The 72089-nt window shown below is 42.3% G+C and overlaps 3 protein-coding genes across 4 annotated transcripts; 2 read left to right on the top strand and 1 right to left on the bottom strand.

Annotated features, from left to right (window-relative positions):
* Nucleotides 1-6884: 6884 nt before the first annotated feature.
* Nucleotides 6885-28746, top strand: LOC130382689 (gamma-aminobutyric acid receptor subunit alpha-2-like). The gene is made up of 9 exons (XM_056590566.1): nt 6885-6912; nt 7794-7863; nt 18476-18637; nt 24204-24437; nt 25476-25558; nt 26033-26176; nt 26419-26571; nt 27763-27965; nt 28435-28746. The coding sequence occupies exons 1-9, from the start codon at nt 6885-6887 to the stop codon at nt 28744-28746; spliced, it is 1389 nt and encodes a 462-aa protein (XP_056446541.1).
* A 5090-nt stretch (nt 28747-33836) lies between these two features.
* Nucleotides 33837-36041, bottom strand: LOC130382603 (zinc finger BED domain-containing protein 4-like). Of its 2 annotated transcripts, XR_008895598.1 has the most exons (3): nt 35333-36041; nt 34966-35071; nt 33837-34820 (listed from the first exon to the last, which is right to left on the bottom strand). XR_008895598.1 is itself a non-coding variant. In XM_056590448.1 (2 exons), exons 1-2 carry the CDS (start codon nt 36022-36024, stop codon nt 35065-35067), a joined length of 699 nt encoding a protein of 232 aa, XP_056446423.1. In that variant the 5' UTR covers nt 36025-36041; the 3' UTR covers nt 34845-35064. The 2 variants fall into 2 exon arrangements, 1 of the variants encoding a protein (XP_056446423.1); XM_056590448.1 differs by lacking the exon at nt 33837-34820 and having other exon boundaries at nt 34845-35071.
* A 12314-nt stretch (nt 36042-48355) lies between these two features.
* On the top strand, nt 48356-69234 carry gabrg1 (gamma-aminobutyric acid type A receptor subunit gamma1). Its single transcript, XM_056590682.1, has 9 exons — nt 48356-48470; nt 49897-50057; nt 64849-64916; nt 65040-65260; nt 65847-65929; nt 66450-66587; nt 66716-66868; nt 67207-67418; nt 68829-69234. Exons 1-9 carry the CDS (start codon nt 48433-48435, stop codon nt 69114-69116), a joined length of 1362 nt encoding a protein of 453 aa, XP_056446657.1. The 5' UTR covers nt 48356-48432; the 3' UTR covers nt 69117-69234.
* The last annotated feature ends 2855 nt before the right edge of the window (nt 69235-72089 follow it).

The following is a 72089-nucleotide window of genomic DNA, read 5'->3' as shown; positions in this document are numbered from 1 at the left end:
ATATGTCAAGCGAAATCGAGCTACCAGAAAGTACTATGCGGCAAATGCTCCTGAAACACAACGGTGAGTTCGGGAAATCAGGCCCGCAGCAGCCAAGTGTGCCGGCTATTTTCACCGCCGCAAGACGCAGCTGAAATCCCGGCCGTGTAGAGAAGATCACAACGCTGAGTATTTCCATAGTCCATTTGCTGCCGTTTTATTTGCAGCTTTAAATTATTTGCAATGGTTAGGCTACTTGTTTCGTTTTTATTTATTTTTTAACTGTTACAGGCCTTGGTTCGACATTTAAATTGTGGGACGCATATTTATTTTTGTAAGGAAAATGTGTTTTGAACGTTTGCAAAAATAAATAATGAATACTCTGATAACTCTGACTGTTTTGATGGAGAATAAGCATTACATGTTTGGTTGGTAATATTGCCGTTCATCACAGGCCTATTCCTGCTGCAGATGCGTTGCATTCTAAAAATAGATTTGTTTAAACAAGTACTCGATTGATCCTCGAGGAATTCCTTCAATCACTCGAGTTTGGAATTTACTACTCGTGCCCATCCCTATGTATTCAGGCTAAAATGTATTGACTGTCTGATGCCTCATCATTGCATACCAGCCATAGAGTATTGGTTTTAATATCTCATTCATTGTCCAAGTCAGGCTGGCACCTCATACAAAAATAATCCACAACTACGGTGCCGCAGAGGGGACATCTAGTCACGACTGAAAAAAGACGAGATAGCGATACAACCAGAGCCCGACATTCTCTGATCCTACCTAGTTAATTATACAGCAAAATGTCAAGAAGGAGTGGACAAGACATCAGAGCTTTTTTTAAAGCCAAGCAAAGAAGCTGACATGCACAGTATGTGTGCTAGTGTCTCATGAGCTCAGCTAAATTAATATTTATTCTAGAAATATATTGTAATTCTTGAGTTTTTTTTAGCTAGCTAGCCTCTACCAGCGCGACACACTGTTGGCTAGCATGCCTAGTGCTACTGGAGTGTTTTGCCCTATGTGCTTTAACGTTTAGCTTTCCTATTTAAATTAATTTTGAATTTACAACAGTATGAATGATTTATTTTATTTTCACTTCAATGACGTTTCGTTAGCAGTTTTCAGACTCCCCACTAGATGGTCGTAAATCATCCATATTATTTGTACCAAGTAACAACCATGGTACCAGGCAACCGCACACTCCAAACCAATATTTTGTCAAAAACCAATTACAATATTGATAACATATACCACAACCAACATACCGTCATGGTGGTCATATCATTACAAAAAAGGTTACAAGACTTTTGTTTGCACACCACATAAATCTCATAAAATAGAGGGCATAATCAATTGAGTTAACACATTTTTATTTATTTATAAGGAACAGGAACCAAGTGCATCAGAGCTCAATGAAAGGCAGGAACTGGTAGATGGCAATGAAGAGGTGAGTTGGCAGAAACAAGTTCCTAAAAGGAGAAAACACTGCATTTTAAAATAAATAAATAAGACAGAGCTAAATCAATTAAGTTATCAATCTTCTGTCTTTGTTTACATTTGATCAGGGAGAGGAACTAAGTCAATCAGAAGTTAGTGAAGCTAATGTTGGCTATAGCTTCAACGTCAATGATAGAACTTAGAAACTATCAAGATAAATCGTTCGCTGCCCTCGGTCAAACTATACGACAAAGGAGTTTGTACAGATTGTCATCATCATGAATAAATATAGATACGTTACGTTAGGCCTACCTCCTCCGGACCTCCTCTCCTCAAATGCATGAGGCTGCAACCGCAGCAGATAGTCCATGGAAGTGCGCAGCAAGCAGTCAGGTTCAGATTACACAGAGAAGGAGCCGCCCACCGTACCACCCAGCCCTCCCCCATTCTAGAACTATTCAAATGTTATAATTGTTGCAAATTGTTGACGGCTGTGTGCCGTATCCAGATAGACTTTTTGTGGATTGGTTCGCATCTGTCTCGCGCTATTAACATTCATTTTTAAAAAACTGCATTCCAATATATATATATATTTTTTTTTTCTGGTGGGGACAAACTGAGTCTTTACGAAAACTGGTGGGGACACGTCCCCGGCGTCCCCGGCGTAATCGACGCCTATGATGGTATGTTAGATAACAACAGTAAGAGCTCAAATTAGAGCAATTGAAAGAGTGAAACATTAGTCTCCTGTCATCTCCTTCTCATGCACTGGTTAGCCATGGATGTAAACAGTTCATTAAATTATTTTCAGTAGATTTTGTCCTTGTTTTGCATGTGCTATTGCTACAATAGATATACAAAGGACAACTTGTCATTTTTGTGTTCTATTTGTTCATACTGTTATTAAAACTGATAAACCTACTCAGCTTTCCATGATTATTGATAATCGTTATACTCTTAAATCAGCAGGTTGTAGACCCCTGCGTTGGTGAGTGTGGTGCGACACCCCATAAGCGCCACACACGTACATGTACCGGTCGGACGGGTTTGTACGAGGCTGGGAGGGAATCATCACAGTATACCCACTACAATAAAATCGACTACACCACTGGTTGTACATCTAGTGTACAACCCCATAAATAGGAAGCAAACTCAGGAGAAGGAATGACCTCTCACAAATACTTATTTAATAAATTGTTTCAAATAACCCTGCCTCGTTAAATCATTGAGCTTGGTGTTTTGCTTTCAAAAATAGGTTACAGAAGAAGTCTAAACTGCAGAAAATAAAAACATCCAAGCTGCCTTTTAAGGATACCTTGGAATATCTGTCTATTTTTTAACAATCGGACCCTAGTTTACAACAAAAACAACACAGTTTACGGCAGCTCCTTTGCCGCGTGGTTTTTAGAGCCATGTAAGGATTAGAGGGGCTGGTCGATAGCAACCAGTGACCACCATAGCAACCATGACGGTCAAGTGACTGGATGCAGCCCCGTTGAAAAAAATAGAATACCACCCTCAGGAGATTAATGATATTTAAATGATTATGACCATGAAGTCTTTATTTGCATGGGTTTACATTTCGTTCTGTGTAGCATGGAAAAATCGGAGAAACACTCCCATTCGGAATGCATTGGTTTACATTTCTTTCTTTGGAGCACAGTTATTTTTATTTATTTTCAGTTTTTGAGGAGGTGCTTCAAAGATGCTAATTTTTCTGCAATAATCCAAAATCAAATGGAAAAACCCGTTAGCTTTTTGTCAAGGGAACCCAGGGCGACGCTCACTTCCGGGTTGGCCAACATACGTCATCCCTCCACCACTATACTGTTATAACACATGTTGAAGTTGAATGATAATGAATGAATTTATTCTTTATTCTGCCATAGTATTTATTTATTTATTTAGCAGCGAAATGCAGTGTGTGTGTGTGTGTGTGTGTGTGTGTGTGTGTGTGTGTGTGTGTGTGTGTGTGTGTGTGTGTGTGTGTGTGTGTGTGTGTGTGTATAACACGCTATTTTATGTTGAAATGCGACGTAATCCAGTGTTCACGAAAACGTACACTGTCAACGTATGCTTTTGGCGACTGGGTTGGCTCTCAGATATACGTGATTCTAACAAGATGATATCATTAAAAGTTACATAAAGTAACGGTTTAATAACACAAACGCAGGAAACACGTGAGTTGCTAGTTTAGCGAAAGCAGCGTCCCTAACAACCTGACGTCATTGAAACATGCGAGCGAGCCGATACAATCTTCCTAATAACTATAAAACTAAAGATCAGACACAATCACTGACTGAAGATTATGCAAGTAAAAAGCATATTTCTCGCTAGAAATGTTATTAGAAACACGTTTAACGGTGAATCGGTCCTAAAATATTGCATTTCCCATTCAGATAATAAAGATTAATAAAGATCATACACATTCACTGACTGAAGATTATTCAAGGAAAAAGTAAATTTCTCGCTAGAAATGTCATTAGAAACACGTTTAATGGTGAATCTGTCCTAAAATATTGCATTTCCCATTCAGTTAATGCTGGGTTTTGCGTTTCATATGCACGCAAAATGGACGTATCCGCCCTCCACAGTAGTTAATGCTGGGTTTTGCGTATCCAAACCGTGCGATCTATACGCATATTGGTGAGACTGGGTTGATTATCACAGACAATTTTAAGTAGAAACGGGTGGCCAAAAGCTGTCATATTCTTAGTTATCACAGACAATTTTTAACAATAAATGTTCTGTACGGAGATCCTTAAGGGACAATAGGGAGAACGCTCCCGTACAGAACCTTAGATGGAAGTCGTGCTTAGTGACAAATCACGACAAATACTTCCAATTGATATGCATGAGTTTGAAAATTGTGTTTTTTGACACGAACATTTAGAAAATACGTGTACCTGATCACGTTTCAATAGATTAAATAAGGTGACAGTGTCACCTATTTTCGTGAGCCCGGGATGCCTGTACGCCGGCCATTATCGCCCGATAATGGCCGGCGTTCTATAAATTATCCCTACATAACCAGCAATGACAATGGTTTTATACCCATGATTTAAACGGCATGCAAGCTGCTGGTTTCAGTAACATATCAACCATGTTATTATAATTATGTGGAGACGAATGAAATATTGTTCGTCATAACTATCAAACCAAACATCCTTCACATTCGCCGAACGACGATTATGAAAGTAAAATGCACATTTCTCGCTAAAAATGTTTACATAAACACTTTTAATGGTGTAATGGTGTAATGGTGCTAAAATATCATATTTTCCACCCAGAATAAAAAGTATGTCTGCCATTTTCACAGAAAGATATCCTAAAAACTATCCAATAGGAAAGATGCTCACAGCGTAGACGTAGTGAGGCACCCCCCATGCCGTCGGCAGACACCCCCCATGCCGTCGGCAGAAGACGCCGAAGGGTACCTTTCCCGTCACCGACCGACGGCAAAGGGTACCTTTCCCGTCAGTCACCGACGCTAAAGTGCCTTTGCCAACAGTAGGTATTTGACGTTCTCGGAGTGAGACTGTGTTGCCCTGACATGTGTCAGGGCGGAAGCCCTACCAGAATGGTATCCGTGATGACGATGGTTTCATTTGCAAAGATTGTATTTGAAAAATGTTTCATCACAGATACCATTCTCTTCACTTCTATTTTGTACACACACACACACACACACACACACACACACACACACACACACACACACACACACACACACACACACACACACACACACACACACACACACACCACTGATCTATGCTGTCATTAATATGTTTGTGAATATGTTTGTGTAATGCAGTTTAAATCTTATGTGGCTGTATAACTAAGCAATTGTGTTTTAATTGTGTTTTAAAAGACATTCCTCCAGTCATAGACAACAGTGTGGTAACAGTGCATGGCCTTTTGCCCTCTGGTTTAATTAAAACATGAATTAATTAATTCATGAATTTGTCTGTCACATACACACACACACACACACCCCTGACATCAGTTCACTTATCTGTGATGTTCTTGCTGTTGTTTTAATTGCACTAAGAATTTGTCTGAATACAGCTGAATTTGTTAAATGCTGTTTCAATGCTATGTGGCTGTATAAGCAATTGTTTTTTACATTTAAAATTGATGATAAATTACTATTTCCCTTTTGCAGTTTAACCGGCCCATTTAACCTGAACAGATGGCCCATTTGGTATTGTGTTATTGTACCAAGGGATTTACCAAAAAGTGGCCCAATTTAGCTGATATCACCCCTATGTTTAACATTGCGCATTTTGACCTCTAAGCACGTAAATATGTGCACACTTCTGATGAATGTCGAAATAAGATGATATATGTGTTATCTTTACGGGTCTGGGAGCGGAGAAAGTTTTCGTCGGTTGTGGAGGGGGACGACATCTGGGGAATATGGGGAGCATATTTTGATGCTTGTTTATAACGTCTTTATTTAAGATAGCTGGAGTACTGTATGTGGATAGACCAATCGCCCCTATTAAATAATGCTCCCACTGCAGAATCATATTATTTTAAACCACTACTCACCCTATGTACACTAAGAATATGGGGAGCATATTTTGATGTTTGTTTATAACGTCTTTATTTAAGATAGCAGGAGTACCGTATGTGGATAGACCAATCGTCTCTATCAAATAATGCTCCCACTGCAGAATCACATTATTTTAAACCACCAATCACACTTTTTTCATTGCAGGTTATTGATGGTTACATGCACATCCTTAGATCATCAGGCAAGTGGAAATTATATTTATCTAACTAGATGTTTATTTAACTATAATTCAGCATTATAAACTTATATTGTTTTAAACAGATGCCTATTCACCAGCTCAGTGCTGTTGTTGCCACATCATTGTTTGGTGGACAATTCAAGCCCCTCAAAAAGTTAATAATTTTTCACATTCATTGTCGGGTGCTGCGACCCAATCTGTAACAATCTAGCATTATTGATTATCAATAACAATAACTAACAGTCAATAACTTGGTATTAAACCCATTGCTCAGATGAAGTTTCCAGTGGAAGAAATGTGGGTGTGCCCTGTAAATGTTGGGGCTCACTGGATTTTAGTGGTTTGGTTACCTTTCTTTGCTTAATTGACAATATTGACAATTGCAATATTATTCACATCAAACACAATTATTTCATGATCATTGTTGCGGGCTACAACTACTGGACTCGTTCTAACTCTGTTAGCCAGCCCGTAACTCGGTGTCTCTCCCTACGTGTTGCAGTCATGCATACAGATATTTCAATTGACCTCTGATGCAGCAGAGCTCATAGTAATTCAGTTATTAGGATCTGCTTAATCAATGTAAATGTTGTAATCTGATGAGAGAATAACATGAATGCACTTAACCTCTTTAGATTGTCAACATGTCAGACAAGGTACTTGTGGTCATGGATCCAATGGGAAACGAAGGTCATCATGCTTGTAAACTCCTACGAAACTGGAGGTAACAGTGCTTGTGATAAACTTCCAACTTTAAAAACATACAGATTGGTCTGATTTGATGAAGACCTATGCGATTTCACACCAGAAATTTTGAATCTTTTTCATGTTTAGAGAATTGGTCTGTAATATGCTCCCTGTGTTTTTTTCTTCCTTTTTTTGAAACAAAAATTAGGAATTTCTTGAGGATTACAGACTTCGGAGACAAGGGAGAAACATGGACGGTACAAACAATGCAGCACAACAAGCAGCAAGATTCCAACAGCTGTGGGATTTTAGCGTTGAGGGTAAACATGTTTGTGCTAATTGTACAGCCATTTATAAGTAACTTACTTATTAACTTACTGTTGCCAGCTAAAATGAAATTTTGCTGTTTGCAGATGATTATCTCCGGTACGGAGACATTAGTGATGTCAAGACATCTCCACGGGCTGTTCATCAGGCACGGTTGCATGTTGCTACTGCACTGCTTCATTGTAAAGGTCAGTGGCATCAAACACTGCACGAGCGCAGTGCCATCAAAATAGTTTCGTAGTCAAAATCCATACAAATTTCCTCACCTCGGTCACATAAGGTGATCAGTCTGTGTGGGTAATGTACTATAAAGCAAGGTTATTTTTTAAATTGTTTAACATAACTCTTTATTACACTTTTAATTTAGTCATTTGTTCAGTGCTACAGAAAACATAATGCTTTTAGTGTCAATATAGCATAAACAATAGGGAGGTATTTGTGACTTATGTATATATTTAAGTATACTATGTGTGTGGATACTTGAAATGTATTTTCTTTTTTATTCACAAATTATACATTTGTAGTGTACCATGATTTATTTACTCACAGAATGATTGGGGTTTTAAAGCTTATGAAAACCATTGTTTCTAGGGAATGCAGAGGACTTCTGTGTGGTGTTCTCCTTTGCCGAAGAAAATGCAGATGAGAGCATGATTGAAAGGTAATGTAAAATATGCTTTGTATTATTAATTGACTCAAAAATGTGTGTGCATAATACCATACAATGTATCTCATTGTAAATTGTAATGCTCTTTTAATTGTTTTATTTGGTAGGGGCAGTGTGGATTGTGCAGTCGGTGGGCCCATTTTGAGTGTGCCAAATATGCCCATGAAAATAAGGCTGTATATATTTGCAAGAAATGCCTTAAAATAAAATAAAGATTTGAGATCTTTTGGTGTTTTTTATCATTGGATCTTTTGAATAATTATTATCTATTGCATATATACATACACAGAATCCCATTCACAAATATATTCAAGTTTTAACAATACTTTGCTACACTTTTCTTGTTGAAGTTATTTATTTAGTTTAATTGATTATTGATGTTTTTTTTGTGTTATTTTTTTTACATTACGTACATTGCACATACTGTACCGCTGAAATCTTCAATAGCCTATACGTTATAAAACAGCATCAACTGTACATAGGGTGAGTGTAAAATAACGTGATTCTGCAATGGGAGCATTATTTGACATTATTCGATTGGTCTATCCACATACGGAACTACAGCTATCTTAAATAAAGACGTTGTAAACAAGCATCAAAATATGCTCCCCATATTCTTACAGTGTACATAGGGTGAGTAGTGGTTTAAAATAATGTGATTCTGCAGTGGGAGCATTATTTGATCGAGGCGATTGGTCTATCCACATAGGCTACTTTACCCCTGCTAGCTTAAATAAAGACGTTATAAACAAGCATCAAAATATGCTCCCCATATTCTGTGTAGGCCTACATGAAATAATCCTTTAATTTGTTTAAAGTGTCAGTTGCCATTAGTGTACCACTCCAATAGAGTGTAGTACAGAGCTTCACATCGGCTTCCGAAAGCTCAAGGAAGGGATGTTTGATGTTTGTTAAAAGTTTTTCTCAGTCGCTTTGGTACATCTCTCAGATCAGAATTGAAATTTGCAAAACAGTAAGCGCATTTCTCAAAACAATTCGTATAAATAGCAAAACACCATGGATTTCAAGCAAAAGCCAGTCTCTTGCTCAAAATTCTTAGTTTGTTTCTCAAAAGTAAATATCTGTGTCAATGAACATGTCAGTGCCATCACAATGCAAAGTCCTTGCGCCATTGTGTACGGATAAGACAGTCAAATTGCTTAGTCATGCATGTTGTCAATATAACAGTGTACTCTGGAGGGATGTTCTGATGTAAACTATGGCTAAAGTTTTGAAGACAATTATTGTAAATTGTAAGTTACACCTTAGTGTATGTGGGAGATTGATTGCAAGAGACTGGATAAGATTCACATTTACGCTTTGACAGTTTGTACTGTAACTTGTTGCCAGACCATGTCATTGCTAGAAATGTGAACATAGGAAAATCCGTGTACGACATATCCGACCGGGCCAAGTTTCGGTGCGGAGGTCCCAGTTAGGCCCTAGAATAAGGTATTAAAATTTCAGGGCGGTAGGACCATCCTATCTCAAAAACTGTTTTTCCACCACATTCTGAACCATTAGGTCTTGCAGGCTAAACTTCTGAGGGGCTTTGTCCAAATGACACTCCATTTGGAAAAACTTTTTTTTTTTCTCTAGAACTCCAAATCTCGGATATGTCGTACACGGGGCCCCGGGAAATGTGTGTAAACATTTTAGCATCCCTAGCTATCTCGAAAAGGTCGGCAAAGGGGCGTGACCTCCAACAGTACAGTAAATGTACATAAGACAGAGGTTAGTTTCTAGTCCCCATTTTTTGTGGGATGGAGGTGTACATTTGTGGCTAAAGGTGTGTAGACACAGCTGGCCTGTGGCCACGTTTTTGAAGTCGGGGGTCAAAAGGTCAAAAGGAGCCGGCACCACGCCGCTTATGAGATAACAAAAAGTTAATATGTGTTTCTCTCATAACTTTTTCTCATTATTAAAGAGAGGCCTGATTCTCAGATATGCATGTTGGATGGCTAGGGTGTAGGTCTGGGAAGAACTTGCAAGCGAGCCGCTGGGTGCAGGTGCAACGAGATGGAGCACTTGCTGAGCCTGGACTTTCATAATCTTCGCTCTGTGAATGTAAAGGATGTTTGGTCGGATGTTACGACGAAGAATCATAATGTGAATGGGAATATTCTATAAATCTCTTGATATCATCTTTCGTCTCAACACTTCTGCTGCAGCCACTTAAAGTCTCACTCTGAGAACCTTAAAATATGAATCAATCCATTAGAAGTATGAAAATATCTTCCCGGTGGTGCAACAGAGCAAACAAGGTGTCCTTTGACATCTACGTTTCGAGACGATTGCAACAGTGCCACACATGATCATATTTGAATATGTTTCGGGGTAGTAATTAGCTGTCGATTTTGGAGGCCTTTATCAATAATGACCAGCTATAGATTTGCTTCCCGATGGAGATTTTTGACAAATTACATGTTAATTAGCATCTACACGTTAAGCTGAGTCCAATGAGATCAAGCTCGGCCTCTTGCTACACCGAGATCATGTCCTAGACCTAGGTGTACCATGTAAAACACATGTTACCATTAGCTAGAGTGTCGTTCTTGGTGTCATTGGACTCAGCTCAACGTGTAGATGCTAAATAACATGTAATTTGTGACAAATCTTTATCGGGAAGCAAATCAATAGCTGCTCATTATTGATTAAGGCCTCCAATTTCGACAGCTAATTACTACCATTAAACATGTTCGAATATGCTCATGTGTGGCACCGTTGCAATCTCCTGGAAGCGTAGATGTTGAAGGACACCTTGTTCGTCCTCTTACGCCACCGGGAAGATATTTACATGCTTCTGATTGACTAATGAATTGATTCAGCTATTCCCCCAGAAGTCTGGGGTCAAAAGGTCAAAAGGAGACGGCACCACGCCGGGGTGGATCCAGATCTCGGGCAACAGCGCAGGGTTGCCAGGTCCTGCAAAAAACGTGCCCCCCACATACCGTTCAAAATCCACCCAAAATGTCCTAGAAGCATCCCAAATAAAAAATGATATTATTGGCCATTTTGGCCAACGTTTTGGAAGTAATAATATTTGAGGGAATATTTTTTTGCTGTTGTTTTAGCAGCGAAATGCACCGTGTGCGTGTGTGCGTGTGTGTGTGTGTGTGTGTGTGTGTGTGTCTGTGTCTGTGTGTCTGTGCATGCGTGTGTGTGCTTGTGTGTGCTTGTGTGTGTGTGTGTCTGTGCATGTGCGTGCGTGTGTGTGTGTGTATAACACGCTATTTTATGTTGAAATGCGACGTAATCCAGTGTTCACGAAAAGTACACTGTCAACGTATGCTTTTGGCGACTGGGTTGGCTCTCAGATATACGTGTTTCTAACAAGATGATATCATTAAAAGTTACATAAAGTAACAGTTTAATAACACAAACGCAGGAAGCACGTGAGCTGCTAGTTTAGCGAAAGCAACCTGACGTCGTTGAAACATGCGAGCGAGCCGATCAAATCCTAATAACTATAAAACTAATGATCAGACACAATCACTGACTGAAGATTATGCAAGTAAAAAGTATATTTCTCGCTAGAAATGTTATTAGAAACACGTTTAACGGTGAATCGGTCCTAAAATATTACATTTTCCATTCAGATAATAAAGATTAATAACGATCATACACATTCACTGACTGAAGATTATGTAAGGAAAATGTACATTTCTCGCTAGAAAAGTCATTAGAAACGCGTTTAATGGTGTATCTGTCCTAAAATATTGCATTTCCCATTCAGATAATAAAGATGAATAAAGATCATACACATTCACTGACTGAAGATTATGTAAGGAAAATGTACATTTCTCGCTAGAAATGTCATTAGAAACGCGTTTAATGGTGTATCTGTCCTAAAATATTGCATTTCCCATTCAGATAATAAAGATTAATATAAGCTACGCCGTGTTCCGGAGCCGCGGGGGATTCTGGGAATTGGGGTTCTCAGTTGACAAATGGGGCTTTTGTTAACTTGTTTTGTTGTTAGGATTAAGTGGGGTTAATGGGTTCGGGATTTTATGTGGTTGTGTGTTGTTCTATTAACATTGTTCGTGTGTTCATTATTGTCGACACCGTCACCGAGAGTGACGTGACCATCGTTTCGTGCAGCTGTTCCGTGTTGAAGTCTCGTTCAATAAAAAACAACTCTCGTTGTCGAGCGTTCAATAAAAACCAACTCTCGTTGTCGAGCGTGCCCCCCATAGACCCCCCCCCTACAAACGTGTCCCCCCCCCCCTCAACAAACGTGGTCCCCCCCCCGCCCCCCCCCCCCCCCTTCAACTAACGTGTCCCCCCCCCCCCCCCCCCCTTCATGGGTCTGATTCGCCGATTTCCCATGCTGATATCCCCGAAGATTCTCGGGCATCTTCGACAATTTTGCTATAGATTGTCTCATTACACGCTAAATAATATAATTATAGCCTTGTAGTGACCGTAACATAATTCACCTACAGTATTTCGTTATGTGTTGTTCTTTCAATTGTGTTGTTGTTTACTGCATGTCATTTACGTTCTTGGTGGTTCAGGGATCGCGGTCCCTAAGGATTACGTGCGTCTCATTACGTCACAGACCATGCTGGATTTGTTTACCTTCAGCACGCTTTGTTTTCCGGTTTTCTTTTTTACAAAATAAACGAGTCACACGGCTGTGTGCTCAACGTGCGAAGTTGTGTTCTTAACTTATTGCAATTTCCACAGCCTAATTATATATATAGGTTTTGGCATAAACATAACTAGGGTGCACTGTACTATCTGCGCACACCCTTTCTGAAGCCTCTCTCTCGCTCTCTCTCTCTCTCTCTGTCCCTCCCGCTCTCTCTTTCTCTCTCTCTCGTACCGTTTTGTGGAGCACGTTAATTGTCTTAGAACACTCCCATTCAGAATGCATGGGTTTACATTTCGTTTTGTGTAACACGCAAAAAGTCGGACTATCGTGCTCGGGAACACGCTTCAATAGATTAACGTTCGTGCGCAGGAGCACGCAATTGCGTGATACCGGGTTGCGTGTAGTTGCCAGTTCACCGTTCAGGAGATCCACCAAAGTCAAGATTCACCTGGTATAAAATGTACCAATTCAGGACAGATTTAGAAAAAAAGTGGAAAAAATGGAAATGTTTAGAAATATACTTGATATATTATCAAAGTCAAAGTATACTTTATTATCCCAGGGTTGGGAAATTTGTGTGGTCAAAAGTGCAGCACATTTAAGACACATAGGGCCCTATTTTAACGGTCTGAAACGCAAGTGGGAAGCGCGAAGCGCAAGTAGCTTTGTGGGCGGTTCTACGGCGCTATCGCTATTTTACAGGCGGATAAATGACGCTTGCGCCGCGGCGCAAGTGTCAAAAGGGTTGGTCTGAAGCAGCCTAATTACCCATAGGTGTGGTTTGGGCGTAACGTGCAACAAACCAATGAGAGTGCCAGCTCCCATCCCCTTTAAGAGCCATGAGCGCATTTTAATCGGACGAGTTGATATTTTGAAAGCGCGTCTGCATTCTCCGATGAGACAGATGCACATGAATTTCAAACTGCAAATGGCTTAGTTTATTGCCAAATAATATGGCCTAATTCACACATGGAATAAGGGGTTTTCTTCCACAACTTCAGAAATACTGAGTCCTCAAATAAATTTCAGCAAAGAAAACGTATGATAGGCTATAACATATGATATGCGGTAACTGTGGTTCTATTTAATGATATACGCAATACATTATAAACATTGTTTCTTATCAGTATTGTATGCTATCCTAATATGCATGTGTCCCCGCGGTAATAGACATTTCCATTGATTGTATTATGCGTTACGTGTTTAGTTTGCCCAAGTGAAGGAGTTCAAGTAGGCTACCTCGGGGTCTTGTTCGCGAGTGAGGGAACTATGGAGCGTGAGATTGGCCGGAGAATCGGAGCAGCGGGGGCGGTATTGCGTTCGCTTTACCGCACCGTTGTTACGAAAAGAGAGCTGAGCCGCAAGGCAAAGCTCTCGATCTACCGGTCGATCTTCGTTCCTCACCTATGGTCATGACGGGTTGGGTGATGACCGAAAGGACGAGATCGCGGGTACAAGCGGCCGAGATGAGTTTTCTCAGAAGGGTGGCTGGCGTCTCCCTTAGGGATAGGGTGAGAAGCTCAGCCATCCGTGAGGAACTCGGATTAGAGCCGCTGCTCTTTTACTTAGAAAGGAGTCAGGTGGTTCGGGAATCGGGCATCTGGTAACGATGCCCACTGGACGCCTTCCTTGGGAGGTGTTTCAGGCACGTCCAGTGGGGAGGAGACCTCGGGGAAGACCCAGGACTAGGTGGAGAGATTATATCTCAACACTGGCCTGGGAACGCCTCGGGATCCCCCCGTCAGAGCTGGTCAATGTGGCCCGGGAAAGGGAAGTCTGGGGCCCCCTGCTTGAGCTGCTCCCCCCGCGACCCGACCCCGGATAGTTTAGTTTGCGTGTGTTTAAACAGAGCACACACGCGCGCCCGCATTCATTCATTCTTTTTAACACTCACTCGCGGTAAAACAATGTTTTTCACGATCAAATAGGCCTACTCATCAATCCTAAAAGTTATGGGCATGTAGGCCTACACGATGTCTGTGTCAAGAAAATATGTGTTTGCTGTACGGTGTTTGCAGATGCATTGATTTAAAAGTACAACTTATTACCGCTGCATCAGCTGTTCTTTCCCAAATAATTTACCAAGAATGTGCGGCTAGGTAGATGAGAGAAGCAAAGTGTATGCGCGAGGTGCACAAGCAATCCGTATGCATCGCATGCGCATGTATGCATGCGCCCTTAAAATAGCATCTGAACAACGTGCCACTGACTTTAAACCAGGTATTTCCTGGTCAGTAGCGCAATGGTATTCAGAGACGGCAAAATACCGTTTGCGCCAGAACACGCCTCCTCCTTCCGCCGAACCGCCCCTTTGGGCGCATGATCAATCCCTAATTTACCGGCGAGTGGCGCTGGTGGGAAAATAACGCTCTGCGCCAGTTGTAAACTAGCAACGACACATGCGCCAGTGACTAAGTCACTTGCGCCGGATGCAAGATAGGGCCCATAGGCATACAACTGGGTACGCCACACACACAACAACAACATTTAAGAAATAAATAGTTCAATGAATCAGTAGCAGGCCTAAAAATAAAATTCCAAAATTAGATTAAAATAGTAAAAGAAAAACACAGTGTTCATGATCTTGACCTGTGTCTTTTATTAAAAAGTCTAATAGCAGAGGGGACAAATGACAAGCTAAACCTCTTGGTTTTAATTGACCTTTGCAGCAGCCTGCTACTGCCATGGTTGCTGAGTTGGAACCTCCTATATTAGGGGTGGGTAGGATCACTAAGTATCCGCTCAGCTTTATCAACAACAAGATCTGCCCATAGCTGGGTGACTGACGTCTGACTGCATCCAATTATTTTGCTTGCTGTCTTCACCAGATGCTGCAACTTATCCTGGTCTCCTTTGCACATGTTTCCAAAAACACAAACCAAGCCAAAGGACAGCAAGCTCTGAAGAACTGTCTTGTAAAACAATTCCAATTCCAATAGTACAGTCCACCTGGAAGTGGTTTAGTTTACGCAGAAAAATCATCCTTTGTTGTCGTTTTTTTACCTTAGATGTAGTGCATATCTTAAATTTGAGTTTGTCATCAATTTCAATACCAAGGTATTTATAGCTAATAACCCGCTCACTTTTTTTGTCATTTACAGTGCTGTTAGGGATCTCACTTCTATGACGTCTAAAATCTATTACCATTTCTTTGGTTTTATTTGCATTAACAGCCAGGAAGTTATCTTGACACCATTTGGTGAAGTTACTCATCTCTTCCTCAAAGCTGGTTAGCGATGAGCTTCTGGTTTCAAATACCCCACAATGGCAGTATCATCTGCGTATTTGAAAAATTGTGTGTGGATGTGCTAGCTCGGCACTCATTGGTATAGAGTGTGTAGAGTAGAGGGGACAAAACACACCCTTGAAGGGCCCCGGTATTAATGGGCCTAAGGGTGGAGGTGGCTGAGTTAAACCTAACCTGTTGAGTCCTTATGACAACTTGTTCAACCATTTTGCATGTAAAGACTTATGTAATGAACTAATGCCTAAAAGTTGTGGGGGTGAGACTATTCAATAGAGACCCATTACAATACATTTTGATCAACATGACATAAGCAATTGATAATGTAGGAAAGAGCAGAGAATTGTACCGGTAATCATTTGCATGAATGTACCAAAGCATTTGCAACTTGTTCAAAGAAATGAGAAACTGCTTTTTTGATGTGCACAAGTGACACAATGATGTGAATATTGAACAGGTAGTTTTGAGAATTTCAATTCTAATCTGAGAAATGTACCAAAGCGACTGAGAAAAACTGTAACTCTATAGTGATTCATGTTGAGTAGATTCAAAAGGTAAAGCCACTCTTTGGCGACAGGGGGCGCTATAAATCGCAACCTTAAAAACCGATCAGCCTCATTATTCAGTATTTCCCCAGGCAGCTTCAAAGCGGACCAGGGATTTGACTCTTTGCTCTCATTTTGGAGCTGTTTTGTTAGTTTAGCCCTCTGGATTCCACCTTCCAGTATTGCTTGACAAGACAGGTAATTAAGATTATGATGATAGTACGATATACAGTAGCATTGCAAATTTAGATCATGATAATATATCTTCTGTTGTGATCCACCAGGGAAAAAAGAAAAGGCTGGTAACTTAAATTAGTGAGCCTACAAAGACACAAGTTTATAAACTGAAATCATCAGCATTTTTAATTGGGTCCAATCAATCAGCCATCGACACTTGTGACGCTCTGGCCCGACGGTTCTCGCTTCACTGGTGACCATATAAGGAGAGAAGCGCATCACTGGTTGGTGACCATATAAGGAGAGACGCGCCACAATTCGAGCACAGATTTCATCCAAACTGCGTTCTGTAACCACACTGGAAAAAGCCTTCTGTTGAACCAATTAAAAAAAACAAGGGTAATGGTTCACATCTATATTACATAACTTGAGCCAATGACAAATATATAGCTTGCCTCAAACAATATTTCCTATGTTCATAAAAACAAAATAATACAACTTGGCACCAAGTATAATTCCATTCTTTGAATGAAGTTAATACATTTAAATCGTATGTTAAATCCTAAACAAAAAAATATTGATTCACTCCAACAATTGTTTCTCATTTAAGAAATATCTATCAGAAATAATTTGTTTTATCCAATCAAAAAGATTACAATTTAATCAAACAATTGTTTCTCATTTAAACATGAACATTTTTAAACATGACATATTTTTGTATACATCATCATCATCATCATCATTTTTTCCCACTTGGCTCTCGCCGCTTCATGGCCTTGGGGGGCTTCTGTCTGGATTCGACATCACATCGTGACAACAGTCAGGGTTAGGTGCTTTGTCAAAGACACCTCGATACTCTGCTTGGTGAAGCTGGGGGTTGAACCAACAACTTCCAGGTTACCAGCCAACCCGCTCTACCACCTGAGCTACTGCCGCCACACAATATACAATCTATATTAACAATATAAATTGCAGAGTTAGACCTACTCCAGACCTCCCTCCAGACACAGACAGACTGTCCTAGCTCACAGAACCAGTGAGTCATCGTCACTCTGGTCAAGGCTAGTGCTTTCACCTCAAAAAGTCGTCAAAAGTCATCAATAGCAGCTGAAAAAGAACCTAGATTTGTCGCTTGTCGCTGTTTTGAAAAAAAGTCGCCAAAGGGGTTTGAAAAGTAGCTAAATATAGCGACAAAATCGCTAAGTTGGCAACACTGCGGTTTGGTCCAGTAGTCGTAAGCGTCTTTGTATTTAATGCGCATGCGCAGGCTCCTAATCAAATATAACAGTATTTTAGGAAGAAAACAAAAAAAAAATATTTGGATTGAATGACAAAATTATTAATCAGTTGAATACACAACCTTAAAATTTTACATTTGTCAAAATGGATATTTCTTAATTGAGCTCCTAATTAAAAATATCTATATTTCACACTATTTTGAAATAAAAAAAAGTTATTTTAAAAATAAAACAAAAAATGTTTATTTGAATTGAATTACAAAATAATAATCAGATGAAGTACGGCTTAAAACCCTTTTTCCAGTGCATCTGCAAACACATATATTACTTTAGATCTTTTAAATCGCTGTGTTGACATTATTATTTTTTCAGCGATGAGGAGACAGTGTTGTAGGAGTAGTGCTTCTCTCTTCCATGTTAACATCACGGTGAGTATCAGCCTTTATCTGCACATCGGTTGTGCAGATAAAGGCTAAGACCTTAGAATCCTTTTATCAGTGCTAATAATATATAGAATAACGACATTGAATAATTGCAATTAATAGTTAATCAATCGTATTGTACAGTGTGAAGGATATTTATTTTGCTATCTATCATTTTATCTGCTAGTTATCACTTCATATACATTTATTTACGTAAATCATGGGACTAAATATACAGATAATATAGCTGTTTTTGGTGTGAAATACTGTGGTTTATTTTCTTTCAGAAGGAAAGTATACAATCGATTATTTTACTTATGTTCGAAAAACAAACATCAAGTCAAGTTGCCTCTTTTTGCATTTCTCTATTGTTTGTGTAGATCAAATGCAGAATCGAATGAAACCAATGTTTTCAAAAACAACATCAAGACCTTTACCAAAATCCTGGACAGCCTATTGGATGGCTATGACAACAGACTCAGACCTGGCCTGGGAGGTGAGGCACCAAAACCAAAAACTTTAGAAAGTTACCAGCCAATCAGAATTTCCACTAGCCAAATTTTAATTTTGATTTAATCCTGAAGCTCTCCTGATGACTCATGGTCCTTTACAGCCTCGACTTTAAAATTATTCGCTCCATCCACAAAATGTTTTTTTTGGTTTTTTCTTTTGCGTATATGCGTCAGTCCTTACAAAACATGACGACATTTTAGTGATGAAACGCAAGCCATTCACGACCTGTCAGCCATTTGGCGTTGAACTTTCTTTTTTTTGTTTCGCACGCATTGTTGTTTATGTTCTCAATCTCATCCCCTGCCTCCTTCCTCTACTCGCCCCCAGACGTCTGTCCAACCAACCACCGCCGCATTTAGTTTAAATTTAGGCTACTTTTTAATTTACTTTAGCTAGCTCACTCCCTTCTTTTGATAGTTTCTGCTCTGTTCATTAATTAGGTGAGTGCTGCATGCAGCGCTCAACTATTCTTCTTCATAAGTTTTCTTCTTTCTTTCTTTCCTCTTTATTATTCTCTACAAACTTTGGGACCTATCTCCTTCCTCAATTTTTCACCTAGAGACACCATTCAAATTTTTGTTCAGAATAGCTTGGAATCGCGCGTATCTTTTCAGATTTTTCTTAAATATTTTATACTTCTTAAAATATTCTACTTTTATAATACTATCTTTTTTTTAACATGGGAGTCAATGGGAGGACGGCAGAGCCGTCCTCTGGTAGGCTACTTCAACTGTTTAAGATGTAACTAAATCAATTTTCAACCATTTATCTTCGTTCAAACCATTTAACAAATGAACACTCTTGTATCTTCAATCATATCTGAACGGAATTTTGATATCATTTAAACTTTCTTCAGAATCACAGTTTACCGGCTTCGTTTTCAGTTGGTCTCATTGATTTACGTTGACGCTGGAGCGTGAGGACTTTCAGCAGTGTTACCAGATTGGGCAGTTTTTCCCGCCAGATTGGGCTACTTTTGGAGGAGGTTAAGGCAGAGTTGCCAGAACATTCATTTTAATTGGGGTAAGAATGTAATTAGAGTGTTTTATCTATAGATATTATAATATGTATAAACATTTTTTTTAACATGCTGAAAAAAGTGGGCATATGATGTCCCCCTGTGTCCCCCGCCCAATACACCCCTGGTTGTGATGGTCCATCCATGGCTCATACCGCAGAAATCCCTTTGTATGTGAGGGGAGCCAGTCCTTATCTGCAGAGCAAATTAAACAAGTTCGAGAGATTTGTCTGGTTGAATTCACTACAATGTAATCAGGGTTCTAAATTAACTATTTTGATTACCAGCCAATTTGGCTGGTAACTTTCTAAAGTTACCAGCCAATCAGAATTTCCACTAGCCAAATTTTAATTCATTTCATTTTAATTGGGGTAAGAATGTAATTAGAGTGTTTTATCTATAGATATTATAATATGCATAAACATTTTTTTTAACATGCTGAAAAAAGTGGGCATATGATGTCCCCCTGTGTCCCCCGCCCAATACACCCCTGGTTGTGATGGTCCATCCATGGCTCGTACCGCAGAAATCCCTTTGTATGTGAGGGGAGCCAGTCCTTATCTGCAGAGCAAATTAAACAAGTTCAAGAGATTTGTCTGGTTCCCGGGCTATGGTTTTAGGGTTATTGTTACCTATTTGGGTCAGGATTTAAGGTTTCCTGTTTGGGTTATATATCTTATTTTTAGGGATAGTTTCACCAGTTTTATTCTAGGGTTTGGTTTTACGGTAAGGGTTGAGATTAGGGTTAGGGTTAGTGGGTTAGGGTTAAACAGTGATTAACATGAACAAAATTAGTAGATGATTACTAGACAATGAGTTATCTGTTAGTTAATGCTTATTACTGCATTCATTTATGTTAACGAGTGGTTAATTAATGTTTCCTTATTGTAATGTGTTACCTAAGGAAGCAATTGCAAATCACTGCCATAATGTTTAGAATGAACATTATGGCAGCTGTGATTTTTTCTTTTTTTAACATTTAAATATTATACTTTGAACCAGGTCAACTGAATTAAAAAAATGTATTCACCTCTTTGAAATTGAATCATGCCAATTCAAGTTGTACTAATGCAAAAACGTGATAAAGAAAGCAAAGTTCACTAATTCTAATGAAAAAATTCAAGGATGTTCGAATTTCAATATTTATTACTCGGAGAGCAGGGTTTGAAAAATTGTGAGGTCCCGGACCTGGGGGGAATGCGGCTTCAGTCGCGGGGGTTAAGGTTTGTTGGGGTAGGGGGGGGTACTACTTGTACTCTGCTCAAGCATGCACCACCAGATGTCACACTTGGCGGACACAAAGTAGCAAGTCCAAACTGAATTAAGCATTAACTCATCTCGGACGAGTTCTCAACCACAGACTTCCAATACAATTTTATATGTGCATCCAGTTCTGAGTGCCTAGACCTGTCCTTGGAATGCCCTGCTACTGCTGTCCAAATTTTAATGACTTGAAATTTATGGTCCATATTTTGCCCACTTGAATATAATTCATCATGAATATTGTATATCTGCAACTTGAATTTCTTTATCTGCATTAATCAACTTGAAAACAATTGGTTTGAAATCGTGTTTTGAAATGGATCTACTTTAAATGCTATGTTTGAATCTTTAAAGGCACCCAGGGCAACTTTCGAGGCTTAAAAATAAACATTCAATTTCTAGTCTTTTTTACACGTAGTAAGTTTCAATAACTCCATACCATTGCATACCGACATTTAAGCAGCAAAGATGAGACGTCGTTGTATGGTGAGAACTGATACAAAATCGATAACAACAACAATGCCGCCATTTTCTTTATTTTTTGTAACCTACAATAAATAAAGCAGGCTTCCAGTCAATGGAAAAATGGCTTCTCCCCACCGGCGATTGTTGTTGTTTACGATTTTCTATCAGTTCTCACCACACCACTCATCTTTGCTCCTTGAATGTCGATATGTAATGGTATGGAGTTATTGAAACTTACTACGTGTAAAAAAGACTAGAAATTGAATGTTTATTTTTCATTGAATGTTTACATAAAGTTGCACTGGGTGCCTTTAAGAGGTGAGTTCAAAGATGACCTTGTTTTTAAGTATTATATTTCAATGCCATGAATTCAATGGTGTTCACATTTCGATATACAAAATCCAATGGCTCTTAAAACAAAAATAATTATGGGCAGCGATTTCCTTCCATAGTAGCTAAACATAAAATATGTCCTCCATTATACTATTTGGGATTGGAAAATACAAAAAACATTGATGTTTCAGAAATTACACCTTGATTCTGTTTGGAAAACATCTTTCCTTAATCCTGAATAAATGGTAGTTCTGCCATGATAGATTACTTCATCGTTGAAATCTTGTGTTGCAGAAGGGTGATGTCACAAACGCACACGCACGCACGCACACACACACGCACACACGCACACACACACACACACACACACACACTTTTGTGTGGATATATATGCACGGTTTCAGTCAAATAAACCCGTACCCATCATTACACCCATGCATGCACACACATACAGGACTCTATATCTCTATGCTATTTGTGTTTTGCTTTTTGTACTCTTCCTTGTCATACCCATCTTCTATTTCCACATCTACTCGTTTACTTTAGCTCACCATAAAAGCTTTTCCATAGCACATTCTCTAAGCCCAGCACTTTGCACTCCCTCAAATACTAATCCATTCAGTAACTAAGGGCAATGAGGAACAGGGTCAGATATGTGTTCTTGTTCCAGCCACCTAACCATCAAAGTATAGAAAGGACCAAGATAGATGGACCTCTGCATAATGGATGGTGCACCTTTTATCAGGTAGCAGCACATAATTTCTTTTGAGGACCCTTTTCTGTGTCTTTCTTCTCCACTATTTTAATAGTTGAGTTGTTACCCCCTCACTTGATTGTCGCCACACGCACAGATGGACACACACACAAACACACACACACTCTTGTATGTTTACAATTTGTATTAGCAATTACATTTTTAGCATTAACATGCAGACACACATTAGCCAAAGAGGAACATTGAAGATGGGCATCGTTATTTTGAGTAATATACGTTCAAAGTTCAAGTATTTAAAATAAATCTGAAACGGCACGCATCAAATCTCTTAGAGGGAGTTAACTGTTTTCATCATGAGGATACTTTCACTCTCTATCCTGACCAGGAGTACACAGTAGATGTGTTCCTGACCAGGAGTACACAGTAGATGTGTTCCTTACCAGAAGTACACAGTAGATGTGTTCCTGATCAGGAGTACACAGTAGATGTGTTCTTCTCTCCTGACCAGGAGTACACAGTAGATGTGTCCTTCCGCCTTTCTGACCCGGAGTACACAGTAGATGTGTCCTTCTCTCCGTTCTGACCCGGAGTACACAGTAAATGTGTTCCTCACCAGGAGTACACAGTAGATGTGTTCCTCACCAGGAGTACACAGTTGATGTGTTCCTGACCAGGAGTACACAGTAGACGTGTCCTTCTCTCCGTGCTGACCAGGAGTACACAGTAGATGTGTCCTTCTCTCCGTGCTGACCAGGAGTACACAGTAGATGTGTCCTTCTCTCCGTGCTGACCAGGAGTACACAGTACATGTGTCCTTCTCTCCATGCTGACCAGGAGTACACAGTACATGTGTCCTTCTCTCCGTTCTGACCATGAGTACACAGTAGATGTGTCCTTAATAATAATAATAATAATATCTTTATTTTATATTGCGCTTTTCAGATACCCAAAGTCGCAGATTACAAAGTCATAGAGGGGGGGGGGGGTATTACAGACAGGGGGACAGTACAAGCAGGACACATTTACATTTACAGGCAAAGAAGGGGGGGGGGGTATTACAGACAGGGGGGGACAACACAAGCATACACAGCACAGGCAGAAAAAAAAAAAAAACAGAATTATTGAGATGTAACAGGGGGTAGAAGTGTAGGCAGTTGGGTAATGGTGGCTAGGGATAGGGAAGATCATAGGCTTGGGTGAAGAGGTATGTTTTGAGGCCGGACTTGAATGTTGTGAGTGAGGGAGAGTGGCGAACAGATTGGGGGAGGGAATTCCAGAGTCGGGGTGCTGTGCGTGAGAATGCTCTGTCGCCAAAAGTTTTTAATCGGGATGTTGGTGTAGTCAGGGGGAGAGTGGAGGAGGAAGGGGTGGCTCGGGAGGGGCGGTGGGGGAGGAGGGGTCAGACAGGTAGGGGGGGGCTAGGTGGTGAAGAGCTTTGAAGGTGAGGAGGAGTATTTTGAAGTTGATGCGCTGCTTGATGGGGAGCCAGTGGAGAGAGTGGAGAACGGGAGTGATGTGTTCACGGGACCGGGTGTGGGTGAGGAGGCGGGCAGCAGAGTTTTGGACCATTTGGAGTCTATGGAGGGAATGGGAGGAGATGCCAGTAAGGAGGGAGTTGCAGTAGTCGAGGCGAGAGGAGATGAAGGCATGGATGAGGGATTCAGCAGCAGGGGGGGGGAGGCAGTGTCTGATTTTGGCGATGCGGCGGAGGTGGAAATATGAGGTCTTGACGATGTGGCTGACATGGGGAGTGAAGGTAAGGGTGGGGTCCATGATGACACCGAGATTGCGTACCTTCTCTCCGTTCTGACCAGGAGTACACAGTAGATGTGTTCTTCCGCCAGAGCTGGGAGGACCAGAGGCTCCGGTTCCACGGCCCGATGGACATCCTGCGCCTCAACAACCTAATGGCTAGCAAGATCTGGATCCCTGATACCTTCTTCCACAATGGCAAAAAGTCTGTGGCCCACAACATGACCATGCCTAACAAGCTGCTGAGGATAATGGAGGACGGGACCCTGCTTTATACCATGAGGTGACTTACCTTTTGATCTCTTTTACTGTTAAAGCCGCTATAGGTAATGATATAATGACAGAAGAGATGCCCTGATTGGTCAGAAATGAGAAAATGAGAAAATCTAAACTTGCCCTTTTAGAGATAGGTAGGTGCAGTCAATATGCAAGATGGTTTTGGCTTGGTTATTTGAGTTAATTTTTTATTATCTGTTTTCATTTAGTAAAAACATATTTTGCTTTTGACATGCTAGGGATGCCGTATTTGGGTTGATGAAGCATTAGGAGAGGAGGCACAGGTGAATAGGACAGGAAGCGGTCTAGTTTTTTGTACACCCTCGACTACATCAACCTGATCCCTGAGAACTTGTTCAGCTAGTTTGGTGTTTGCACATACTTTTGGGCAATATCTTACGGAATCCTGGCTTGGGGAAACCGAAACGGTGCCCATATGACACACCGCTGCTTTAAAATAACATCTTTCACAGATATTTGCTAGATTATATGCCTGTATGTTAAAAATACAGCTTATCATTCGCACACTGTTCATTTCTACAAAACCAATTTCAGCGTCTTTCAAAAACGGTCTGTTTTGCAACACGTCACTTTAAGGCCACCCTCCCGAGTAGCACAGACTGCTGTGGTTGGTCAGCACGCCCACTCTGTTGCGATTGGTCGAACGCTTTGGGCGGGTGTCAGCAAATTCACACCCGGAGAAGTTGTAAACATTGCAAGCAGCCAGGAGGCGTGTCTTCTGCACATCAGCATCGCCCACTTCACCGTCTGACGTCACACTGTTACGGAAGTAAAACAAGCTTACAAACTAGCTGGTTTCCGCCCATTTTGAGGGGTGTTCCCAGTGGGCACGAATACTCCCCCTTGCTCGGACTTAGATTTTTCTAGATTAGTATGTCTAGAGAAAAGGGAAAAGTCTAAAAAGCATTGAGGGTAAAAAGATTGCTATGGGGGTGGTTATGGGGATGGTTTGAAGGGATCCTCGAAGGGATCCTTTGAGGATTTCTCTGTGAATGTGTGGGCATCATGTTTTGTTATCTATTAGGTTAACTGTTCAGGCTGAGTGTCCCATGCACCTTGAAGACTTCCCAATGGACTCTCACTCATGTCCACTCAAGTTTGGCAGCTGTAAGACTTGATTCAACGTTTTCAATAATACATTTCCCATACCTTTTCATACTGTGGTACTTTTGCCTCTCCATCGCTAATTTGGTTCTTCAAATGAACCAACAAGAGGAAAAACTATATATCACAGTTTATCATTGTAGCAGCTGTCCATTTCTACACTCCAACTATCATACCCTGTCACCCTATCATACCCTGTGACACAGGGCATTGGAGTTAAAATCTGGTTTATTTCAAAGGTTTGTGTGTGGAGTTTGTTGGGTTAACAGGTGTGCAGCCTCACCCAGCCCCAGAGTCCATTGAGACTTGGGGCTTGAGGCTGCTTAAACCAGCCATCATTCACGCATACACTGCCACCGTCATCTTATCATCCAACCAGTACTTAAAGCTAGATATTACAAAAAGGAGATTGAGCAGTTTGTTTTCTACAGTTTTTGCTGTCAGCAGATGATGTCCGACCTGTTGGTCCTATTTCAGACGCCTACACCCGGGCAGAGGTCACTTACCTCTGGACCCGGAACGCCTCAGAGTCCGTGGAGGTGGCCCCCGATGGATCCAGGCTTAACCAGTATGACCTGGTGGGCCAGACCGTGGGGCAGGAGACCATCAGGTCCAGCACTGGTGTGGACCACAGACCTACTAACCACTGCGCTTGTTCTTGACATTGTTCTGCACTTATTCCTCACATGCGACATCGTTTGTAAAAGTTGTTGATTGCCGTGTATGGGTATCGCTCCACTTGAAAAATTATTTTAGGTTATTAATTATTTTTTATTATTATTCTACGTAAAATATGTCTATGCTCTTTAATCTATTTGAATACCCATGGGAAACTTTTGCCTATTTTCTTTTATCGTCTTTAGGTGAATACATTGTCATGACTGCCCACTTCCATTTAAAAAGAAAGATTGGCTACTTTGTGATTCAAACATATCTACCTTGTATCATGACGGTGATCCTCTCCCAAGTCTCTTTCTGGCTCAACAGGGAATCTGTACCAGCAAGAACTGTCTTTGGTAAGAATAACTACTCTTTGGAACCGTGGATGTGCTATTTTTACATAACACACATACTCACAAAATCATTACATACACACAAAATCATTCTTATTTTGTGACACTGCAACACTGTTTTCTTAAATGAATAGTGGCTTCCAGCTTCTCTGTCAAATCCCTTTATGACAAATCACAAATGTTCCTAATTTAGCTTCCTATAATTCACATGCATACTCAAAAAAATGAAAAAGGTTCTGAGTGAATCTGAAGGCTACTGGGAAGTTAATTCTTCTGTCGCCAGTCTATTTTTACCAACCGGAAGTAAAGCATTGCTGGCTATGCCTCTCTCATGTGTTGCCATGGTTTGGGGGCAGGTTTCAAAGCAAACCAACAATTTCAATTTCTATACCAGAAAGCGATCCAAGTCATTATGTCACCAGTAAGATAGTTATTCCATTCATCCTTTTATTGTGCTACTTTAAATACTATGTTTTCACTGCAGCAGTCCACATATTTGTTTTCTTATCCTTTTCTAGCGACAGTTACTCCGGTTCTTTCCAGTGTTGTAGCAGTGTTGTGACAGTAATTCCAGTTCTTTCCAGTTTTATCCAGTGCTGTAAGCAGTGTTGGGACATTTATTCCAGTTCTTTCCAGTTCTTTCCAGTGCTGTAAGCAGTGTTGTGACAGTTATTCCATTTTTTTTCCAGATCCTTCCAATGCTGTAGCAGTGTTGTGACAGTTACTCCAGTTCTTTCCAGCACTGGAGCAGTGTAGTTTCAGCTATTCCAGTTCTTTCCAGTTCTTTCCAACGCTGTAGCAGTGTTGTGTGAAAGACGATTTCCATCTGTTGTGTCTCTAAAAGGCCCCATACTGAGTTGTTAACTAGCAGGTGAATAGCCTTCTGCCATCTACGGAACAAATGCCAGCACAATTTATTGAAATTTGTATATTTATGCTTCTTGAGCCCAAAGCACTTTTTTGCCTCAAATTATTTTGCCTCATACTTTAAGCATGATACAAAAAAAAGATGGAGAACCATAATATTTTTAACTGTCTGTCTTAGTGACTATTGTTTTTTCAGTTCATATTAAAAAGTATAGAATAAGTATTATTGAGATAATTATAGAGAATAAACCGACGACTAGCAGGATAATATAATCGACCGAAAATGTCTAGGTTTAGATATTTTCTATTTCCTTCACTTCTGAACAGGTGTCACCACAGTGCTCACTATGACAACATTGAGCATCAGTGCCCGCAATTCACTTCCAAAGGTGGCCTATGCCACAGCCATGGATTGGTTCATAGCCGTCTGCTATGCCTTTGTCTTCTCAGCGCTCATTGAATTTGCCACCGTGAACTACTTCACCAAGCGCAGCTGGGCTTGGGATGGGAATAGTGTGGTGAATGATAAGGTACACCAAATCACTCAAGCAGCTGAGACGCATCACAGCAACATGGATAGCATTCTCAAAACACATGGCAATTCAAGTATATTCACTAGAGCTCTGAGAGCTGATATCAAACAATGAGGATGTAAACCTAATGCTATTCAGACCCTCTTCACAGAGGTGGCATGTCATCATCAAACACTCATGGATCTGCTACTTTTTTATGTATTTCTATGTACCGACGGACACACAGCACGGACAATTATCGTACACTACTGGTACATTAAAGTTGCAGATCGATAAAAATACACCTGTATTTGCTCTACGAAGACACCAATGTGAGAAGGGTCTAATCATCCAGAAACCTTTTACAATGCTTCTATTGTTCCACTTTTTTTAAAAGGAACTATTTTCTGACCCCAAAGGATCCTCAAAGAAATGAAGCTTCATGCGAGTAACTTCTTTTCTTTTTGTTTTCGTTTTATGTTCACAGAAGAAGGAAGCTGCCGACACATTGAAGAAGAACAATGCTTATGCTGTGGCTGTAGCCAACTACTCCCCCCACAACACCAAGGACTCCCCATTGCCCACCATCTCCAAGGCCGCCACCAGGGAGCCCTTCGGCGTGAGGGGGAGAGCGGCGGCCCAGCCTGAGCAGAACAAGAAGACCTTCAACAGTGTCAGCAGAATCGACCGCATGTCCCGCATCCTGTTCCCCATTCTGTTCTGGGGCTTCAACATGGTGTACTGGGCGACGTATCTCAACAGAGATCCGGCTATCAAAGATAAGGAGCCTTCCTCATGAGTCCCACCAAGCATTTATTAAGGCTAAAAGTGTTACGGTTGGCGAAAGGTTGGTTAGGACCCAGGATGCAGAGACAGAGTCAGTACGGACAATCCACGGTTTATAGTCAGTAAAGAATAACTCAAGAGATAACCAGCGTGCAAGGCGAAGACAGGAGCGGGTGGGCGTAGCTGGCGGAGGCACCGGAGAGTGTTGCAGTCCGGGGATCATCCACTGGCGAGGAACTGGCGAAAGGATAACACGACGTTAGGAATCAAAGGATTAGGTTAGGGAATCAATGTATACACGTCAGCCAAAATACCGAATGAGACGGAATAATCTGGCGCCGACGAGAAGTCCCCGCCAGGCTTAAGAAGGCGTGTGATTAGTTGATGAAGTCCAGGTGTCCCACGTTGCGGTGCCCCGCTCTGCTCGCCACGCCCCTCACCTGTCTAAGAACCAACGCCTGGGGAGCAAATCATAGAGCAATCGCGACAGTACCCCCCCCTCAACGGACGCCTCCTGGCGGCCCACCAGGCCTATCTGGAAAACGTTCATAAAATTCCCTGATAAGCTCAGGATCCAAAATAAAGGATCGGGAGACCCAGGACCGCTCCTGCGGCCCGTACCCCTCCCAGTCCACCAGAAACTGGAACCCCCTACCCCGTCTGCGTACATCCAACAGTTCCCGGACAGAATAGGCCGGGTGGTCATCGATGAGCCGAGGGGGTGGAGGGGGTTCGGACGGAGGATTGAGAATGCTGGCAGAAACAGGCTTTATCAGTGAAACGTGGAATTCTGGATGGACGTTGAGCGCAGGGGGTAGCTTGAGCTTGATAGCACACGGATTAATGATACCCGAAATCACATACGGACCAATGTACTTGGGTGTCAGCTTCTTACACTCAGTCTGAAGGGGCAGATCCCGAGAGGAGAGCCAGACGCTCTGCCCCACCTGGTAGTCGGGAGCAGGAGTGCGGTGACGGTCCGCCATCTGCCTGTTCCGGGCCGCCGTGCGCGTGAGTGCCTCCCTCGCCTCGCGCCACACCCGGCGGATGCGCCGGAGATGTTCCTGGACTGACGGGACCGCCACCACTGTCTCCTGCACCGGGAAGAGTGGAGGCTGGAAGCCCATAGACACATGGAAGGGAGACATACCTGTGGCGGAGCAGACCAGAGAGTTCCTGGCGTATTCGATCCACGGCAGGTGAGTGGACCAGGAGACAGGGTGTTCGGCGGCGACGCAACGTAATGCCGACCCGAGGTCCTGGTTAGCTCGCTCTGTCTGGCCGTTAGTCTGTGGGTGGTAGCCGGAGGAGAGACTGGCAGACGCCCCTAACGCCTGACAAAACGCCTTCCAAACCTGTGAGGAGAACTGCGGTCCCCGGTCCGACACAATGTCCTGGGGGATACCGTGGAGCCGGAACACGTGCAGGACCAGCAGGTTCGCCGTCTCCAGAGCTGAGGGGAGTTTTGAGAGCGGAACAAAATGCACAGCCTTGGAGAAACGATCGACAATAGTCAGTATGACCGTATTACCGTCTGAGGGCGGGAGACCAGTCACGAAGTCCACCGCTATGTGCGACCACGACCGGTGTGGAACAGATAGAGGACGCAGAAGACCAGCCGGAGCACGGTGTGATGATTTGCCGCGGGCACAGACGGAACAGGCAGCCACGAAATCCTTGGTGTCGGCAGCCATGGAGGACCACCAAAACCACTGTCGGAGAAGAGAGAGACAGCGGAGAAACCCTGGATGGCAGGTAACTCTGGACTCGTGCCCCCACTGGAGAACTCAGGATCCGCCTGCAGTTGACCCCTCTGCACCACGAAGCCCAGGAAACTGACCGAATCGGTGTGGAAGGAACATTTCTCCGCCTTGACGAACAGCTTGTTCTCCCATAACCGCCGTAACACCAACCGAACCTGCTGCTTGTGTTCAGCGAGGTCCCTAGAAAAAATCAAAATGTCATCGAGATAGACTACTACAAATCGGTGTAACATATCCCGGAGAACGTCATTGATTAGAGCCTGGAAAACGGCTGGTGCATTTGTGAGCCCGAAAGGCATAACGAGATATTCAAAGTGACCCAGTGGAGTGTTGAATGCCGTCTTCCATTCGTCCCCCTCCCGGACGCGAACCAGATGGTAGGCGTTCCGGAGATCCAGCTTAGTGAAGATGGTGGCCTGGTGAAGAGGAGCAAAGGCAGAGTAAAGAAGCGGAAGAGGGTACTTGTTCTTGACCGTGATGTCGTTTATTCCCCTGTAGTCCACACAGGGGCGCAGGGATTTGTCCTTCTTCTCCACAAAGAAGAACCCTGCTCCCACGGGAGAGGAAGAAGGACGAATGAGACCGTTCGCCAGTGACTCGGATATATAGTTCTCCATGGACTCTCTCTCCGGCTTAGACAAGTTGAACAGTTTGCTGGAAGGCAGGGGGGCACCGGGCAACAAGTCAATAGAGCAGTCATAGGGACAGTGAGGGGGCAGGGACAGGGCCCTATCCTTACTAAATACCTCCTTGAGGTCATGGTAAGAGGAGGGAACTCCAGAGAGGTCTATGGGGTCAGGTGAGTGAGGAGGAACGGCACACTTACTAGGGGGCGTGGCCGACCGAAGGCAGTGAGAATGACAAAAAGTGCTCCAGCTGACTAAGGATGAGGTGGACCAGTCAATGTGGGGGTTATGCAATCTCAGCCAGGGAAGACCGAGCACAACGGGGGAGGTGGGGGAGGGAATAACAAAAAAACTAATTAATTCTTGATGGTTGCCCGAGAGCAGGAGTGAAACAGGAGTGGTCCGGTGAGTGACCCGAGCCAAGGGGCGGCCATCCAAGGCAAAGACCTCCTTGGGCTCAGGGAGTAGGTCCAGTCTCAGCTGGGCCTGAGAACAAAAGTCAAAGTCAATAAAGTTCTCATCAGAACCCGAGTCAATAAAAACAAAAAAAGACTCGAAATGCTGAAGATCAGGTAACTGACCCGGAACTAGGATCCGCTTGGGGGAACCCGGAGGACCGGCTACTCGGCTCACCAGCGGCCCCCTGGAAGCTGGTGAGCCTGCCCTTTTACTGTCTGTGGGCATGCGTCAAGAGAATGACCCCCTCCCCACAGTAAATACAGAGATTGTTCCTAGTACGACGGCGACGTTCTGCAGAGGGCAACCGCATTCTCCCCACCTGCATGGGCTCGGGCCCGAGTCCTACATCGGTGGAAGAAGCGTTGGGAGCAGAACGAGACATGGGGTTAGACCGAGCGACCGGCCAACCGGTAGATCCAGAACCAAGAGCGGCGGACGGAGTGTCGGGATGATTGCGTCTCTCCCTCTGTCTCTCTCTTAATCGATTGTCCAAGCGGGAGGCTAAGGCAATGAGTTCGTCTAACGAGTTGGTCTCGTCCCTAACCGCGAGCTCGTCTCTAACACGGTCGGTTAGTCCCCTCAAAAAAACGCTCTGTAAAGCCGTCTCATCCCACCCACTCTCCGCCGCGAGAATACGGAAACTTAATGCAAACTGAGCGACAGAGTCCGAGCCCTGACGCAGGGAGAGAAGTCGGCTGCTGGCCTCCTTTCCCCGAACCGGGTGGTCAAATACCCTCCGCATTTCGTTAACAAAATCGGCATAGGAAAGCGCGAGAGAGGGTCTATTAATAGAGTTCGCTACCGCCCAATCGGCGGCCTGGTCTGATAACAGACTCATCATAAAAGCAGTCTTAGTCCTGTCGCTGGCGTAAGACAACGGCTGCTGTTCGAAGACTAGGGTGCACTGGTGTAGAAATTGCCTACAACGGCCTAACTCCCCCGAATACCTGACCGGAGTAGGAATAAACGGTTCGCGGAGCTGGCTGGGTGAGGAAACGTGCGCCGCAGCATGGAAGTCCGACGCGGAGGAGACTGCCGGTCCATGGATCGAGCCGGGAGCGGCTAAGGAGGAGACCTGGGAGCCAATCTGCTCCATACGGGCTCCCAGCTCCGTCATGCCGACGGAGAAACCTCGAAGAACCTCAGAAAACTCCTGTAATGCGGCGTCGTGTTGACCGATCCTCGTGCCCTGCGAGGATAGCGCCTGCCGAACCTTGTCTGACTCCGCGGGGTCCATGTTGGCCAGATTATTCTGTTACGGTTGGCGAAAGGTTGGTTAGGACCCAGGATGCAGAGAGTCAGTACGGACAATCCACGGTTTATAGTCAGTAAAGAATAACTCAAGAGATAACCAGCGTGCAAGGCGAAGACAGGAGCGGGTGGGCGTAGCTGGCGGAGGCACCGGAGAGTGTTGCAGTCCGGGGATCATCCACTGGCGAGGAACTGGCGAAAGGATATCACGACGTTAGGAATCAAAGGATTAGGTTAGGGAATCAATGTATACACGTCAGCCAAAATACCGAATGAGACGGAATAATCTGGCGCCGACGAGAAGTCCCCGCCAGGCTTAAGAAGGCGTGTGATTAGTTGATGAAGTCCAGGTGTCCCACGTTGCGGTGCCCCGCTCTGCTTGCCACGCCCCTCACCTGTCTAAGAACCAACGTCTGGGGAGCAAATCATAGAGCAATCGCGACAAAAGGAGAATGATCATCAGATCCATTCCTGTCCTGTCCTACTTTGGCAAGTGGCAGAAATACGGGTCTAACGTACTCTATTTGTAAATGTAATTGTTAGCATCAGAAAGTTTGTGGTCACCTTAAATAATTGAGGATTATTTCTCAATAGTCTCCAAAGAAATATCGCTGCAAAACTAAAAATGAAGGAACACAAAAAACAGACAATATTTTATGACAGAATACATATTTGCAGAATACAACTCATATACACTAGGGATGTGCAGAGAGACCAGTATTGGGTTTGTATCTGTATTTTTTGAGGCATCAAAACTATGCATTGTATGTATTTGAATTAGGGGTGTAAATCTCTCATGAAAAAAACGATCCGATTCGTATCTCGATACATGGTCACGATACGATATAAGAAAAGATGCATGTTGTTAAAAAACGATTCAGTGCGATTCGATGCGATGCGATTCGATGCAGTTCAATAATTGAAAATATTCTGAAAGTTCTTTTCATTTGTTCAATGAATATGAACAAACATTTTATTGTGAAATTAGTCTGTATGTAGTTTGTCTCACATATACAAAAAAAAAAATACATTTCAGTAATGGCACACATTGCAGCCAAATAAATACACCATAAGGAAATACAAAACAATTATATTTAAATATTAAATAAAATAAAATATATTTTCTATACCCAAAGAAGTCCCTTGTTGATGGATGACAATACAAAAATAAAATAAAACAGCTAGACCTTGGCCTTTTCTCATATTTAGAATAAATGCTTCTGCAAATTAAGTGCCTCTGCAAATCATACAGACTCAAGATAAGGTATCATTATACCAATTAATACATGTGCAACCTTTCACTGAGAACACAAATAGAGCTGCGAACTGTAAGAAGCTAGGAAATATCACTGCAAACACGAAGTAAAGCTGTGAACTGTAAGAAGCAGCAATAGGAAATATCTAATTTTGTTTAAACCAAAACCGCCATCCTGGCCTAGATTATTACTTTAATGTAATGGCACAAATTGCTGCCAAACACAGCATAAGGAGAAAAAATATATATATAAGTAGAACTAATACAATCCCTTTTTTTTAGATTCAGTTTCCTCTTTTAGTTAGATGTATGTTCTTGTAGGACATTTAGTGTATGCTGATATCCTTTAGCTACCTCCTAATAATTCATTTGTGCTCGAGTTCTTTAAGATTCTTCTTGAGAAAAATCAATTGATCGGCATGGTCACCCCTAAGTACACTGCGTTGAGAGGAAACAATATCTCCTGCGGTACTGAAAACTCTTTCTGATGCTACACTTGTAGCTGGTATGCAGAGGTATCTTTTTGCAATATCTGACAACAATGGTAAGTCCACCTGTGCTCTCCACCACTCCAGTGGATTGCCATTCAGGGGCAAAAGGTTTCTCTCTCTGTACCTCAGGATTTCCTCGCTGACCTTCTCCCTGGAGCTTCTTGATGGTCTTACCACATATGTTTCTCCAAACAGCTGGTCCAGTGCTGTACTTTTCCTCTTTTTACATGGAGGACAATCACCTGACATGCAACACAATTACAGTATATTAAGCCACTCATTTGGTATTGCCATGATGACAGTTGATAACATTTACCATACCATTAAACATTACTTTAAATGTAGCAGCAGCAGTGTTAAATGTAAATGCAGAATGCAAAAACGCACCTCTTGGTTCTTCATGGACCTGGACTGGGCTGGACTGGACGGATGTTGGGTCTCTCTGATCTGGCTCTTGAATATCACTCGGACTGGGATGGCTCTCCTCTACTTTCTAGTAGTAATAGTACAAAATAACTGGGATGATTATTGATGAGTAACCACCAACTAGGTAGATGTTTATCATCACAGAAAACAAACATTTTGGATTAACTAGTTGTCTAGTTCAATGCAGTAGCCCATCATTGACTGACACTCAACAATATGACTGCAATAATGACGAGAGGAAAGAATAGACAATACTATAACAATAATGCAAAAAATATTGTGTATTTAGACAGTTAATTTGTAAAGGGGAGGGGTAGCTTTCGCTTACCTTATCATGCAGGTTTGTAGCTTCATTTGTAATGGACAAGAAGATCCTCTCGGTCTCACGGTCACTGAGGAAAGGGTTTTGAAGCGTGGATCCAAAGCTGATGCAGTACACAACAGGTCTTCAATGTTTGTGTACCGCTTAACAAAATCTTCGAGGAACACCTTCTTCATATCCTTAATGAGCCCTGTGTCCTCAGTAGTGGCCTCAAAGTGATTCTTTAGTTTTGCTTTGAAGGGGGCAATCAACGAAATTGTGGGCTGCTCATCTTTGCACATAACTGTGGTGATAACTTTGACAGGTGCCATCACTTTCACCATGTCCTCAGCATTGCAGAGGTCTCCTTCAGTAAGAGCGCTTACATCTTCTCCTTTTCTGAGCTCCCTTGACATAAGTGTGGCAAAAACTGCAGATTGTTGCTCCAAAAAACGTTCGAGCATGTCGTGGGAACTGTTCCACCGGGTAGTAACGTCATTGATGAGCTTGTGGGAGGGCAATGCCATTTGCTGTTGTTTTTGTCGCAGTAGTTCAGCACCTGCTATGTTACGGTGGAAAAATCCAACCACCCTCCTCACTTTCCCAAGCACCTTCGTAGCAGTGGTCACATGCAAGGCCTTCTGGGCAGCCAGATTTAATGTGTGCGCAAAGCAAAAAAGGTGAGGGGACATCTCGGCCTCTACTCCCGCCACAACCATGTTTCTCGCGTTGTCAGTCACCAGCAGAGCCGGATTAAATAAATGGACTACACTAGGCAGACTGTATTTTTTGGGCCCCCCTCCATCGATAACCTAACCTAACCCTAACACTTACCAAAGTTACTAATAAAAGTTAATTCACATTTTACATAGCGTAGTCTTTGGTTACAAGTTGGTTATTTGTACGCCAAAATAAGTCATGTGTTGTATATTAAACAGTCTATCAGACTATTTTTTGATTTTTATTATTTATACGTTATTACACGGCTCTATTAAATGCTATTAAATTATCCTTATCTTATCCATTGCCAGTGTCATTGTTAAGGCAGTAGTCCCAGTAAATCACCAATAGGTGTCACGGTGTCAGCATTGCTATGTAAACAGAGCAAAAAAGATAAATGTAGTAAGCTATTGCATTTTGCAGAAAATCTTAATTAAATGTGTTGATTAAATTGAAAAGTTAAATAAGTAGTCAAATATACAAAGACTAATAAAATATGCAGTCAGAGAAAGTGTGCTGTAGTGGTAAAGATGTTTATTTTCATGGACAAGCATCACCTATCTTCAATTTTCCAACACTCTCATTTAGCATGCTCCACTCAGGGATAATCTTCAGCCTTCCAGCACCACAGGCCTCCATTGCAGTAGAAACACATCTTGACAGCATCATCACGATCTTGTGGAGAAATAATAAAATGTATATATAAGCTGAAAGACAGCTGTTTGAGATTTGAATATACCGGTACTTGGTTTGTTCCTCATATTTCATTTCATTATAGTAGAAAGTATAGCCCTATATTATGCATTTCATTTATATGCATTCACTTTACTTATTAAGATTTAGATTTTTAAATGGAAAACTTACATTTACAGATGCTTTCTCCTGAGTTTTGATGAGGCAAAGTCCTCTATAATGTCTTCAAAATCCAGGGAGGTTGTAAATCTATTCTCAATTGCCAACAGGGTAAAGGCATTCTGTTTTTTTTCTGTTACTGTTGCTCTCCGGTATGTTTTCACTCGTTTCATCGTAGAAAATGACGGCGCTGATGTTGACGGCGCCACAGCGTCTTCCGCTGTCTTCACAGCTGTCGGACGGCTGCCCGACAGAAACTTCTGTAAAGCCCCCCGCTGTTTCTTCTTTTGTTCCTCTTCATTTTTTTCTTTTTATGTTTTGCCGCACCCGAAAGCATCTTGAATGTTAGCCTACACAAGAAACGACCTGCCTGCTAGCTTTATTGTTCCGCTTAGTCTTGACCCGCTGACCTCCTCTCGGACTTAACTGATTGGCGTTAATGTGACGTAACGTTAAGATAAACAACGTCACTATTTTTAGTTAATTAATATATATTGATATATTATCACTGAAATAAATAGTAGGCAGGACATTTGTATTGGCTATTTCATTTATTTATTTATTTATTTATTTTTATTTTATTTTTTTACTTCTGTCTGGGCCCCCCCCCCCGCCGATCAGGCCCTAGGCACGTGCCTAGTTTGCCTTTGGGTTAATCCGGCTCTGGTCACCAGTGCTGGGTCTTTATCCTCTATGTTCCACTCAAGACATGCCTCTTTCAATAAAGCCCCAATGTTTTTCCCCGTGTGTGACTCATTGAAGACTCTCGTCTGTAAAACATAGCTTGCCAACTCCCAATCCAGATTAACATAATGCACGGTTATCGTAATGTATGAATCCGTTGCACGTGATGTCCAGGCATCGGTAGTTATTGCCACTCGTTCTTCACTTGAGAGCTTAGCCTTAAGGTCAGTTTTAGTTTTTTTGTACAGCTCGGGTATGCACGTTTCGCTGAAATGCTGTCTGCTTGGTATCTTGTACCTCGGCTCTAATTCTCTAAGCAGTTCGCGAAATCCGTCATTTTCAACGACGCTGTATGGCCTTAGGTCCATGGCGATGAAACGAGCCACACGCATCGTTATTGACTTAGCCCTCGCTGAATTGTAACTCAGTTGTGATTGAGTGAGAAACAGAGTTATATTTCTGTAGTCTGGGGTTATGCTGGTGCTGCTGCTGGTCAATGCAGTGCTGGCATCAAGTTCAACATCACTGGCATGGCGTCTCGAGATGTGTGTGCTGAGATTTGTAGTAATGCCAGTGTACTTAATTGCTGCCCTACATATTTTACATACGGCTTCACTTTTATCAAGTTTACCTTCTTTTTTGAAGAAGCCAAATGTCTTCCAAACTTTTGATCGGAGGGTCGATGGCGCATTGAAAATGGGTTCGCTGTGGTCAGACATCATTTCACTACAGACTTAATGTCAACATATGTTGCGTTATTCAAAGGGATAGCGGCACGCCTGATAGGCTTATGGTATGCGGGCTTTGGCCAATGACAGGCTGTCATTGTTGTGACTGAGCTCAAATGCACCAAGTCAGTGAGTGAGGGTTTCGGATAGCAACTTAACGTAGAGAAAAACACTTGTGAATCGGTTCATAACTTTTAAATCGGGGCACCAACCAATTCGTGTCATTTTAAAACCGATGCGGGACTTCAAGCATCGATGTAGTCGTATCTTACAAGCTAAAAACGGATATCGATACGTATTGTTTTTTTTTTACACCCCTAATTTGAATAAATATGGAAATAGCCGTAAATAGGGAGAAACACATATTGCAGGTTCCACAAAAACAAAGGAGAAGTAATTTTACAATAAATGAGGTCAGCAAACCGGTTGAGGTAAAAAGAAAACTGATCAAAGGCAAAGTAATGGCGTAGCTCTCGCAGCATGTACTACTTTATGCTTTAATTTGAACTAAAGTTTCCCCGCACGCATTGCGTGCGCTCAACCTCTAGTGGATCCTGAGTTTGATTCAGACTCCATTGATTGTCATTGCACATATATGTACAATAATGTCAGTTATAGCAACTGCTCTCAGTGTACCAAAAAATGAAGTGCGAGATAAAAGCACAAAATAAATAAGTAGACCCAACCACACAGTGAAGTAAAATGGTAACATTGTATTGCAAAAATTTCCACAGGGTAATATATGTCACTTTTTCGTCATCCACAGTGCACTTAGAGGAGTTCTGAATACACATTGTTGTCTGTCAGGCCGTCCTTGTGGTCTCCAACAAACACCCTTACACCTCTGGCACGCTGGCCTCTGCTAAAGGCAGTTGGCCAGCTGGCCATGTGCGAACACACTTTGGTGTAGGAACACTCCAACTCAATAATTTTCTTAACGTCTTAACGTGGCGAGTGTCGCTGCGGTGTGCGCACGTGTGTTCTTACCTGCGCGTGTTTAGATGGCGGAGCTCTTATTTTTAAAGGAGACATATTATGGCGATTTCACAACATTTGAGTTCCAGAAAACATGGTTTTGAAGCTTTTTGCTGGATATAGCTTTTAGGAAAAAAAATCTCGCCTACCCCTACTCCCCTCTGTTCAGTCCCTTCAGAATGCACTGTTTCTGGTGTCTGTAGCTTTAATGCAAATGAGCTGCTGCCCATTGACCAATGAGCTGTCAGACTGAACCACAGCATGGAGGAGAAGGGATTGTTGCCGTTTGCGGATTCCTTCGAGCTCTATATCCAGTGCCGGTGGGTCAATAGAGGGCGCTAGGGCGCCGCCCCTCCTTGAAATATTCACATGAATATATCTGCCAACTATTAATCAACTATTATCAATTCGAAATAAATCAACAAAAATACATAGCGTTTATCCTCGTTTAATTGTGTGAGATAATTGTCACTGCCAGCAACCATTTAAATGCGTCTGAAAATCATTGATTTGGGCTAGGCTAGTTATTGGTCATTCGCACCAGTGTGCGCCCAAGGCCAATGGTATCGCTTTTCTTTTTTGTTATCACCACATGATTGGACAATTCAGCGAATCAATCAAATAGGGTACTTCCCTCAGCAGCATTCGCGCAACACAACTAGATGTAGAGAAGTGATAGATCGCTAACTAGCAGAGAGTTATAAGCACTTTCCACCCATAGCGGAATTGGACTCCCCAAGCAATGTTATACTTAAAATGAGCAAGTAAGTTACATATCAATTTTGTCTTTCGGCCTGTAGCATACAAACAAAATTAAGCTACTATCCCATATTTCTAACTGCATTTGAAGTAGACATTGAGACTCACAAAAAATGGACGCTATAGGACAGTGATCATGATTTGTCATCATGGGTCAAATAGCAATGGCTAAGCTTGTCCAGGTCCTGCAAGTCAGGATGTAGGCTATGAATCTGAATGAATAGTAGGTAATAGGTAACAGGAAGTGGCCATCCCCAAAATGCACCAGAATACAGTGATCAAATCTATTAAATTAAAAAAAAATTATGGGGGGGGGGGACCCCCTGTCTATTACTGTGCCCCACTGTGTTCCTGAATCCTCGAACGCCAGACTTCCGAGTCAATGGAGTGGCGAAGTCACGCCCCTTCCGGTAGAGCTCATGGGACCTATGAGATCGAAAAATATGAATGGGTGTCAATGGAGAGAAAATAATTATTTTCTGGTCCCAGTATTTATATGCCCTGGTTTACACATATGTTGTTTGTGGATTTAAATGATAATTTTTCATGCAAAGATAACTAAAAATGTTCGTGAAGAAGTTTGATAATTTTAGGTTTTATGTGAGGCCACTTTGTGAACTACAGCTCTTCGCTGCTCTCGACGCATATGATATACGTCACCACACCCGCCCTTGGAACTCGGCACAGAGATGGCGATCTCTCTGCCCCACTTCACCGCTTTTTCCAATGGGAGGATAAAAGCATCGAAAGAGGTGAAAACCATTATAAGTCGGGGCACGTGCAGAGTTTCAGTTATGCCGATGGGAAGATTGTCGGTCTTCTCCACGCCAGTCGCAGGGAGCGTGACGTCACATACGAGCCGTGTAGTCTTTCTCGTTGTGTTTTCTCTACAGTCTTTATCTGAACAAATACACAATAAACGGTCGAACTCTTTGCATGAAACATTATCCTTTAAATCCACAAACAACATAGGTGTTATCCAAGGCATATAAAGACTGGGACCAGAAAATAATTATTTTCTCTCCATTGACACCCATTCATATTTTTCGATCTCATAGGTCCCATGAGCTCTACCGGAAGGGGCGTGACTTCGCCACTCCATAGTCGAAGATCTCCCAGCTTTCTTGCGGCATTTCTCGAAGCCACGCCCCCTTTTTGTCTTCATCTTTCAAAAATCTGAGCGTAGACCGAGAGCAGTGATGACGCTCTCAACAAAATGGCTGCGTCCGTGAAGAGTTTATTTTTTGTATTTGTACCACGTAGGTCATTTTATTGATGATTTTAAATGCTCTTACACACTTGATCACATTGTTACTTTATTCCGGTCACCAATTTATACATGGTCTTGCTGTGCGTGCAATACAATGTAAAGTTGTGTTGTTTGTTTTCGAGCTAGTTAGCCAAAGAGGCTTATTTAGCTAACAATAAACAACGACTAGCCAATTTCATGCCACAATCACAAAGACGGGAACGCTATGAATGCTCCGAGAACGGAAGTGACGTCAAACGTGCAATTCGAAAGGCTGGCGTCCGAGGATTCCGGAACACACCATAATATTCAAGTGTGCCCCCTTCCTACGTAGGAGGGGGTGCCGAGGCTGACTCGCTCGTTTGGTAGCCTAACGGTAGGAGGGGTAGGCTACTTTCAGAAATACGTATCTCACTCCAAAAAATCATGTAGGCCTACTGACTTTTTTTCAAAGTTTGTATGCGTGTGGGAGCACCAGAGAACCAAAACAGCACCCCAATCGCAGGAAAAGAGTTGTTTTCATAATTGGCCCCCTTTAAAAATATAACGTCTTACATGGGCGAGTGTCGCTGCGGATGGTGCGCGTGAGTGTGTGTTCTTGACGTGCGGTGTGTGTGCGTGCATGTGTGTGTGTGTGTGTGTGTGTGTGTGTGTGTGTGTGTGTGTGTGTGTGTGTGTGTGTGTGTGTGTGTGTGTGTGTGTGTGTGTTTGCGCTCGTGTGTGTGCGCTTCCGTGGGGTGGCACATGCGAACTGACCAATTTGAGTAACTGGTACGACAGGCCTGCTATTATTGTAGTAAGATAAGCCTGTGTTGCTCCTTCTCAATCTGCCCTCTCTCCACTATCCTGGCAGAGCAATAATAATATCATATATAAAATATTTATTAAATATTAAATACCAACCATGCTCAGAGGTATGAGCAACACCAGCTATATTTTTATGTCTATTTCTTCCTGCGACAAATAATCTTTTAAAATATTTTTTTTTACAGAAAAAAACAATATTTGTGCTTCGCCAGATTCGGATTTCACATAGACACACAAGCCGTGATAATGCCGTAGCATTAACACATTTTCTTTTGGCTGAATATTGTTACCTTTGTTCTTGACTTGGCTAACTCATTATTATATTTTCATCATTCAAACTGTATTCAATATCTTTTTACATTTAACTAACCCTAAACATTTTCCAAGATATGAAAACATTTTTTCATCTTGGAAATCATTCATCATCAATTCATCATTCAATGGCAAGTATCTCTTTGTATGTTATCTTTTCAGGGTTTACGAGCTAACATGATGATATTTATGCCTCCCCAATGTAAGCCATTTCAATGTTCGATGTGTATGTTAGCCTCACATAAGATACTCGATTGATGAAAAATCACCCACTTTAGCCATGTTGATCTCCTGGATCACCCTAAGTAATGACTATATTGAGCATATTGGTACAATCTTTGCTTTGTACCAGCATACAATATTATGCATGTGAATATTGTGCCCCACACAACTTTGCAAACATTTGATTAGTGACTGAAGCATTTACAAAGAACATAGTATGCTAATCTCACTGGTATAAGATGCATTCTTCTTGAAGTCACTTTTTTCATATGTTCAATCTCTTGAATATGTGAAAAAAGGGTAAATAATAAAATAACTTCAAAACGGATAATGTGGGTATGCAGAGTGTGACAGCAGAGCTGTGAAAAACCTTCTGAGGCGAGAGATGCTATCACAGCAGACACTAATGTACAGAGCACTACACAAGATGATGGTTTTTAATGGATGATGAACTGGGCTATGCAACGCGTTATGGCCGTTCACCATTTAACCCCACTAAAACATTCAAAAAAAAGAAAAGTATATTGTATGCAGAAAAATAAACAGAATGTACCAGTAAGACCTGGAGCAATTCCCCCACAAACCGAATCAGCATGGGTTCCAGTTGCACCAACAGAAGTAGAAGTGGAAAGCACACACGTCTCCAACAATCTTTTCAAGCTTTGGGTAGATTATTGTGTTTAAATAACATATTGGAGCTGGTAACACTGGGATTCATGAACAGCGCCATGTGAAACGGTCCTGGAGGGTTGGAGGCTGACGACTGCTAAGAGCTGAAGGTTGTGCTGAAGGGTTTCCCCTGATGTTGGCTGACTGAGTAAAGGCGGAGCCAGCGACAACAGGGGGAGGGCATACCAGTGTGGATAGCACTCTCCCTCTGGCCACAGACTGTTACAAGGCTTATTCACCCTTGAAATGAAGTGCCCCCGCACACACATACGACTGTGTGTATAGGTGAACGCAGGCTCGGACTGGTAATCTGTGATACCGGGCATTTGCCAGAAGGGCCGGTCCACATTTCGGCGTGCGAGGGCCGGCCCTCCTTCAATCATACCGGCCCCAATACTGATTATACGACCGCCTTACTTACCTGACAATACGGATAACTCAAAGAGCCCAAGAAAGAACCTAACGTCAAATTGTTGCAATGGTGCATCCAGTATATATAGCGCTTCCTTGTCATGCACATCTATGTGACGGTTGGTATATGGTATAATTTTCTATTTCTTCAAACTGTAAAATCCTGTTTCTTCAAACTGTACAATCATTGCAACAAACTAAATTAAAATAAAACTAAAATGCTTTCTTTAAACTAAACTACGATTTTCTTCTTATATTTGGCGAGTTTATGTTCGAATATTTTGCAAAAATATGTTGCGGTGCACGATGGGATTATACATCAGCGAACGTTAACGGTCCATGGATGCTGCGGATGTTGCTTCGCTTATATTTTATTTCTGTGGATGGGCTAAAAATCATGGAAAGAGTTGGCAAAAAGAAGAAAGGGGGAGCGGAGAAGATTCGGGACAAAAGGCAGAAATCTCTACAAGCTAAGGCGTCTGGATGTTTTAAAATAGATCGCTTGTTTGCTGTGGCCAGTGCTTCAACCGTTGCTGCTAGTGCCCCGACGTCCCTGCTGCTACAACCGGCGAAAACATGTATAGCCTAGTCATAGTATTTTGGTCATTGGGCTCCAGGGGCGAAATGAAAATCGCCCCAGACCTCTCCCATTGACTCCCATGTTAAATGCGTTTACTTCACAAAACAGAGCTCTCAATGCATTCTCTATGGCTTCCGGGAGGGCTCGCCCCTCCAAGTCTATTCATAAGTAAGTGGCTAACGCTGTTATTTGCGGTGCACAGTCGCCATCGACTGACCACTAGTGGTAATGAAGTGCGTGAATGGTCTCGACTTCCTATAGACAAGTTTTTGATAGACCCGTTTCCACTTTACTTCCTTAACGCAAACATAATCCATTGCTTGCTAGCAGGACTGTCCGGGTAGGCCTATGTTAAACCGTGTGGATTAATGTGGAATAATTGCAACTTGCAAGAAGCCCCGCGATCAAGACAGCGTCAAGGTAGGCCGTTTGGTTTTTAATTGTGCCCACCGCGACATGTTGACTTCGGCTCACAGGTCTTTCTTAAGTAGGTTCGCTGAAGTTGGTTCGGCTCATTTGCGCTAAAGGGGGGGGGGGGGGTCGGTCGGTCGGTCGGTCCATAAGGGGCCGGTGTAGATGGAAAAATGCCAGGGCCGAAAATCGTTCCCAGTCCGACCCTGGGTGAACGTGTGTGTGTGCGTGCATCTGCGCATGCGTGTGTGTGTGTGTGTGTGTGTGTGTGTGTGTGTGTGTGTGTGTGTGTGTGTGTGTGTGTGTGTGTGTGTGTGTGTGTGTGTGTGTGTGTGTGAGAGTGTGTGTGATGATGTAAACTGTACTGACAACTATAGTAATAGTATGTCTTTGACATTTGTGTATGCGTATTTATAGGAGTCGTTTGTGTGTGTGTGTGTGTGTGGGAGGGGGAGTATTTGAGTGTATGTCTGTGTGTGTGTGGGGGGGGTATGCGGGTGTGTATGTGTGTGTGTGGGGGGGGGGGATAGGCGTGTGTGTATGTTTGTGTGGGGGGGGGGTGGAGGGGTTGGATGCAGCTGCAGCATTCTTGTGCTGTTTCCTTCTGGATGTTACGTATCACAGCAACGTCTTTGAAACAAAAATGCTTCTTTGCGACATTTCAATGTATTGGTTGGATACTTTATTTAACAACAATCAACGAGAAGTCTATAAATGGATAAAAACACAATAAAGCCGAAAGGTTTGTTTCCATTGTGGTCCTTATTATCCTTACTAAGTATCCCTTAGTCTGTGGATTCATCTCTCCCCCCTCAGAGAGTAGGACAGGCCTTTACCCCTCAGAGAGTAAGAAAAGCCTAAAGGCTTAGGCCCCAGTGAGGGGCCGACGTGGTGAACCTGAGTGTTTGGGGTACGGACTCTGTGGACTGGAGAGTGCCGACAAGAAAACGAGGGGTGGCAGTTCCGTTTGGTAAAAGGAGTGAAGTTTTAGTTCCTTCAAAAAGGGTCCAAAAGTAATTAAAATAAATCCAGCGTTCAAAATATAAATAAATGTTTCAAAAAGCTTATAGCAACATAGCAACTTAGCATAGCATACTTTAGCATAGCACAGCAAAACGTTAGCATTGCGTTGCGTTTCATGTACTGGCCTCCCATAAAGCAAGCACCTACCCCCACTCACCCAACACAAAATGAGACACCCCTTAAATAAGCCAAGGAATTATCAAGGCCAGTCAGGCCGTACCACTAACATGGGGGAACATTTCCTGGCCAAGGCTAGATGGACTGACATACTGCCCCTACTGCGGCAGAAGTAAAATGACAACAATCAGTTTCCTGCTCAGTGAGAGACAGTGAGAAGGGGTTTCACTTTCTCACAGTCCTCAGAGTGTAAGACATGCCTTTAGTCCTCAGAGTGTAAGACAGGCCTTTAGTCCTCAGAGTGTAAGTCAGGGCTTTATTCCTCAGAGTGTAAGACAGGCCTTTAGTCCTCAGAGTGTAAGACAGGCCTTTAGTCCTCAGAGTGTGAATGTGCTGATGGGACTCAGACCTGATAGGGCCGATCAGCACTCTGCTCTACAGAGAGCTCTTGCCTCCTTCACCGGGCATTTGGCCGACTTGACAAGGTTGATTATTTGACCACCGACTCCTGCTGACTGGCCGAGGCAATGTAACCATGTATGTCTGTCAGTGGGACCATTGTTACTGTATGTTCACTAAATGTTAATTTACCTACTTGCCAACACTCCATATGGAGTCAGGATGTAACCTGCTTGTGGCTGAGAGTTTCACATACTGCAGCAGATCAACAGCCAGGCAAAGGATTGTGTGTAACCTCTCACCGTGTTTTGGGCTTTTATGTTTGCTGACTCTCGTACTCAACTCGTGGAAAGGCTCTTGAATACGACTGACAATCGACCCTCCAGAGACCATCCAGATGTTCAGGTTGGCAATAATATGCTTAGATGTCAGAATGAACCAATCAGGATGGTCTGAGGTGGCTCGCTGGGTGGAAGAAAGAAGAAAGAAAGAGAGAAAGAAAGAACAAACAAACAAACGAGAGAGAGAGAGAGAGAGAGAGAGAGATAGAGAGAGAGAAAGAACAAACAAACAAACCAACGAAAAAGAGAGAGAGAAAGTAGGAAAGAAAGAAAGAAAGAAAGAAAGAAAGAAAGAAAGAAAGAAAGAAAGAAAGAAAGAAAGAAAGAAAGAAAGAAAGAAAGAAAGAAAGAAAGAAAGAAAGAAAGAAAGAAAGAAAGAAAGAAAGGAGGAAACGTAGATTTGTCACGTTTGGAGTGTGAACAGGTTCATTTTGAATAGAGAGTAGTGAGACAGGGGACAGGTTCTTGAGTGGGGAGCTTCAGGCTGGAGTGAATGAAGCAGGCTGGCTGGAGGTGATGGTCCACAAAACACACTGAGGACAAAAGGAACTAAAGGTGAGACACAAGATTTTAACAAGAGAACAAACAACACATAAATACTGGATCCAGGCACGAAAAACTACCACTGAAGTCAGAAGTGCGATCTGGCGACGACAGCAGGGAAACCAGTTGTATTTTAAGGGGAGTTGATTAGCTAATGCAGGCCAGAAGTGAACAATTGAGTGTGGCAGGCACAGCACAGAGTCAAACAGGGGGTGTGCGCCAGGCACAGGGGAAGAACACACAGCACGACAGCTGTGGCCATGACAGGTTTACGTTGGTCACCTTAAGATGTCGGCCTTCTGGTGATCACAGAAGCTCAAATTGGTTTATTTTAACATTGCTCAATGATACCCTTGTTCAAACCTGGTGGAGGTAGAAATTGCAGTGCACATCATCAGGTTCACATCAACTGCTTGTGTTGGACTGCGTCCACTTTCATGTCTGCGCTGAACTTTCTCAACACAACCATCCTATTGAGTGGACTCCACTGGTGTACTTTACCATTCCTCCTCTGAGCAGGTGAACAATGGTGAACATGTGTTTGCTGACGTAACAGGTGCATGAACTTCTTCATAAGACAACATTTGTTTATCCAAAATAAAGGAGAGTGTGGAGAGTTAAAGAGACATCCCAGGGATGAGCGAGCTGCTGATACAGTTGTCTAGCACCCAAGTGCTTAGTATGTGTATATGTAGAAGATGACCTTTCCTGTAGTGCTTTTACATAGGCCTACAGAATATTGATTTAATGTATTTATAGAACTGAAACCTTTCGCCTTTTGAACATGACCTTGTTTAACTCAATAAGAAGCCATAATTCTTATTAGAATATTACAATTATTAATAGGCCGACTAGCTAATAAAGATCATAACGACACCCTAAAAAGCACAGCTACACCAGAATACACATGCACATTTTCTTAAAGACAAATCGACCTACGTTTTTTATGTTATTCCAAGCCCCCCAAACGAGTCATCAGTGTTAAGCACTGCAGAAACTGAGCGCAGAGTCAGCGGTCTGCAAGATGAGTGCAGCAGGAGCATCTCTCTACCCCCCCCCCCCCCCCCCCTTGAGGCGGATGGGAAGGTCTACCCTGTGCACGGAATATATTGAGATGCATGCATGGTTCAATAGCCACGAATCGCAACATTTAGTTTCAATTGAACAACAGGCAAACCGATGCCAATACAGGTTTAGGTGAATTTAAACGGAGAGCGCGTCAGACGGGTCGTTTTGTAACGTGGTGGTTGTTGCGTGGGGCTGTGAAACCGGTACTCGGCGTGATTGTGGCCAAGGCTCTGCAGCAATCTGTCAAAGGCAGAGCAATGGCTCCCTGGCTTGTGTTGGCTCTTGTAGGACTCTGGTGAGTACACCCCGATCAGTGTGATGCTGCAATATGTCTGAGGAGCTTTTGGTGGGGCTGCTTGGAGCCAGGACAGTCATCTAGTGGGGATGACAATGGAGAATTATTGCAGATGTTTTCCTCGGGTTTCGTTCACATAGCCTTGGCTACAATTATATTCGTCAGCAATTTACATAGATTACATAATTAGGTATGCACAATTCTGTTGTATAAGGCAACATTTGGTGGTAGCAGTTTGAGAGACATGTTTCGTCAGTAGGCTAAATTGAATAGTGTGCCTGTGCGCGTGTGTGTGACCTGATATCCAGTGGACAATGTCACCCAGTACAAATGAATATCTGCTCACAATGAATACATTGAGCGTAACCAGAACCAAAATACAAAGAGGTGCGATGTTTTGTTCCGTAGGATCTTGATTGCTTGCAACTTAAGGACTTTAAGTCAGAGAGGCATCACATGAGATACATTAGCGCAATCAAATAGGTGAACATGACAAACTAGATGAAACTGAACTCTAAATGTTCATTCCCATTGTCAGCTGTATTTCATTGTATCCATCGTGTAGGAGCCATTACACATGTCCAGTACAGGAGGCAATGCTTAGAGGCATGGTGGCTGTTTTGGGGATTCTTCCTCTTATCTTCCCTTGTATCCGTCTTGGATGCCATTCTGATGACACCCACAGTCTCAGTCAGATACATCTACCAACCAATAAACTGCAGAAATAATTTAAATGTTTCAGTTTTGGCAAATTCAACATAATTTCACGCATTCGACCCCCCTTTTTTCCATGTGACGGACAATGAAGGTCTTTTCACACACGTGAGGTTATTGAAGATTGCATTGCTCATGAATGTGACTCGTATTTGACTCACTGGTTTCCCTTGTAGGAAATGTGTTTGAGGGTATGAGTTTCATTTAACTAAACTCGCAGATCATTCCCTGATAAGAAAGAATGTAGCCTATTTGCATCTCATAAATCTGCAATATTCCAAGGTTCATTTTTACCCTCTTGATATCAAATCTTTATATACAGAATAGGGGTCAGTTTAAGAATAATACATTCTTCATTAAATGCAGCGGTGTGTTTATGCTCCTGATTCTCCCCTTTTGAAGAGAAAAGCAGTTAGGGAGACACTAGGACTGTATGTGTTCTCAGTTGTTCTCAGGTGTTCAGGTGTTCTCAGTTGTTCTCAGGTGTTCAGGTGTTCTCAGGTGTTCTCAGTTGTTCTCAGGTGTTCAGGTGTTCTCAGGTGTTCTCAGGTGTTCAGGTGTTCTCAGGTGTTCTCAGGTGTTCTGCTCTGGATCCTACTGGTTGTGGCTGAAGCTCCCAGTTTGTGTCCATGGGGCTGACGCTTCCCCCAACATGTGATCTATTATGTTTGTATTGTTTGTGTATTTGTCTTCCTCTCCTCTTTATCAATAGCAGTGCTTTTGGACCCAGCAAACAAGATGAGGAGGACTACGAGGACGTCCCCATCAATAAGACCTGGGTGCTCTCGCCCAAGGTCTACGAGAGCGACGTCACCTTGATATTAAATAAACTCCTCCTAGGCTACGACAACAAACTACGACCAGATATTGGAGGTGAGGACAGAACAGGGGAGTCTGTGAAAGGACAAACTGCTTAATTTGTCCTTGGGTGGTTAATTATCCTGACAGTGTAAAATTATTGAATCATTGACATTTTGCAGACTTTGGTTCGATGCGGTATATCTCTAGTTAGAGGTTTACTATATATAAATATAATACTGATACACGGGGTGAACTTAACTTTTTTAGTGAGTTACTCAGGTGATTAGGCCTACCAGAAGATGGTGTTTGGTACGCATCCCACACATAGCCCCACACGTAACATCTGATCTTATGAAACTTACCCAGTATCACAAAGGAGATTCCATTTTCAATACACAACTTTTTAAGAACAGCAGTGCTTTTTGTTCCACCTTTTTTTTTATCAAACGGCAGCTGCTCGACCACGGAGCGTTTGAATATCTCACGAAAGGAACGTTGCGATCAGCTGATTTTGCGCAGTTCTCCAGTGTGTCCCTCCAGTGTATGAGGGTTATGCCTTCTTCAGAAGGCTGACTGCGCAGGGGAAGAAACTGTTATTGTGGTGTGAAGTCCTGGTCCTTATGGACCGCAGCCTCCTGCAGGAGAATCTGAAAAAGACTGTGTCCAGGATGGGATGGTCACCCCTTAACAGACCAACACAAGTTAGCATCTGAGATTTCAGTGTGGTTTTTCATCCAATAAAACAGCATATTACAACATGTTACATAGTCAAATTAACTTAATGCCTTTACCTGCTTGTTAAGCATAGCTTTAAATCTAAGGTAGGCAATTTGGAGAAACCAGTAAAAAAATACATGAAATCCAATTGAAAAAATTTGTTTTCCCTCAAAAGCCATTTACCCAAAACATGTGAATAGCTTACTAGCTTTAGCAGAGGTCTGCCTAGCCTTGTGGGAGACACCGTCAGGTGCTGTGCAGGTAGACAGGTATGTACCAGGTCAGCACTTCAATCAGGGGTGTCAATCGTGGTTGTGCCATGCGGATTGTCTGTGTTAAATATCAATTTCTTTGACAGTAAAAACAATCACCACAAACTGCACATAATGATCATGGGCACACATTCATCAATGAGCGGTCTGAACTGTTACAAAAAGACTTCAGTGCTTTCAAACCCTCTTCGGATGTTTACCTTTCCTCAAAATATGGATAAGCATCCATTTGCGATAGTAAGTACCAGTGGCGTCACTAGGCTGTTTTTCGGGGCTAAAGCCCCGGATATTATTTAATTTGCCTTGAATATAGTTTTTCGGAAAAAAAATTAAAATCTATATTTATTGGTATATTTACTGGTTACTATGGAATGCATTAATTAAATTCAGTCTAGAAGTGATGAAATGATTCTAGTCACTACTGGTAGTTAGTTATTTAGAAAGAAACTTGGGGATCCCAGGGACATCTCAAAATAAAGTAGCATAGTCCTTCTAGATCAGGGGTCAGCAACCTTTTTTAACATGCACTGCCAGTTTGACATTTTCTCGTTAATGAGTGTGCCTTAAGCAACAATATATAAAAATGTAGCTGAATAATGAGACAGCGACCAAAAACATTTCCAGAAGACCTGGAATGGTACTATTTCCATATAGTCCACAATCATGCATCAACATTTTAAATGTTTCTTTGGTTGTTATATTTGCAACATGGGCTTACAAATTACAATTACATATGTCCCATCTTAAAACACCATTTTCAGAAACTCATTCAAAAACATATTTGCACTGTGAGAAATGTAAAAAACAAGAATATATGAGAATGTTGGAACCATCCACATCAATATCTTTAAGACAAGTTCAGCTTTGCAAAACCATGTGAAGGCGATGCATACAGGCCACTTGCAACAATATTTTAAATATTTTCTTCTCTATTACTCACAACATAGGTTTAAGAACTATTAATTGATCCCATTTAAGAACACTGCTTTCTGTAACTAATTAAAACATATTTTCACTGGGGCGAAATTCCCCAGAATAAAGTGCAAAAAAAAAAATCGTTAGTTATGATTTTGATGCCGCATTGTGCTGTGAATTTTTTAAATAATAATAATAAAATAAAAATAAAAAAGAAGGTTTTTTTTAATTTATTTTTTAAGTGTGCCAATATGCTGCCCCGTGCCAGTGGTGGCAGTCTGAACTGTTGCAAAAAGACTTCAGTGCTTTCAAACCCTCTTCGGATGTTTACCTTTCCTCAAAATATGGATAAGCATCCATTTGCTTATCCATATAGCCTTGTGGTTAGGGTTAGGGTTAGGGTTAGTTAGGGTTAATTAATAAGCTGAAAATCACATTTTGGGAGACAAGGCTTAAAGGGGTAGTTCGGAATTTTGGACATAGGGCCTGATTCCGAAGTGAGCATTGGTATTCTATATCACTGGAGACAGTTTTCAACACATTTCACATTGCTGCTGTCAAAGACAGCAGCAACAAGCCACAGTTGAGTCCTTTCTGGATCTCGCACTGGAAATTGGTGGAAACTTTGTGGTGCCCATCTGTACCGTTTATTTCTACAATTTCTAAAAGCACACTGAACCATCATGTTGCCTAGTCGTTCAATTGCGCTTCTGTCCCACGCTTCTCTGTTTACGTTCTTCTGTCGTGATTCGGTTACAAACCTAACCAGCGCATAGTAGAATTCCGCTTCTGCTGAGAAAGTAGTCCCTCGATGATTCATGCGATGCGAGGTTAGTTTTATTTCTAACATTATTCTATCAACACAGACATTTCAATCTATAGTCTGGCGTTATAATTGATTTACCTCGGGTGTACTGTGGAGTGGGTAAGACTGTTTTTAATAGCAGGCTAGCATTGCCCGTTGACTTGCGCTAGCCTAGCACGAGCGAACTCTGCAACTAGAAGGACTGAATGAAATGTGTTGAAAACTGTCTCCAGTGATATAGAATACCAATGCTCACTTCGGAATCAGGCCCTATGTCCAAAATTCCGAACTACCCCTTTAATATAATTCATATTCTCCTCATGCCAAATTAATGCATTTTTCTCTACCAATATGGCACATTTCCCCCAATACTGGTCTTTAATCGTGACTACCTTTCAATCGTGTTAGCCTGGTGTTGCCGACCCCTGTTCTAGATCTAGTCCTTCTGGCAAGAGAATAAACAGTTTAAAAACCTAACCAGACTGTTTACGACCTCAAGTGAATTAACCTATCCTATCCCCAGTCATATCCATATATATATATATATATATATGTTGACATAAGTATGTATGATTGACTGTGATGTATTCTGTACTGTATATCTGTTCCACACCACAAGGGGGCGTTATCAGTTTGGTAATAGATGTGATATGTTTGGTGACGTCATGCCCCCTATAAATATGAATGTTCTTGATTTGATCATTCTCTTGGCCCGCTCCCAACATGAAGGCTGGAAGAGCAGTTTAGTTATTTACTACAAAATAAATATGCCTTGAGGCTGAAGACTAAAGCTCGTCTCGTCTACTGTTGTTGCACTGTTGGACTCCTGCTGTGTTAGTAGTGCTCCTGCTAACAGGTTATGGGCCCAGTAACGACGACGATAGTTGCAACAACGGAAAGTGGCGGCAAACTTTAGCTAGTCAGCAAAAGTGTGTTAGCTAGTTAGCGCGGTAAAACCGGGAAGCTAACAAAGCTGAGGAGAATGGCACATCAAAAGGCAAAGTGGCCGATGTTTGACGGTAGGGCCGAAGAATATGAGCTCTGGGAAGAACGGATGCTGTGTTGTATGCACCGTATCAGGTTAAAAGAGACTATTCTGAACGAGCCTGATGGACCGCTGACGGCTGAGGAACGAGCCAAGGATGAGGAGCTGAATGCTGATGCTTACTGCTCGTTGGCGCCATTACTGGATAACGTGAGCTTGGGACTGATATTCAGAGACTGTAAAAACAAGGGACGCGAGAGTCTGCAAGTGTTGAGAGAGCACTACATTGGCAAAGGAATGCCACGGATTATTTCGTTATACATAACGTTAACCTCGCTGAAGAAAGCGGACACTGAGACTGTGACAGAGTACATTATCCGGGCGGAGCAGATCTTCACAGCGCTCAGAGGTGCAGGCGAGGCACCGAGTGAGGGGTTGATGATGGCTATGATTATGCGGGGACTTCCAGAGAACTACAAGCCGTTCACGCTGATGGTAACCCACGGTTCAGCGGAGGTGAAACTGGCGGAGTTCAAGGCTAAGCTGCGAAACTTCGAGACGTCTGAGGATGCTGAGCCAGTAGCCGAGATGGCGGGAGAAAGGGTGCTGAAGGCTCGCGCAGCACTGAAGAAAAAGAACAGCGGATCTTCGACAGAGATGGCGTGTTGGCGGTGCGGTGAAAGGGGACATCGAAAAGATGAGTGCCCAAGAAAAGTTTGGTGCGGTTCCTGCAAAAGCACAAGCCACAGCGACAACGCCTGCAGGAAGAAAGAGCGTGCACAAAGGTCCAGGTGTGCTCGCGCTGAAGATCACAGCGGCGGTGGCAGTAGCAGAGGCGGCGGCAGCAGCGGTGGTAACAGTGGCGGTCGGGCAGCGAATGGTGGACGGATCGAGGCGCGGGGACCCGCGATAGACGACTTCACATTCCGGGCAGAGACTGAGGACACCTGCAAGCCAGCGCAGCAGCGGCAGATTGAGGGAAAAGCGCTGATCGTCGACACTGGCGCGACATCCCACATGCTGAACGACAGGAGCCGGTTCAAGTCCTTCGACAGCACATTCAAGCCGGAGAGCCACAGCATGGAGCTGGCCGACGGGAGGCGGACATTCGGGTTGGCGGAAGGCAGAGGAGACGCACAGGTGTGTCTCACCGACAGCGACGGACGAACATGTACAGTGACTCTCAAGAACGCCCTGTACATCCCTTCGTTCCCACAAGAACTCTTCTCCGTGAAGTGTGCCACTGCGCACGGTGCCAAGGTACTCTTCGAGGAAGGTAACGATGTTCTTGTAGCGCCTGATGGTGCAAGGTTTAGCATTCAAGTGTGTGACAGAATGTATTACTTGCAAACCAAGTGTGATGACAATGATGTGTGCAATGTTAGCCATGATATTCAAACCTGGCATGAAATTATGGGGCATTGTAACTATGATGACATACTGAAACTGCAGGATGTAACCCTGGGCATGCACATTAAGGGTGCAAAGCGTAAGCCTGAAAAGGAATGTCATGTGTGCATAGAGGGGAAGTTTACTCGGACGAGAAACAGAAATGCAACAGACAAGGTGAAAACACCACTGGAGTTGGTAAACACTGATCTAGCTGGTCCGGTGACCAATGGTTCAATCGAGGGTTACAGGTACATGCAATCTTTTACAGATGTGTGCACAGGAGTAGTATTCACATACTTCCTCAAAGCAAAGAGTGATGCCGTACTGGCTACTGAAAAGTTCTTGGCTGACATAGCGCCTTATGGCAGTGTGAAATGCATCCGGTCAGACAACGGGACAGAGTTCACAAGCAGAGAGTTTAAGACACTCCTGCGAAAGAACAAGATCAGACAAGAGACGTCCTGTCCTTACTCCCCACACCAGAATGGGATAGCTGAGAGGGAAGGGCGCACTCTCTTTGAGATGGCAAGGTGTAAGCTCATTGACAGCAACTTACCTAAGAGTCTATGGCATTACGCCGTTCAGGAAGCAGCATACACCAGAAACCGATGCTTTAACAAGCACATAGGCACAACACCATACACAGCACTGACAGGGAAGAAGTGTGATCTAACCAACATGCACAAATTCGGGTCAGAGTGTTATGCGTACATACAAGACAAGGGTAAACTAGATCCCAGGTGTGAGAAGGGTCTTTTCGTAGGGCACGACAAAGGCAGCCCAGCCTATCTAGTTTACTACCCCACCAAAGGTAAAGTGCAGAAGCACAGACTGGTCAAGTTTATCACTAAGACCACATGTGACAGCGAGACTCAGACTCAGGACTTAGGACTTGACCCCATTGTAAATAGTGACAAGACCGACGCACCACAGCCCAGTGCTCAGAGCACAGACGTACAGACTGACAGTCCACAATCCCCAGAGGATGATGGCGAGGAGCACCAAAGGGTGACGCCACAGGCCCCAAGCAGTGGGAGGTACCCCACTAGAGAGCGTAAGCCCCCAAGTTATCTCTGTGATTATGCTACTGAGGATGATAGTGGTGATGATGACAGCACACTCACCAGTGTTGACTATTGCTACCGAGCAGTGTGCGGTGTCCCACTGACCTTTAAGCAGGCTATGACATCATCACAAGCAGGTAAATGGGAGAGGGCAATGGACGAGGAGATGCAGTCATTGGAGGAGAACCAGACCTTTACCCTGACAAAATTGCCAGAGGGCAGAAAGACAGTGGGAGGTAGGTGGGTGTACTCCATTAAAGAGGGCGGTGATGGGTGTGAGCAGTACAAGGCCAGATTTGTGGCGAAGGGGTATAGCCAGAGAGAGGGAATAGATTATGGTGAGACATTCTCCCCCACGGCAAATATGACCAGTGTGCGTGTAGTCATGCAAAAGGCAGCACAAGAGAACTTGGTACTACACCAAATGGATGTAAAGACGGCGTATCTACACGCACCCATTGACCGAGAAATTTACATGGACCAACCTGAAGGTTATGAAAAAGGGGAAAACAATCTAGTGTGTAAATTACAGAAGTCAATTTATGGTTTGAAACAGTCGGGACGTAACTGGAATGAAATGTTACACAAATGCTTAGTAAATGACAACTTTACTCAGAACCCAGCAGATCATTGTGTGTACACAAAAGAGTCAACGCAGGGAGGGAAGGTGATTATTGTCATTTGGGTGGATGATCTCATCATCGCAGCAAACAACACAATAAGTCTAGAGCAGGTGAAGGCAATGCTTTCCACCAGGTTTAAAATGAAGGACCTAGGCAGGCTGAAACACTTTCTAGGCATAGACTTCAGTCAGACTGACGATTGTGTAACCATGTCACAACAGAGGTATACTGAGAAGATTCTCAAACGATTTGATATGCAGGAGTGCAGAACACGTGACACACCATGTGAACAAAAGGTTGATTACACTGACGATGCACCAAAGATGACTGATGTAAGAAAATACAGGGAAGCTGTAGGTAGTCTCATCTACTTAGCTACTTGTACGAGACCTGATCTATGTTTTGTGGTAAGCAAGTTATCACAACATTTTGCAAACCCCACAGAGGAAAACTGGGTGACATTCAAACATGCACTGCGTTATCTTAAAGGTACTACTGACAAGCAGCTGACTTTTAAGAAAAGCAGTGATGGTTTAGGCCTTTGGGCATACAGTGATGCAGATTGGGGTGCAGACACCAGCGACAGACGGAGCACGTCTGGCTACTGTGTGAGCATGAGCAGTGACAGCTCACTGGTATCATGGAAGAGTAAAAAGCAACCCACAGTAGCGTTATCTACATGTGAAGCCGAATACATGGCTTTAGCCCTAACAATACAGGAGTGTATCTATCTAGAGCAATTACTGAAGGGTATGGATTCCTATGAATATGTTCCAACTGTTATTCATGAGGATAACCAGGGCACTATTGCACTTGTGAAGAACCCTGTGTGCAGACAAAGGTGCAAACATGTTGACATCAAGTATCACTTCATAAGGTCAACCATTAAAGATGGAAAGATGACACTTGTTTATTGTCCAACAGATGAGATGGTAGCAGATGCTATGACCAAGCCTGTCTCAAAAGTTAAACTGAGGAAATTTTCAGGAGCCATGTTTGGTGTAGGCATCTAATGAATAGTAAATATGTTTTTGATTTAATTCTGTATTTGTTTATTCTGATTGTTAAAAGCTGTACAGGATACAGGTCACTCATAAGTGGGAGTGTTGACATAAGTATGTATGATTGACTGTGATGTATTCTGTACTGTATATCTGTTCCACACCACAAGGGGGCGTTATCAGTTTGGTAATAGATGTGATATGTTTGGTGACGTCATGCCCCCTATAAATATGAATGTTCTTGATTTGATCATTCTCTTGGCCCGCTCCCAACATGAAGGCTGGAAGAGCAGTTTAGTTATTTACTACAAAATAAATATGCCTTGAGGCTGAAGACTAAAGCTCGTCTCGTCTACTGTTGTTGCACTGTTGGACTCCTGCTGTGTTAGTAGTGCTCCTGCTAACAATATATATATATATTAGGGCTGTAACGATACGCGTATCAAACCGAAAATCGCGATACTCAAAGCCACGAACCTGTCTCGCGGTGTGAGAAGGCAGAAGCGCGATATGCCCTTTCTAACTCTTCGGTCAAATTGTCCGATTGAAATTTGCTAATAATTTGTCTAAATAATAGTCTGCTGACAGCGCCCCCTCCTATCGATGCCGTAAATATGTGACGAGATGCCCTCTCTGTGATCACAGCTCTCCGTGGCTACGGACTAGGATTGCATTTCTCCACAGCCGTCGAAGTCCTCATATGCGATATGAACGACATTTATCCAGAGTGGGCCAAGCGCGAAAAAAATTGCCTGTGTGATCCTGTCTCTATTGTTTTGTGTGATTTGACTGGCAGTTTGTCTGCTTATAGGTCGGAATGAAGCGGCCACCGATTATTGACGGGATGGGTACTTTATTCTACCGGACTCGTTCGCTTCTTCACTAGACACACGCGCTACCGCTCGCTCTCCTCGCTCGTCCACTCACTCGCTGACGTCACTCACACACGCATACGCACACTGCCATTCTCGCGCATACACATATGCTACTCGCGCTATGCCTCGTTATTGCGACGTTCATGTTTTTCCTCATCTATTGAAAGTTAGGCTATTAAACATGTTGCATTCAATACGGCCTGATTATGTCATTATTTAAGCTACATAGCCTAATAAGAAGCGCTAATAAGGATATTTGAATAAACCAACCAAACAGTTAAAGGGGCCCTATTATGCCTACCAGCAAAAAGCATCCTCCAACTGCAATCTTTGGTTATTTCTTTATTAATTTAGCTATACTTTAATAGTATTCTTTCGGTTCAAATCTGTTCAGTGTTCCAAATTATTTGTTATTAAATGTTACATTAAGATAATTGGTATTTAAGCGTTGTTTAAATAAAATGCTTTTTAAATTTAAAAGAATCGTGGGATGTATCGAACCGTGGGTCAAAAATCGTGATACAAACAGAATCGTGAATTTGTGTATCGTTACAGCCAGGGCTGTAGTGGAGGGTAAACGCACATAAACGCTGTTTACGCACCTCTGGAATTTAGGAAATAGCGTTTACGCACCTCTAAATAGCGTTTACGCACCTCTAAGTGGCGTTTACGAACTTCAAAGTTCCCTGTGCCTTGTATTCTGCCATTGGAATAATCTGAAATAAATTTAGTATCATTTTAAAACACCTAAAACAAAGTTTCAAATTGTTGAACAAATAAACCAGGGTATCTGCAGGTTTCAGCAAGTCAAATTTAAGACTTTTTAAGACCTTTTTAATACCACCTTGAATGAAATTTAAGACCTTAAACACGCAATGGTGGGGGGGATCCCGCTGTATTACAACCCAAGCATAGCATGTGTGTCACTCAATGAGACTCATTCAAGTTTACTTTCTGTCTGTTCATTGAACATAAAGTGATAGTCCAGGGCTCCAGACTAACTTTTTCCTTGGGTGCACTGGTGCGCCTACATTTTTAATTTGGGTGCACCAGCACGTATTTATGGTATTAAATTGCCTTCAGTAAGACCTGGGGGGTATACCACGAACCTCGTTGAACATACCCAGGCTTTCTTGGGAAAACCTGGCTCGACAGAGCCGCAACTCTCAATCACAGTTAAATGGTACCACGACGCTCACTTTAGATTCAATTAGTTGAACCAGGTTTTCCGCTTTAGGTTCAATGCGCGTTCACATAAAAGGGGCGTTTCTCGCGTCATTTGACTCACCCTTATGCAAAATAAATCGCGCAAGAGCGGTGTATTTCATCCAAGGCGAGCAATGTATTATTATGAACTCCTACGAGGAATTCAAAGTTCAAATCACAGCCAAAGGGAACACGGTTGCCCATAATATGGCTAGGGTGGCGTGCTTGTTGGCCTTGTTGACGCTGCAGATTCGCTCGTTTCGGATGAAAGGCGCTGGTCCGAAGCGAGTTATATACGCCGTTTTGTCCCTTCCAGCAGTAAAGGTGCTCGCGATTTGAGAGTCAGGGAACATCAAACCGAAGAGATCTCCTATCCCCTCATTTGAGTTGTAGGACTGGTGCTTGACCACTGTGTTTAGAATCCACAACACCTCCGCTTTCAGTGTTGGTGTCGCACCAAATGCTACCCTCAGGTCAGTGCTAGCAGCGCGGACCGTCTGCGGCGCCACCGCCGCAGCAGAGATGCAAAACGTAGAAATGGCTGGGGTCTGTGTGTGGCTCCTGGCAGAGGTTTTATGTTTTTGGCTCTGCATATGGCTGACGACAGCCTTAATCCCCATGGTGCCGAGCTTGAATGTAGGCTACTTTTGCACGGAATGCATCTGGCCTGTTCTGGGTTGGCAACGGACGCTAGCCAACCTCGGAAACGGACGTCTTCCAGCCAACTGACGTTGAACTTGCATTTACCCATTGTTGCAGACTAGCTAGCAAGCGCGCAGACATCCGTTTATATATGCAGCTAGCAAGAAAGTAGCCCCTCGTACATCTCCTTCCCGAAAAGTCCCGCGAGAAAATAAATAAATAAAATAACCCTGCCCCGACAAATTTAAGACCTCCGAGTTATAAATTTAAGACCAGCATATGACATTTTTGACGAATTTAAGACTTTTTAAGGCCTTAAATTTAGAAAAATGAATTTAAGACTTTTTAAGACTTTTAAGACCTCCGCGGACACCCTGTAAACGCTGTAATCTGAATCATTTTCATCTGCGCTGTAGGCCTATGCTATTATGGTCTGTGACCCTCCAATCAGTGCCTTGTGGCTGCGGCGGCGACACCAATCAGGATCCAGGAAAATATGTAAACAGGAAGTATGTAAACACATGGCCCTACGCGTTGTGGATTATCATGCCTGCCTACCTGTCATTAATAAGCCATGGATATCAGGCGATTTTTGAAGAGACCTTCGAGTGCTCCCACTCCAACAGAAGCCCGAAAAAGGCCTCAAGTACAAAGTAAGACTGAAGATGATCAATTCACAAGAGTTGTTTTTGTGATTTATAAATCAATTTTACTTGACGAACTATTAAATGACTACGAGCATTCAGATTGGCCAATGCGTAGTCATGCTATCCGTGTACTGCCCCTGTCAAGGTGAGCGAAAGTCAGTCAGAGTTTTACTATCCATATCAAACTTCGGTTTTGGCGTATCAACTTCGCTATAGCTCGGTCGCTATGTTAAAGCCTCAATTTGGAGATGCGAGGTTGGCGGTTGCAGCCGTGGACTCCGCGGCTGAACCGTGGATCGGGCGGATGACGCGACAAAAATATATATTTTAATTAAATTCGGGTGGTTGGCGGTTAAATCGATACAAATATTTATCAATATTTTTATTTTATTATTTATTTTCTTTTAAGTTATTTTCCCAGCAAACTGGCCTGTTCCCCTAGACTAGAGGAACCGTATGGGGAATCCAAGTTGAAACAACTTGCCCAAAGGTTCAGACTTGATGACAGAAAAATTCTTGAAGGCTATAGGGATTTTAAGGATAACTCAAGCATCATTCCAGAAAACCTTGCACCACTCCTGAATATCGACCATCTCATTCCAGTTAGCACTGCTGAGTGTGAGAGGGGGTTCAGCTTAATGAACATCATAGTGTGTCCCCTGAGATGCAGTCTGCACTTCATGGTCACAGTGTCGTCCTTGATGTTTATTCAACTGAATGGCCCACCACTCAGCCACCACAAAGTTCAATCCAACACGTATGTGAAGTCCTGGCTGGTGAAGCACAGGGGAGCCATGAACCCCAGAACACACCCCTGCAAGGCAGGACCTGACGTGGAGGACATGAGGCCCTCTGGGCACTACTGTGAAAAGCATGCATACTAATACACACACATACACACATGCCATAGATATAGTTCTTAATCTACACATACCTTTCTTTACTGTTGAAATTTGAATAACTTGAATAAACTACAAACACATTCATTGACTGTCATTGATTGATTTAATATGACTTTAATTGATAACATAATGGAATATAGCCAGGCTAGCCTTACAGAGTCGCAACACTTTGCGTTGCGTTGCGTTGTGTCGAGGTCGGTCTGATCACAAAATTCATAGTTTACCCACCTCTAATTTGACCACTACAGCCCTGGTTACAGCCCTAATATATATATATATATATATATATATAAGCTCTGTCTCACTTGTATTTATTTTACTCTGAAATAACTTGAATGGGACTTTAGGTGTTTGGGGATAAGCAGGACAGCAGTCTGGTAGCTATTTAAAGCTATACTAAATATCTTATTCTGTTTATCTAGGTTAAGCATTATGAAAAAATTTGCATGCACAATAAATACATACAAAACTTTGCCATGCACTATAAGCGCATTTTCATTTTCCCATTGGGCTAAGCCCCGGATGTTCATGAAACCTAGAAACGCCCCTGGTAAGTACTTGGACAATGAGTACTAAAAGTAGTAAAATGCCTGCCTAATATATTAATTTGTGACAAGATGTAGACAAGATAGGGCCAGCCCTATCTGAAAGAAGGGATTTTCACTGAAAAATTTTAATTTATAAAACAATCATTGGGCTAATGCCACCATATCTCGCCTCTCTCATAAGCTGGAACCGTAACACCGTCAATACACGCTCCCTAAGCTTGCTTACATTACATCTGCCACATGCCAACACAAAACTGGGGAAGACAGCCTTCTGTTTTAAGGCACCCTTCATTTGGAATGAGGTTAAAAAATCACCAAGGTTGTGCTCATTTATTTCACTTAGGGAATTCACAAGTCTTATCATATGTACACCTGCCTTCTCCTGCAATGATTGTTACTCTTGACCCAACCATTGTATTTTACTGTATTTATTTTATATGCATATTAATTTTATATTTATTTTCTTTTTTTCTTTCCAATGTATTAACTCCTGTTGTACCCTCGGCACCATTGAAAATGAGGATCTTAATCCTCAATGTGTCTTCCGAGGCCTAAATAAATAATAAATAAATAAATAAATAAATAAATAAATAAATAAATAAATAAATAAATAAATAAATAAATAAATAAATAAATAAATAAATAAATAAATATATTGCAAACCAGCTCTTATTTGCCGATGTTTATTAGCCTACTGTAGCTGCTAGAGTAAAAGAAAAGTAACCCTGCTAGATAATGAGTGAAGTTTTTAATAGGGATGCACCCAATATTCGGCCACCGAAAATGGCCCAAAACATAATGTTCGGTTTCGGCCGAAGGAGTAAAAAGGCCGAAAATAATACACCGATCATTTTTTCATTTTTGATAAAAAAAATAAATAAAAAATAAACAAAAAAGACAAGAAAGTTTATACAGGACATTTAATTGTTTGATTTATGAAATGGTGAAAAATTAAAGTAAAAAGAATGAAAAACAGCAAAAGCCACATTCGGTATTCGGTTTCGGCTTTCGGCCAACTGTTTCAGTATATTCGGTTTCGGTTTCGGCCAAGAATTTTCATTTCGGTGCATCCCTAGTATTTAACAATTATTGTGCGGTAACGGTTCACAAATAGGCCCTAACCTCTCCTCTGATTCATTTGATGGAACAAGAAGTAAGGCGGCCACAGCTCTTCAAATTCGTCTTGGCATTGGCCGTAGGTTATTTTTTCAATACTCATAATAATGCAAATCCTTAAATTGATTATTAAATAATAGAATACACAAACATTCTTCAAATCTAAAGGTCGGTCTGTGAGAATATATTGCCAATTCAAAGTAGAATTTAATGATTTATTACTTAGGCGTGGAGTGTTTGATTCATATTTTTTGATCATTAATTGGATTTCTTGCCCAGATACCAGATCTGTTTCCTCCTTCTGTCATCAGCTCACATCAAGGTGGACGTGCGTTTCTATTTCTTTTGCTACACGTATGTCTCGACCAATGATGTGGCTCGAAGCTGGGCTCTTGAAGAGCGTGATTGGCGAACACTAAATCAATACAAATACACACTCTGCAAAGAAGAACAGTCAAATCAACACCGTGCAGACTAGCCACTTTAGAAATACACACATTAAAATCCCCTCCTGAAAGCCTCCCTTTGATATTCTATCTCCGTAACGGAATAGGAACCAACTAACCTTGGCCGCTTCGCCCCTTATAGTGCGGTCGGACTGCTGGGTCTCAGACTAGTTCTCCAGAGCCCTGAGATAACACAAGGCCAAATAGCTTTTCCAACATAAGAGTATCTCCACTGTTCATGTACACCTCATTAGGTTCAAGGTTTATATTATTAAAAGGCTGCAAGCTCACCTATTTAGTAATCTCTCTCACATGTAAAATGAGAATACTGTTCTATTTCTGTTTGCTGATAATGGCTGAGAAGTTCACATGATATATAGCACCTATTACTGCACATGAGTCAGGAGGAAATTATCCTGGAGAGGAATATTGATCACTCCATCATAAGCCCAGCCCTATTCTTAGAAAGTAGACTCTGTGGGCCCTGCTGAAGTGATTTAAGCTCAACCATTGAAATTAGCCTAAAACCTTAAAAGTGAATGTCGGGATGTATTATTCCTTTATCAAAATTTCAGGCATAAATGTGAATCATCTAATAATTGTGTGTGTGTGTGTGGTGTGTGTGTGTTATGTGTTTAAAAATGGACAAATACTGATAAAATAATGATGCTGAAATTAAAGAGAGCATCACGACTGCTGTGTTTCAGTGCGACCAACAGTCATCGAGACGGCGGTGTACGTCAACAGCATCGGACCGGTCGACCCCATCAACATGGTGAGCCAAACCCTTGTGTCATAATACGCCCCGAGGGGAACACTTAAACATAGCTACCTCTTGGACTGATGTGCCTCCTCCGCCTGCTGTGCCTTCTGCTGCCTACTGATGTGGGCATCACAGGAATACACCATCGACATCTTCTTCGCCCAGACGTGGTACGACAGCCGCCTCAAGTTCAACAGCTCCATGAAGCTGCTGATGCTCAACAGTAACATGGTGGGCAAGATCTGGATCCCTGACACCTTCTTCCGGAACTCCAGGAAATCCGACGCCCACTGGATCACCACTCCGAACCGTCTCCTGAGGCTATGGAGCAATGGCAGAGTGATGTACACGTTGAGGTGGAGTAGACCTTATATATGTTGGATCAGGGGCCATTTGTGCAAAATATCCTCACAGAGCCATTTCTTCAGTTTTAACGACTGTTAACAATGTTGCTGTTATTGTTTGTGCCGCTGTATACATACTTTTTCTGTTTTCGTGTGTGTGTGTGTGTGTGTGTGTGTGTGTGTGTGTGTGTGTGTATGTTTCTTCTGCTATGTTTTCCTTCATGAACTAGTTATGGCTGCCATTTAAGGACAATACAAAAGGGAAAAAAATATGAGTTAGAAGGTAGCATATCCGTCCATTTATGTATATAATGTTACAAATTCTGAGGTATAGAGATGTTTAAGGATAGGTAGAAAAATACATTTTTAGGCTTTAAAATTATGTCAAAAGGATACATTTAGATATATAGAGAATTAGTTATAAAGAGGTAAAGGGTTGAACCAAAATATATGGTATGAGGAGCCTCTGCAGGTCGCTGGGGACAGAGGTGGATTGGAACAGTGCTGATGTCGATCCCAGAATATCCTTTAAGCTCTAATGACTAAGGAATGATTCTGAGACCTGCTTTCTTTTTGTCACCATTTCTGTTTTTGTCAGGTTGACTATTAATGCGGAGTGCTACCTTAAGCTGCATAACTTTCCAATGGATGAGCACTCCTGCCCACTGGAGTTTTCGAGCTGTAGGTGTCTGACATGCTTCCCCCCCCCGCCCCGTTTTAATCCATCATCTCAACTTCAGCTTCAAGTAGCTTACAAGGGGCCACAGTGTGTGGACAAGTGTTGACGGCTACAGCCCTACAACACACCCCCTCGCTCATTACCATCGCAGAGGTTTTGAAGATGCCCTGTCATGACCTGTCACTGGTAAAGACCTTGGGCCTGTCCGCTGAACCCTGTCACCTGTTCTGACTCATCTGTGCCATCTGTAACTTATCATTTGTCTACACTGTGCTCTGGCTTTCCATGTCTTGCCATGTGCTGTCATTTTCCACATGCGCCGGTCCATGTGGAAAGTACAAGTCCATCCCATGGCATTGTGGATGGAGATCTCCTCCGTCTTGAATGTCTTTTATTTTCCTTTTGGTGCCATTGACATTTACCAGTGCAGTTGTATTGCTGTCCTTTGGCTGGAATACAGATTGTTTGAGTATGAAACCTGGTCCCTGGTGTGCCTGTGTTTGTTTCTGCTGACATTTCCAGATGGCTACCCAAAGAACGAGATTATGTACCGCTGGCAGAGGAGCTCGGTGGAGGTTGCTGACCAGCGCTACTGGAGACTCTACCAGTTTGCCTTCGTAGGGCTGAGGAACACGACTGAGGTGGCACACACTCAGTCAGGTGAGACCATACATGGGTTGGTGCGTGGACATCAGAGTGTGATGGGAGCAACGATATTGATCATCGGTTGGTGCGTGGACATCAGAGTGTGATTGGACCAACGCTATTGGTTGTTTCAATGTTTTTAGGGGAATACGTCATCATGACCATCTTCTTCGACCTGAGTCGGAGGATGGGATACTTCACTATCCAGACGTACATACCATGCAGTATGATTGTTGTCTTGTCTTGGGTGTCCTTCTGGATTAACAAAGATGCAGTACCAGCCCGCACATCTCTGGGTTTGAATTTTTTTTATTTCACACATATAACTGAACTCAATCTGTAAAGGAGCTTGATTTGATGTTTCATCCAGAGATGGAGCTCTGTGGATTCTGTTTATCTGTGTATCCTCATCACAGATATTTAGAATAATTTTGAAGTCAGTTTCTATGATAATAATATATAATATAATAATAATCATCATGTTTATTATTAATCATTTATTTCATACACATTGTGCAATAAAAAAGTTATAAATAATAGATATTTCTTATTAGTACAATAAAATATTATTATTAACAAAAATACAAATTGTAATAATGAACATATGAATAATAGTTATAATATTTATTGATAGGTATTACCACGGTGCTGACCATGACGACCCTCAGCACTATCTCCAGGAAGTCCCTGCCCAAGGTGTCGTATGTGACGGCCATGGACCTGTTCGTCTCTGTCTGCTTCATCTTCACCTTCGCGGCCCTCATGGAGTACGGCACGCTGCACTACTTCACCAGCAACCGCACCAAGAAGACCAAGGTCAGCAACGCACAGGTACTGAAGACAAAGGTCAGCAACGCACAGGTACTGATGACCACGGCCCACAATGCACAGGTACTGTTGGATGAGAATACTGAGGTCCACAATGCACAGGTACTGTTGGATGAGAATACCGAGGTCCACAATGCACAGGTACTGTTGGATGCAAAGATAAAGGTCTAGAACACACAGGTACTGTTGGATTAGAATACCAAGGTCCACAACACACAGGTACTGCTGGGATGTTGGAATAATCAGGAACAAGCAGCAAAGAAGACATTGAGCTTTGGTTACTTGAACATTTTAGGAAGAACTAAACACACCTTTTTCAGGGAAGAGACCAAATGCGTTTTTATTTAAATCAAACGAGTCATTTGTTTCGACGAATAGCAATCTGAATTGTCCGTGTGCTTACGGAGTAGGTGACTATTTGATTTAGTGATTAATAAGTTCGGAGAATATTTATGGTTAATGTGGTAAATCAATAATAATCTCCAAACCAGCCAACCATCACAAAGTCAGGCTTGCAAAAAACTGAACTTGACATTCTCTCCGCTGCTGCAGAAAAATCCTAACAGAAGGCATTTGAGGGATGATTTAAAACTAAAACATTTCTATAGTCTATCTTTAAATTTGATTAACTTCATTAACATTTATGAAGAAGTGTAACAGTTATATCAAGCCAAAGTGTAATCGATTAAACCATGTAGGACCATAAGTCAGTCACAGAACTCTGTAATAACAATAACCATAAAATTAAAAGTTTTCTTTAATTTTGCAAGAGATGTGCACGTGTGAGCACATGAATACCTACTGATTTTAACTCTCCCAAAGTTCTGATGGTGAAAAATACAGTGAACAGAGATGGCATTGGATGTAAAACCAACTACCTATTGAACAGTAATACCTAATACCTGTGCTTTCATCACCTTACACACAAACAATGATGAATGTAACCCTGTGCATGCCAAGCCCCCGGCACGGTCAAGGAAAAGACGGCATTCAAAATGACATCAGCATTATATTCTGTCAGCATTGACACAAATCGTGTCACCTGGTGGTTCTGCCCATGCCGACAAAATGTATCCCTTGTGAAGTAGAGGTGTAAAACACACATACTGTACCATATATATGCTACCAAACACATAAGGTAGCATTTTGACCCTATCAACACATGCTACCTTATGTGTTTAGTTTTGATCAGCAAGACCAATGTCCTCTGTTAGACGATGCTCCCACGACAGATTTGTGTTATTTTACACCAAGACTCACTTCAGGTACACTGTAAGATTATGCGGAGCATATATTGATACTGTATTATAACGTTACAGAACCACAAGGTAGCACAGTTTGATCGATTGTGCATCATTGTCCATGACGCTGGCCCCAATTCCCTTAAGCATTGTCATCACTAAGCATCTCTCTGTCTGTCCCACTCAGCACCACAAGTCCACCAGCCTGCTGAACATCCGGCCAGGGACGTCTCTGCTGCACATGAACCACATCCTGCCGTACCACGAGGAGGACGACGACTACATGTACGAGTGTCTGGACGGTAAAGATTGCGCCAGCTTTTTCTGCTGCTTTGACGACTGCCGTTCCGGGGCCTGGCGGGAAAACAGAATGCATGTGCGGGTTTCCAAGATCGACTCGTATTCAAGAGTATTTTTCCCCACAGCCTTTGGTCTTTTCAACCTGGTGTACTGGGTAGGATATCTGTATCTGTAAAATAAAAGAACGCAACAAATAGGATAATTGCCATGGACACCCTTATATAAAGTCATAATTTCTTTACTCTCTGCTGACGTGCTTCTTCAAAAGATTTAAGAACAGGAAGAGAGATGAAATGCAGCATCATTGAGGTATGACGGTTGTCGAAAAACGTTAAAAAATAAATATATATGATTTCATTGTTGTATGGGTAATCCCATCCCATTATTTTCTTTTGCATACCAATAAATTGTCTAAAATGAATTGATTACTGCATTAAAATCTTAGACAATTTACTTGTAAACTTAAAAATCGATCATTATTGTCTTCAGCATCCCAGTCAAAAATCTTAAATGTCTTTTAATCAAAATCTTGAATCCTTGAAATGTCTAATCAAGATAGATGCAGAATCTGCATCATAATGGTGTATATATTTGGACAAAAACCCACTATGTGTACAATTTCATCAGATAATATCTTTGCAGAATAGCAGCTGTCTTAATGGTGCAGTGTGTATTTTTTTTTATTGAATATAATAATCAGAAGGTTGTTTTAATTAGTATATACTCCCTTGAAATTAGAATCATTATTTTTCTTAGTTTATAATGAGCCCTTAATATCTGCATGGGGGCGGGGGGGGGGGGGTCCTATTCCACAGAGCCGCCATGTTGGTACAGTATCCCAGAAGGGACAAACAGCCCTCGAGGGGACTCCTTGCATTTATTGTAATCATAATGGTTACTTGTCTGCTATGACCTATAGTTTTACAGACTAAATAACTCAGTACAAATTAGAAATCTTTCAAGGAACCTCATCCCTTGACACTTGGATCCTCTATGCTGATTTAGACTATGAAATCATTTTGAATTCCTACTGGTACCTTTCAGGCCACCGTAGCTCCTCCTGGTCGTTGGAGAGGGATGGAGCAGAGGGAGATTCAGTTGGTTGCACTGCACCTCTTAGAATGTATCGATACCATCCAGCAGCAATAACGAAACACAAAACAAATGGCCATTAAATACAGCAGCATGACAGAACTGAACTTTTTGCTTCACATTCATCTGAAATCATATTTCTTTCAAACTTTAGAGTAGGTATAGTTAAATATAGTATAGATTATACAGCTATACAGACTGTATATTGCATGAGGTAATAGCAGCTCGATTTACAGGTAGGTGTACATGTACACACTGTTAGCAAATGTCCATGTGAAACTCAAGACGTTTTTTCTGTGTGCAAAATGAAAAAATATGAACACGTAGCTGTAGAAATGTGACCAGCATGATAAGACCTTTAGACCTCCAGAACGCGACTGCAGGCCTATCCGCCTACTTTTTACAGATGCCAAAGATACTGAACCATACGTTTATGTCAATATTTGGGATCAGATCTGACTGTGTCAAAGCTAAATGTGCATAAAGAATAGAGAAGAGCTATGAATCCCAATCAAAGTTATGTTAAGAATCCATACCCTCCTCCCCCGAGAAATAATAAAAAGTTTAACAGCCAGTGAAATGTGCAACATTCATAATTATATATATTGTAACTGTAAGTTGACATGTTATGGGAAAGCCCTGTACACAATATGAGAGCTAACAATGCTGCCTTACTGTAGCAGTCTGCTACAGCCTGTTATAAACCTACCTTTTCATATAGCATTTTATCACTGCATATTGCTCCTTCTATTTTCTTATTCCATTTAATATATAATGTTTCAAGGAATTAGCAATTAAAAATGAATATGTGTGCTGCATTATAGTATCTTAGCAGTCTAATATATCCTTACAACTTTTTTGTGTGTTAAGGAAGAAAACATGATTTGCGTGATACATGCATGTTTTGATCCTTTTGTGATGTGGACGGCCAATGAGTTCATTCTTGCATTTCATAAGTTAGTCCAGCTGTAATCATTTCCCAATTGTTTTGCTACATATTTTCCCCGCACATGTATTTAGTGGGGATGGCAACATGCTTGTTTACGGATGCTTTAATGAAGCTGTATACTAAAAGCTACACATCGCTGCAAATATGCAGCCTAAGGAGTTGGTTCCAGTTATTCAATAACAAAAAGGTGTTTCCTAAGGGAAGCACCCTTATAGGGGTGTACGAGCTGGGGAGTGGGCTATAGTGTTGTGTTTTATGTCCAAAGTATTTTTGTAGCTTTTCCTGTGGTGCCCTGCATTATTCTGAATGAAGACCGGCAGTGACTGTCCAATATCAAACCACTGAACTTAGTAACCTGCGTTAGAGGTGAGTGGGAGACAAAAGTGAATGTCAGCCTAAATAGATCAAACAAAGATGGATGTTTGGGCTGCAAAGATGTGGTGATGATTGGTGGTGAATTATTGTGTTGTGTTGCCCTTTTAACATGTTAAATGTTGTTGTTGAGAGATGTAGTATGTTTTTTGCTGTAAAAAGTCAAATCCAAAACAAGGGAATTATATAGATATTGGGTAGTGCTTTGTGTAGTCTACTGTCCTTAACTTGGATTTTCTTTAACACTACACTTGTGACATGGGAGATATTTTAACCTCTATCCTTGGGTACTTCCCTCCAAGCTCCAAAAGTAAATGTGAACAGTCTGGGCTGAGGCATACTGCTGTATAGTCACAAACATCTGGGTACATCTTTCAGTGAGCACAGACTTGGTTCAAGTTCTCACATGGCTGTACTGCATTGGGAAAGTATAAGGTCATTAAGATAATAATCGTTCACTGTTCAGTGCTGCCTGTCTATATTCAGTGTACTGTTGCCCTCCTAGATCCATGTGTCACCGTGGTATCTTCTGCTACAAAAATAAACGTTGTTCATGCAATGACCTTGAGCACAAATGTTTGAAGGACCATAAGGGAAAATAAGGAAAAGTTTGTGTGTATATATATACACATATATACACACAGGCACAAAGTAGCTCCATGTTGCAATGAATTATATGAATGGAACATAGCAATGTTGTCTGCGCCATACATGATTGCTATTAATGACCCAAAC

This window comes from Gadus chalcogrammus, chromosome 5, assembly GCF_026213295.1.
Source record: "Gadus chalcogrammus isolate NIFS_2021 chromosome 5, NIFS_Gcha_1.0, whole genome shotgun sequence".
In the NCBI taxonomy this organism is placed as follows: Eukaryota; Metazoa; Chordata; class Actinopteri; order Gadiformes; family Gadidae; genus Gadus; species Gadus chalcogrammus.
This window is presented reverse-complemented; position numbering and strand designations above follow the sequence as displayed.

Excerpts from the sequence above, each read along its gene's own strand:
- LOC130382689 (XM_056590566.1), top strand. The coding sequence starts at position 6,885 with ATGCTTGTAAACTCCTACGAAACTGGAG. Across the intron at positions 7,864-18,475 it reads GATGAGAGCATGATTGAAAG|ATCAAATGCAGAATCGAATG; the intron begins GTAATGTAAAAT and ends TTGTTTGTGTAG. Across the intron at positions 26,572-27,762 it reads ACCAGCAAGAACTGTCTTTG|GTGTCACCACAGTGCTCACT; the intron begins GTAAGAATAACT and ends ACTTCTGAACAG.
- LOC130382603 (XM_056590448.1), bottom strand. The coding sequence starts at position 36,024 with ATGGTTGTGGCGGGAGTAGAGGCCGAGATGTCCCCTCACCTTTTTTGC.
- gabrg1 (XM_056590682.1), top strand. The coding sequence starts at position 48,433 with ATGGCTCCCTGGCTTGTGTTGGCTCTTGTAGGACTCTG. Across the intron at positions 64,917-65,039 it reads CGGTCGACCCCATCAACATG|GAATACACCATCGACATCTT; the intron begins GTGAGCCAAACC and ends TGGGCATCACAG. Across the intron at positions 66,588-66,715 it reads GGTGGCACACACTCAGTCAG|GGGAATACGTCATCATGACC; the intron begins GTGAGACCATAC and ends CAATGTTTTTAG.